Here is a 72,089-nt window from a genome sequence, read left to right on the forward strand (position 1 = left end):
TATAAATATGAACTTGATTGAACAAAACATGCATGTATTGTATAACATAATGTCCTAGGGTTGTCATCTGATGAAGATCATCAAAGGTGAGTGCTGCATTTAGCTGTCTTCTGGGTTTTGGTGACATTATATGCTGGCTTGAAAAATGGGTGTCTGATTATTTCTGGCTTGGTACTCTGCTGACATAATCTAATGTTTTGCTTTCGTTGTAAAGCCTTTTTGAAATCGGACAGTGTGGTTAGATTAACGAGAGTCTTATCTTTAAATGGCTGTAAAATAGTCATATGTTTGAGAAATTGAAGTAATAGGATTTTGAAGATTTTGAAAATCGCGCCACAGGCTGGCAGTGGATGTTACGTAGGTGGGACGAATTCGTCCCGCCGGTCCCATAGAGGTTAAGAAGGTAGAACAGCGCTTTATTGTGGACATACAGTTGAAGTCGGAAGTTTACATACACCTTAGCCAAATACATTTAAACTCAGTTTTTCACAATTCCTGACTTTTAATCCGAGTAAAAATTCCCTGTTTTAGGTCAGTTAGGATTACCACTTTATTTTAAGAATGTGAAATGTCAGAATAATAGTAGAGAGAATGATTTATTTAAGATTTTATTTCTTTCATCACATTCCAAGTGGGTCAGAAGTTTACATACACTCAATTTGTATTTGGTAGCATTGCCTTCAAGTCATTTTGCCACAACTTTGAAAGTATGCTTGGGGTCACTATCCATTTGGAAGACCATTTTGCGACCAAGCTTTAACTTCCTGACTGATGTCTTGAGATGCTGCTTCAATATTTCCACATAATTTTCCTCCCTCATGATGCCATCTATTTTGTGAAGTGCTCCAGTCCCTCCTGCAGCAAAGCACCCCCACAACATGATGCTGCCACCCCCGTGATTCACGGTTGGGATGGTGTTCTTCGGCTTGCAAGCCTCCCCTTTTTCCTCCAATCATAACAATGGTCATTATGGCCAAACAGTTCTATTTTAGTTTCATCAGACCAGAGGACATTTCTCCAAAAAGTATGATATTTTTCCCCATGTGCAGTTGCAAACTGTAGTCTGTCTTTTTTATGGCTGTTTTGGAGCAGTGGCTTCTTCCCTGCTGAGTGGCCTTTCAGGTTATGTCTCTGGATATAGAAGTACTTTTGTACCTGTTTCATCCAGCATCTTCACAAGGACTTTTGCTCTTGTTCTGAGATGAATTTGCACTTTTTGCAGGAAGGAGACATCATGCGTCTCCTTCCTGAGCTGTATGACGGCTGCGTGGTCCCATGGTGTTTATGCTTGCGTACTATAGTTTGTACAGATGAACATGGTACCTTCAGGCATTTGGAAATTGCTCCCAAGGATGAACCAGACTTGTGGAGGTCTACAATTTTGTTTCTGAGGTCTTGGCTGATTTCTTTTGATTTTCCCATGATGTCAAGCAAAGAGGCACTGAGTTTGAAGGTAGGCTTTGAAATACATGCACAGGTACCCCTCCAATTGACTCAAATGATGTCAATTAGCCTATCAGAAGCTTCTAAAGCCATGACATAATATTCTGGAATTTTCCAAGCTGTTTAAAGGGACAGTCAACTTAGTGTATGCAAACTTCTGACCCCCTGGAATTGTGATAAAGTGAATTATAAGTGGAATAATCTGTCTGTAAACAATTGTTGGAAAAATTATTTGTGAGGCGCGGAGAGGGACGGAAGATATACTGTTACATCATGCACAAAGCAGATGTCCTAAACGACTTGCCAAAACTGTAGTTTGTTAACAAGAAGTTTGTGGAGTGGATGAAAAATGAGTTTTAATGACTCCAACCTAAGTGTATGTAAACTTCAACTGTACTTCTTCCCATTTTAGCTACTGTTGTATCAATATGTTTTGACCATGAGAGTTTACAATCCGAGGTAACTCCAAGCAGTTTAGTCACCTCAACTTTCTCAATTTTCACATTATTTTGCCAGCAGCAGACTATGATTGATAATGTCAAAAGCCACTCTGAAGTCTAACAAGACAGCCCCCACAATCTTTTTATCATCAATTTCTCTCAGCCAATCATCAGTCATTTGAGTAGGTGCTGTTCTTGTTGAATGTCCTTCTCTATAAGAATGCTGAAAGTACCTTGTCAATTTCTTGTCAATTTCTTTACAGTAAAATAGCATTGTATCTGGTCAAACACCATTTTTTCCAAAAGTTTTCTAAGGGTTGGTAACAGGCTGATTGGTCGGCTATTTGAGCCAGTAAAGGTGGCTTTACTATTCTTAGGTAGCGGAATGACTTTTGCTTCCCTCCAAGCCTGGGGGCACACACATTCTAGTAGGCTAAAATTGAAAATATTGCAAATAGGACTGGCAATATCACCCGCTATTATCCTCAGTATTTTTCCATCCAGTAGTGACGCCTCTAGTACTGAGATGCAGTGCCTTAGACCACTGCGCCACTCAGGAGAATAGTTACATTTCTTCTAGTTTCTTCATAGTGCCAACTTTACTGTTTTTCCTTTTGGGTGTTGTGCGCACCCTGTGCCTTTTTGACCACCGATTGTTTTGGTGTGAATAAAACTTCGGCATTACTGGACCTCAGTATCCTGCTCTTGACTCTGCCCCATCCTCCTGCCGTTAACCTCTTACATCTAGACGTTCCGCTAGCGGAACACCTGCTCCAATATCCAATGATAGGCGTGGCGCGAAATACAAATTCCTCAAAAATACAAAAACAGCTTTTTACATTAGCATGTGACTTTCAGAACTAGCATACCCATCGCAAACTTCCGGGGAATTTGCTAACAATTTACTAAATTACTCACGATAAACGTTCACAAAAAGCATAACAATTATTTTAAGAATTATAGATACAGAACTCCTCTATGCACTCGATATGTCCGATTTTAAAATAGCGTTTTGGTGAAAGCACATTTTGCAATATTCTAAGTACATAGCCCAGCCATCACGGGCTCGCTATTTAGACACCCAGCAAGTTTAGCACTTCACCAAAATCAGATTTACTATTATAAAAGTTTGATTACCTTTTGTTGTCTTCGTCAGAATGCACACCCAGGACTGCTACTTCAATAACAAATGTTGGTTTGGTCCAAAATAATCCATCGTTATATCCGAATAGCGGCGTTTTGATCGTGCGTCCCAGACACTATCCGAAATGGTAAATCAGGGTCGCGCGCATGGCGCAATTCGTGACAAAACATTTTCTAAATATTCCATTACCGTACTTCGAAGCATGTCAACCGCTGTTTAAAATCAATTTTTATGCAATTTATCTCGTAAAAAAGCGATAATATTCTGACCGGGAATCTCCTTTTCGGCAAACAGAGGAAAAATCACGAAGACGGGGGCGGCCAGGGCACGCGCCTAAGCCCACAGTCCCTTGATCGGCCACTTGAGAAAGGCGATAATGTGTTTCAGCCTGGGGCTGGGATGACGACATTCAGGTTTTTCCCGGGCTCTGAGCGCCCATGGAAGACGTAGGAAGTGTCACGTTAGAGCAGAGATCCTTTGTAAAAGATAGAGATGGCAAAGAAGTTCAAGAAATGGTCAGACAGGCCACTTCCTGTAAAGGAATCTCTCAGGTTTTGACCTGCCATTTGAGTTCTGTTATACTCAGACACCATTCAAACAGTTTTAGAAACTTTGGAGTGTTTTCTATCCAAAGCCAATAATTATATGCATATTCTAGTTACTGGGCAGGAGTAGTAACCAGATTAAATCGGGTACGTTTTTTATCCAGCCGTGAAAATACTGCCCCCTAGCCATAACAGGTTAATGAAACGTGACACCCACAGTTGACAGTTCATGTCAGAGCCTGAAGCAAGACAGGAAGGAATTGTCCGTGAGCTCCTAGACAGGATTGTGTTGAGGCACCGATCTGGGGAAGGGTAACAAAACATTTCTGCAGCATTGGAGGACCCCAAGAACACAGTGGCGTCCATCATTCTTAAATGGAAGAAGTTTGGAACCACAAAGACTCTTCCTAGAGCTGGCCGCCCGGCCAAACTGAGCAATCGGGTAGAAGGGCCTTGGTCATGGAGGTGGCCAAGAACCCGATGGTCACTCTGAGAGAGCTCCAGAGTTCCTCTGTGGAGATGGGAGAACCTTCCAGAATTTAAATATCTCTGCAGCACTCCAACAATCAGGCCTTTATTGTAGAGTGGCCAGACTGAAGCCACGCCACAGTAGAAGGCACATAACAGCCTTGGAGATTGCCAAAAGGCACCTAATGGACTCAGACCATGAGAAACAAGATTCTCTGGTCTGATGAAACCAACATTGAACTCGTTGGCCTGAATGCCAAGCGTCGCATTTGGAGGAAACCTGGCACCATCCCGATGGTGAAGCATGGTGGTGGCAGCATCATGATGTCAGGATGTTTTTCAGTGGAAGGGACTGAGAGACTAGTCAGGATATAGGGAAAGATGAACAGAGCAAAGTACAGAGAGATCCTTGATCTCAATCACGGACTACAAAAGAAAAACCAGCCCCGTCGCGGACCACGATGTCTTGCTCCCAGACAGACTAAACAACTTCTTTGCTCGCTTTGAGGACAATACAGTGCCACTGACACGGCCCGCTACCAAAACCTGCGGGCTCTCCTTCACTGCAGCCAACGTGAGTAAAACATTTAAACGTGTTAACACTCGCAAGGCTGCAGGCCCAGACGGCATCCCAACCGCATCCTCAAAGCATGCGCAGACCAGCTGGCTACGCAGACCAGCTGGCTGGTGTGTTTACGGACATATTCAATCAATCCTAATCCCAGTTTGCTGTTCCCACATGCTTTAAGAGGGCCACCATTGTTCCTGTTCCCAAGAAAGCTAAGGTAACTGAGCTAAGTGACTACCGCCCCGTAGCACTCACTTCCGTCATCATGAAGTGCTTTGAGAGACTAGTCAAGGACCATATCACCTCCACCCTACCTGACATCCTAGTCTCACTCCAATTTGCTTACCGCCCCAATAGGTCCACAGACGATGCAATCACAATCACAATGCACACTGCCCTAACCCATCTGGACAAGATGAATACCTATGTAAGAATGCTGTTCATCGACTACAGCTCATTAATAACATAGTACCCTCCAAACTTGTCATTAAGCTCGAGACCCTAGGTCTCAACCCCGCCCTGTGCAACTGGGTCCTGGACTTCCTGACAGGCCGCACACAGGTGGTGAGGGTAGGTAACAACATCTCCACCCCGCTGATCCTCAACACTGGGGCCCCACAGGGGTGCGTTCTTAGCCCTCTCCTGTACTTCCTGTTCACCCACGACTGCGTGGCCATGCATGCCTCCAACTCAATCATCAAGTTTGCAGACGACACTACAGTGGTAGGCTTGATTACCAACAACAACAAGACGGCCTACAGGGAGGAGGTGAGGGCCCACGGAGTGTGGTGTCAGGAAAATAAACTCACACTCAATGTCAACAAATCAAAGGAGATGATCGTGGACTTCAGGAAACAACAGAGCGAGCAGCCCCTTATCCACATTGAAGGGACAGTAGTGGAGAGGGTGGAAAGTTTTAACCTGTTGGGGCTAGGGGGCAGTATTTGCACGGCCGGATAAAAAACGTACCCGATTTAATATGGTTACTACTCCTGCCCAGTAACTAGAATATGCATGTAATTATTGGCTTTGGATAGAAAACACCCTAAAGTTTCTAAAACTGTTTGAATGGTGTCTGTGAGTATAACAGCACTCATTTGGCAGGCCAAAACCTGAGAAGATTCCTTACAGGAAGTGGCCTGTCTGACCATTTCTTGCACTCCTTGATAATCTCTAACAAAAACAGGGGATCTCTGGCATGACGTGACACTTCCTACGGCTTCCATAGGCTCTCAGAACCCGGGAAAAAGCTGAATGACGTAATTCAAGGCCCAGGCTGAAACACACTAGCGGGTTTGGCAAGTGCTCTATCAGAGGGCCATTAGACTGAGGCTTGTGCATGAGGGGATAGCATGCTTTTACTTTCACTCTCTTTGTAATAAAAAACGATTTCCCGGTCGGAATATTATCGCTTTTTAACGAGAAAAATGGCATAAAAATTGATTTTAAACAGCGGTTGACATGCTTCGAAGTACGGTAATGGAATATTTAGAATTTCTTTGTCACGAAATGCGTCGTGCTCGTAACCCTTATTTACCCTTTCGGATAGTGTCTTGAACTCACGAACAAAACGGCGCTATTTGGATATTACAATGGATTATTTGCGACCAAACCAACATTTGTTATTGAAGTAGAAGTCCTGGGAGTGCATTCTGACGAAGACAGCAAAGGTAATAACATTTTTCTTATAGTAAATCTGACTTTGGTCAGGGCTAAACTTGCTGGGTGTCTAAATAGCTAGCCCTGTGATGCCGGGCTATCTACTTAGAATATTGCAAAATGTGCTTTCACCGAAAAGCTATTTTAAAATCGGACATATCGAGTGCATAGAGAAGTTCTGTATCTATAATTCTTAAAATAATTGTTATGTTTTTTGTGAACGTTTATCGTGAGTAATTTAGTAAATTCACCGGAAGTGTTCGGTGGGAATGCTAGTCACATGCTAGTCACCTGCTAATGTAAAAAGCTGTTTTTTGATATAAATATGAACTTGATTGAACAGACATGCATGTATTGTATAACATAATGTCCTAAGATTGTCATCTGATGAAGATCATCAAAGGTTAGTGCTGCATTAGCTGTGGTTTGGGTTTATGTGACATTATTTGCTAGCTTGAAAAATGGGTGTCTGATTTTTTCTGGCTGGGTACTCTGCTGACATAATCTAATGTTTTTCTTTCGTTGTAAAGCCTTTTTGAAATCGGACAGTGTGGTTAGATTAACGAGAGTCTTGTCTTTAAAATGCTGTAAAATAGTCATATGTTTGAGAAATTGAAGTAATAGCATTTCTAAGGTATTTGAATAACGCGCCACGGGATTCAACTGGCTGCTGAGTAGAGGATAAGAGAGGTTAAGTTCCTCGGCGTACACATCACGGACAAACTGAAATGGTCCACCCACACAGACAGCGTGGTGAAGAAGGCGCAGCAGTGCCTCTTCAATCTCAGCAGGCTGAAGGAATTCGACTTGTCACCAAAAACACTCACAAACTTTTACAGATGCACAATCGAGAGCATCCTGTTGGGCTGTTTCCCCGCCTGGTATGGCAACTGCTCCGCCCATAACTGGAAGGCTCTCCATAGGGTAGTGAGGTCTGCACAACGCATCACCGGGGGCAAACTACCTGCCCTCCAGGAAACCTACACCACCCGACGTCACAGGAAGGCCAGAAAGATCATCAAGGACAACAACCACCCGAGCCACCTGCCTGTTCACCCCGCTATCATCCAGAAGGCGAGGTCAGTACAGGGGCATCAAAGCGGGGACCGAGAGACTGAAAAACAGCTTCTATCTCAAGGCCATCAGACTGTTAAACAGCCATCACTAACATTGAGTGGCTGCTGCCAACATACTGACTCAACTCTAACCACTTTAATAATGGAAAAATGTATGTAATAAATGTATCACTAGCCACGTTAAACAATGCCATTTTACATAATGTTTACATACCCTACATTACTCATCTCATGTGTATATACTGTACTCTATACCATCTACTGCATCTTGCCATCTTGATGTAATAAATGTATCACTAGCCACTTTAAGCAATGCCACTTTATATAATGTTTACATACCCTACATTACTCATCTCATATGTAAATACTGTACTCTATACCATCTACTGCATCTTGCCTATGCCGTTCGGCCATCACTCATTAATACATTTTTATGTACATATTCTTACTCATTCCTTTACACTTGTGTGTATAAGGTAGTTGTTGTGAAATTGTTAGGTTAGATTACTTGTTAAATATTACTGCATGGTCGGAAATAGAAGCACAAGCATTTCGCTACACTCGCATTAACATCTGCTAACCATGTGTATGTGGCAAATACATTTGATTTGATTTGATTTGAAATAGACAGAAGCGTGCTATATGGCAGACCAATCCAAACACATCTCTCGGCATGTCCAGCCCACTCATTATCTCAGCCAATCATGGCTAGCGGGAAGGTTGTGGACTTTTCTGTGGCTAAACCAACTAGGCTCCTAATTGAACAATATTATTAGTATTTACAGATGACATACAGGTCTGTTAATAAGCCACATGAAAGTTCACATGTTTGAGAACGCATTTGGTAGAAAAAAAAGTTTACGTTCAAACGGCTCTCCTGTGTAGTACTGACCCGCGACATACGCCTAGTTTCCTGAAACATGTCACATATATTAACTCCAAATGTAGTCTGAACATTGTAATATGGCATAGCTGGTATGACTCTCTTGACATTAGTTAACTGCCTGGTAGAGTTCGGTTATTTCCAAAATATAAAGTGGAATAAAAAAAAAAATACTTTTGGAAATTCATTTTTGAGTTGTAAGTAATAGGAATTTAAGATGAAATCATTTTTTCAACATGTTTTTCAAGAAGAGACAGTTAAAGGTGTAAAGAACCATGATCGTAAGGTTCTAATTGAAACCTTTCATGGTGCCATAAAGAACCCTTTCATAAGGTTCTATAAAGGTTCTGGGAACTGGTGACAGGTTGCCGCTTATCAAACCAATCAACTATTTTGCATAGATGGAGCTCCAAACAGAGGTTTTGTTTCTGAAAAATGTTCAGCATCAAGCTAGGTATCATATTGTAAATGAGAACTTGTTCTCAACTTGCCTACCTGGTTAAATAAAGGTGAAATAAATAAATAAATAAATAAATAAATATGATAAGAAACTAATGGTGAGTCTTATATGCAAGCCCTGCCACTCAAACACAAACTCTCCTACTGAAGTTCTTTAGACTTCCAATAGTCAAGACAACGAAATGACATTTGGAAGGATGGCCTTGTGAAACTACATCACGGCATATGTCCTTTTGCCAGTGCATATGAAAATTGACAGTTGGGCAGTTGATAAGATGGTATATCTTCATGCAGTATGCGCTAATGGCATACCATAGGAACATTCCATAGACTTGTACAAATGTCCATCTGAACTGAATTATGAAATAATTATTCAAGTTGAGGGAGACAGTTACATCATTGGGACACATAATATTTGCCAGACATCACCTTGCAGTATTCTGACCCAATCATATTGTTTGTATAGTTTGTTATTGTCTCAGATTCCAGAGAGACCTGTTAGCACTAACATGCAAGGCTCTGTAATAATGACACGTCACTCTAACAATTAAAGGTATCAAACAAGATCACACACACACACACACACACACACACACACACACACACACACACACACACACACACACACACACATCTAGTACACCGTGATTTCATATTACATCAGCAAAACTCAACCTGTGCTCTGTGAATGACGTTCAAAACTCTAAGGAATTCTACCAATTTAAGGTGTTGGAGACACACAAATGCTTTACTCCAGGGACCTAATAAGGCCCTAAAACAGCATAAACATTCAAAGTGAACCTGAGTACAGCTCTATTGTTATTTGTGTGAGTACAACTTCCATTAGGCCTCAGCCACAGTACAACCCTCACCCCTAAACTAGTCTTCGCTGCACAGGTCAAGAATCATGACTCTGTCACAGGTGGGATCTGAACCGTGGTTTCCTGAGTGGAAAACCAACATCTTAACCAATAGTCCTAGAGGAAAGTCCCTCTTGGACTGAGGGTGACACTGATTTAGAAGTACCTCTGCTACACATTTTAGAAGTACCTCTGACTCACCTCTGCTACACATTTTCCATTTAAGTCATTTAGCAGATGGGCGGGTGGCATTAATTATTAAAAGTCTCAGCCTTTGGGGGTTGGGGGGGGGGTTGTTTTAAGATAAACAATTTGAAGTCAGTTCCAAAAGATATTTGATTTGGCCTTTACTACTATAGCCCATAGAAACACATTGAATAACACATTCATAAATGGCAAAAATGGCGCACGTGACAAATGTGACCCGATTTCAGGAAACTAGGCGTATGTTGCAAGTCACGACTTCACAGGAGAGCCTTATGAACGTACATTTTTGTAGCTTATGATTTTTTATTTTTTTTTGCTGAAATTCCTTCTCGAACATGTGAACTTTCATGTGCCTTTATATCAAACTTGTACGTCATCTGTAAATACGAATAAAATGGTTAAATTACAAGCCTAGTTGGTTTAGCCACAAAGAAAGTCAGCAACCTTCCCGCAAGCCATGATTGGCTGAGATAATGAGTGGGCTGGACATGTCGAGAGACGAGTTTGGATTGGTCTGCAGTCTATAAAATGAGCTGCTTGTAATGCAGTCTTTTATATATATAACTTTAGCCATGGAGAACTGCAAATATGTTGCTACTACTCTCAATAATATTGCTGCCCTGAATTTATCAGGTGCTATTGACAAAGGTCAGTGGGAAAAAGTTGTGATGGACTACTTTCTAGATGACTATCGTGCCATACAATGCTGACTCTCTCACTCTGAAAATAACACGTTTTGAAATCAGTGAAACACTACCGTACATTCAAGCTATGCAAACTAAACGGAAACAACACAGGAGGTCTTATAAAAGGGGTTGCAGTCTCTCATGAAGCTTCCATGTATACAGGTAAGAATCTAGCTACAGATTCAGATATTAAACATTTCTATTTTTGTCAAAGTTGTTTTCATTGCAAGCTAAAGCTTGCTGTAAGCTAACCAGCTGGAGTTCGATGGCTGGCTTGCTAACTATCAATGAACCTAACATTATTTGGTTGACTTTAGCTTGCTATGACAATTGGTTTGTATTGCTAGTAACATTACTGTCACGACTTCTGCCGAAGTCGGGTCCTCTCCTTGTTCGGGCGGCGCTCGGCGGTCGGCGTCGCCGGTCTTCTAGCCATCGTCGATCCACTTTTCATTTTCCATTTGTTTTGTCTCGTTTTTCCACACACCTGGTTTCAATTCCCTCATTTACTTGTTGTGTATTTAACCCTCTGTTCCCCCCATGTCTTTGTGTGGGATTGTTTGTTGTAAGTGCTTGTGCACATGTTTACTGGTGCGCATCAAGTTTTGTACCCATGTTGATTATTTTCTTGATATTAACCTGTTAGGGCTAGGGGGCAGTATTGACACGGCTGGATAAAAAACGTACCCGATTTAATCTGGTTACTACTCCTGCCCAGTAACTAGAATATGCATATAATATTATTGGCTTTGGATAGAAAACACTCCAAAGTTTCTAAAACTGTTTGAATGGTGTCTGTGAGTATAACAGAACTCAAATGGCAGGTCAAAACCTGAGAAGATTCTGTACAGGATGTACCCTGTCTGACCATTTCTTGGCCTTCTTTGCCATCTCTATCCATTACAAAGGATCTCTGCTGTTACGTGACACTTCCTACGGCTGCCATAGGCTCTCAGAAGGCGGCAAAAAGCTGAATCGTGGCTTTGCAGGCTCTGGCTGAAAAAAAGTAGCGCGTTTGGGTAGTGGGTGGTTACAGTACTGTGAGACTCAGGCTCGTGCCCGCGTCGACCGAATGCTTTGTTTTCTTTCCTCTGTTTACCTAAACGGAGATTCCCGGTCGGAATATTATCGCTTTTTTACGAGAAAAATGGCATAAAAATGGATTTTAAACAGCGGTTGAAATGCTTCGAAGTACGGTAATGGAATATTTCGAATTTTTTTGTCACGAATTGCGCCATGCTCGTAACCCTGATTTACCATTTCGGATAGTGTCTGGAATGCACGAACAAAACGCCGCTATTTGGATATAACGATGGATTATTTTGGACCAAACCAACATTTGTTATTGAAGTAGCAGTCCTGGGAGTGCATTCTGACAAAGACAACAAAGGTAATCAAACTTTTGTAATAGTAAATCTGACTTTGGTCAGGGCTAAACTTGGTGGGTGTCTAAATGGCTAGCCGTGATGGCTTGGCTATCTACTGAGAATATTGCAAAATGTGCTTTCACCGAAAAGCTATTTTAAAATCGGACACCTCGATTGCACAAAGGAGTTCTGTATCTATAATTCTTAAAATAATTGTTATGCTTTTTGTGAATGTTTATCGTGAGTAATTTAGTAAATTTTTTGTAAATTCCCCGGAAGTTTGCGGGGGGTATGCTAGTTCTGAACGTCACATGCTAATGTAAAAAGCTGTTTTTGATATAAATGTGAACTTGATTGAACAAAACATGCATGTATTGTATAACATAATGTCCTAGGTGTGTCATCTGATGAAGATCATCAAAGGTTAGTGCTGCATTTAGCTGTCTTCTGGGTTTTTGTGACATTATATGCTAGCTTGAAAAATGGGTGTCTGATTATTTATGGCTGGGTACTCTGCTGACATAATCTAATGTTTTGCTTTCGTTGTAAAGCCTTTTTGAAATCGGACAGTGTGGTTAGATTAACGAGAGTCTTGTCTTTAAAATGCTGTAAAATAGTCATATGTTTGAGAAATTGAAGTAATAGCATTTCTAAGGTATTTGAAAATCGCGCCACGGGATTCAACTGGCTGTTGCGTAGGTGGGACAAATTTGTCCCGCCTAGCCCAGAGAGGCTAGCTAACATTCACTTATGTGTATGAAGTGTGTGTAATGTTAGTGTAGTTTTCTCAGAATGGCATTTTGCATTGCTAGTTATAGCCTAATGTTAGCTAGCTAACATTGAACCTATTGGTTAACTTTAGTTAGCTATGACAATCGGTTTGTATTGCTAGTTAAAGGTTGCTGTTAGCTAGCCATCTGTTAGATGGCTGGTTAGCTACAGTAGCTAACATTCCCTGTATGAACTGTGTGTAGTGATATCTCAGAACTAATTAATTTTATTATACCTTTATTTAACTTGGAAAGTCAGTTAAGGATAAATTCTTATTTTCAATGACGACCTTGGAACAGTGCCTGTTCAGGGGCAAAACGACAGATTTGTAACTTGTCATCTCGGGATTCGAACTTGCAATCTTTCGGTTACTAGTACAATGCTCTAACCACTAGGCTACCCTGCCTTTTCGCAACTATTGTATAATAATGCTAAAATATTTGTATCTGGAATTTGTCTTGTAAATTATGTCTGAGTGTTGGAGTGTAGTCCTGGCTATCGTCAATAAAATAATTGTGTCGTCTGGTTTAATATAAGGAATTTGAAATTATTTATACTTTTACTCTATGACAATTTAGTACTTTTTCCAACACTGGATGTTATAGCATTTATTTAACATGACCCATCAATTTAAAGAAGTGTGTCTGTGTAAGTGTGTAATATTTATAAAAAAATATATCTGGACACTATGTTTACCTGGAATTGTTCCTTATTGTAGGCTACTACCACTTTTAGTCTTAATCTTTACTATACTACTCACTGTTTAGCACATGACCTCACACGTGAATCCTTGAAGAGATGGGTGGGGCTGGCTTAAGAGGTTGTGAACAATGCTGAATGGGTATAGACAAAGGAGAGCACCCCAGTAGGTACCAAAACTTTCAAAGGCCCTTTTCTCAAAAATGAGTATACAAGTTGATCAACTTTCAAAGCAGAATTACTTTCCCATTCTTCCTCAATTGCGATGTATGATATACCATTTTCTAGAGTCGCTCCTTTTATCCAATGTAAAAAAAAAAATATTTCAAATGTTGCAACTTAAGACCAATTTGAGCTGGTCAGTCACAAATAAACGTTGATTTGATGTCATTTTAGGCGGAAATTGAAGGGTCTGATCCTTAAGAGGTAAATAAATATGTGAATGACCAGCTTACTAGTTATAACTTATTAATACATGTGTGAATAACTAGCTTACTAACAGTTACAGATGTGGGAGTAATGATACATTTATGATGAATAAACAACTTACTAATCCATTACAAATGCTTTATTACATAGTGTTATTTTAAAGTGTTACTACTGACTCTCTATATGTGACTCATTTCAGGAAACTAGGCATATGTCGCACGTCATTACTTCCCAGAAGAGGCATTTGACCGTAAACATTTACTTGAATCAATATGCGTTTTTTGGGGTTGGCAGAAATGCGTTCTGGAACATATGTGCAACTTTCATGTGCAACTTTCATGTAACAAAAGTGTATGCTATCTGTAAATACGAAAGACAAAAATTACGAGCTTAGTTGCTTTAGTCACGGAGAAAGACAGGAACCTTGCCGCTAGCCATGATTGGCTGAGATAATGGATTGGCTGGACATGTCGAGAGATGAGTTTGGATTGGTTTTCCATGTAGCATGCTTCTGACTATAACATGAGCTGCTCAGTATGTGTAGATAATCCTTTCTACCTCTGCTTTTTTGAAAGATATCATGAAGAATTGCAAGTGTTACTACTGCTGCCCAGTTTCTGGAGGACGATCATGCCACGTTGACTCTCTCTGATTCTGAAAATTAATCAGACTATGAGGAAATCCATGATTTATGTAAAAACATTTTCATTGAACCAGACATTGTAGAGTCTTCTGATGACAATGATGGGGAAGAAACGACAATCAACAGTGTTGTTGTCATGGAAGAAATTGACCGAGATGCCCGGTGGAAGCAGAGTATGATAGCTGAGGAGATGGAGAAAAATTCTGGCTTTGATTGCAAATATGTAGAGGGATTCAAAAAGAGAGCAGAGAAGGATGTTGTATAAAACACCTATCTCCGGATTACAACCATGGTTTCCATGACAGTGTATGCTATCTGCACTCGTCCATGTACTATAAATGGGTAAGAGTCAAGCAAGTAAAATTTTCAGATAGTATACATTTCTAATTTTGTCAAAAGGTAGTTTTCATTGCTGGCTTGCTAGATAACATTACATCCATGATTTTTATAGTTATATTACTCGTATCTCAGAAAGCCATTTGCATTGCTAGTTATAGCCTAATATTTTTAGCAACTCGGAAATCTCTGCCTTACAACTTCAGTGCATTGATAGGCCCAGGACTAGATAAAGAAAACTAAAGCAGGAAGTACCAGTGACTCGCTCAATAAGGAAGTGGTCAGATGGCGCAGATGCTACGCTACAGGACTGTTTTGCTAACACAGACTGGAATATGTTCCGGCATTCATCCAAAGGCATTGAGGAGTATGTCACCTCAGTCATCGGCTTCATCAATAAGTGCATCGAAGATGTCGTCCCCACAATGACCGTACGTACATATCCCAACCAGAAGCCATGGATTACAGGCAATATCCGCATCAAGCTAAAGGCTAGAGCTGCCGCTTTTGTAAAGGGCTGCGATCTGAGCTGGACAGGAGACTTCAGACATGGCAGCTAACTTATGGCCTAGCATGGCAGGATACACTAGACCTACTTGAGGGTCAGAACATACTTGGCCTTCTGGGAAGGCAGGGGACTATAAACCTGACCCTACCAGGAAGGAAGGAACCTCTCACCCTACAAGGAAGGAAGGGAACTCTGACCTTACCAGGAAGGAGGGGAACTCTGACCCAACAGGGAAGGAGGGGAACTTTCACCCTACAAGGAAGGAAGGGAACTCTGACCTTACCAGGACGGAGGGGAATGACAAAGATCTGTTAAATAGCTGTTGTCCCATTCAGGACAGGAGGTATCTCTAGTGTCTGTCAGGGGAGTAGACTGGCGACTTGGGGAGTCCCGGCTGTGATGACGCTCCAGTGGCGGAGACGATGGCTCCAGCCGGGGAGGCCTGGAGCTGTGGTGGTCATTATCTCTGGTTAGAAGGACAACGTAAAAAAGGTTGGCTGGTATGCCCTCACCCATCTGAGCGGTCGGCTGTGAATTCCCTCACACGCTATATACTTATAACTGATTGGTCTGGTTCTGTCCTCTATGGTGCTGTCCTGTTAGAACATGATGTTTAGGCCCATCACTGTACTCTTGGTGGTCACCACCACACAATGACACAGATGTTTCCATTTGAGGATGTTTGTATGATTTTGGTCATCCGAATGACTTAGAATCATATTGTTGTGGTTCTGTAAGGCACAAATATACACATGTAAACAGTATTAGTTCAATCAAATATGCCGAATACTGTCAAACACTTACTTCCAAGCCCTTAACCAACAATGCGGTTCAAGAAATAGATTTAAGCAGTTGCAGTTGCCTTACCAGGTGGTGATGATAAGGGTTATGACTATGCAATATACATATATGTACATGAATAATTGGGAAATAGAATTACACTTACAACATGACTATGAAGGGCTATAAACACAGCATCAATATAAACATAAACTTAAAAATTCACCTCTTAGAGAGAGAGAAACGAATTACTTGGATTGACAAAGGGTCAAGATTCATGGCACCCTCTCTCTCCAGCCTTGTGTCAGAATCTGCCAGGCTGAGTTCTTATCAGATCTGCCCTGGCACCACGGGGTCATAAATTACTCTGCACATGCGCAAGCTCCAAGAACCGTCTGGGGTGACTCTGTGATGACTCTAGAAGCTCGCCCATGGCAGCGAAATAAAACACCTTAATAAAGGCCACTATGGAAAACGCTGTGGTAGTTTGTGCATGCAAAATACTATGTTGACCATTACAACAAGAGTGAAGGAAAAGCAGCCAACAAGTTCTCAGCATATGTGGGAATTAAGAGAACTTTGGCAGTATGTCGGTTGGACGTACTGCCAAATTCTCTAAAATGACATGGGGAGGCAGCTTATGGTAGAGAAATTAACATTACATTCTCCAACAACAGCTCTGGGGTACATGTAACAGTTTTGCTTCCGTCCCTCTCCTCGCCCATACCTGGGCTCAATCCAGGGACCCTCTGCACACATCAACAATTGTCACCCACGAAGCACCGTTACCCATCGCTCCACAAAAGCCGGGTCTCAGGGAGAGTGACATCACCGATTTAAATGCTGTTAGCGCCCACCCCGCTAACTATCTAGGCATTCCTCACCGGTTTAATACATACTTGCGGAAAGCATGCCAGCATTCCAATTCTCATGCTCCCTTAAAACTTGAGACATCTGTTGTGTTGTGTTGTGTGACAACACTGCATATTTTAGAGCAGCCAGATGGAAGCCACACCACAGTAAAAGGCACATAATAGCCTTGGAGTTTGTCAGAAGGCACCTAAAGGACACTCAGACCATGAGAAACAAGATTCTCTGGTCTGATGAAACCAAGATTGAACTCTTTGGCCAGAATGCCAACCGTCATTTCTGGAGGAAACCTGGCACCATCCCTACAGTGAAGTATGGTGGTGGCAGCATCATGCTAAGGGGATGTTTTTCAGTGGCAGGGACTGAGAGACAAGTCACGATTAAGGGAAAGATGAACGGAGCAAAGTACAGAGAGACACTTGATGAAAACGTGTTCCAGAGAGCTCAGGATCTCAAACTGGGTCGAAAGTTCACCACCCAAGAGAACAACGACCCTAAGCACACAGCCAAGACAATGCATGATTGGCTTCAGGACCAGTCTCTGAATGTGCTTGAGTGGCCCAGCCAGAGCCTGGACTAGAACCTAATCGAACATCTGTGGAGAGACCTGAAAATAGCTGCAGCAACACTTCCCATCCAACCTGACAGAGCTTGAGAGGATCTGCAGAGAAGAATGGGAGAAACTCCCCAAATACAGGTCTGCCAAGCTTGTAGCGTCATACCCTGCAATCGCTGGCAAAGATTCTTCAACAAGGTACAGAGTAAAGGGTCAAAATACTTAGGGCTCTTCAGAGGGTGGTGCGGTCTGCCCAACACATCTCCGGGGGCACATTTCCTGCCTTCCAGGACACCTACAGTACCCAATGTTACAGGAAGGACAAAAACATCATCAAGGACATCAACCACCCGAGCCACGGTCTGTTCACCCCGCTACCATCCATAAGGCGAGGTCAGTACAGGTGCATCAAAGCTGTGACCGAGAGACTGAAAAACAGCTTCTATCTCAAAGCCATCAGACTGTTAAATAGCCATCACAGGCCGACTACCACCCGGTTACTCAACCCTGCACCTTAGAGGATGCTGCCCTATGTACATATACACGGAATTACTGGTGACTTTAAATTGAACACTAATCACTCTAATAATGTTTACATACTATTTTACCCATTTCATATGTACATACTGTATTCTACTGAATTTTTTGTCAATACCACTCAGACATTGCTTGTCCTAATATTTATATATTTCTTAATTCCCTTATTTTACTTTTAGAATTGTGTGTATTATTGTGAATTGTTAGATACTACTGCACTGTTGGAGATACTGTAGGAACCAAAGCATCTCGCTTCACCCGCAATAACATCTGACAAATATGTGTATGTGACCAATAACATTTGATTTTAATTTGATTTTGTAGTGTATTAATAAAACAGTTCAGATGGACATTTTAATGTCTATGGAATGTTCCTATGAAATGTCACAATTTTGATAGCATTTGCTATACGTTTGTACACCATAAACTTATGGCTTATCAACTTCCCTACTGTCAACTTTCCTACACACTGGCCAGCTGACATGTGACGTGTCGTCATGTGTCCTGAGGTTGTGGATTTTGGTCCAAACTGAGCTTTGACATCCCATGTAAAATAGCCTTTGAGTGACAAAAACATCACCCATGTTGTATTTTCCCCATTAAAATGCTCAATTGGGTAAATGTACCTTTTCTCTCAGCTCTATCAGTAAGGCTGAAGGACAGGCTAGGTGGGCACAGCAACATCCAATCCTGTCATACATTACATCATGCTTTCACAAAAAATGTGTTTAACAAACCGTTTGTTCAATTCTGTGCTCACTTGTGTATGTTTTGTTGGTGGTGGTGTGTGTGTGTGTGTGTGTGTGTGTGTGTGTGTGTGTGTGTGTGTGTGTGTGTGTGTGTGTGTGTGTGTGTGTGTGTGTGTGTGTGCGTGCAGAGAGATCCTGGGGAGGAGAGTTTCTGTCAGTAACTCAGGGATAAATAGAGAGGCAGAGCTCAGAGTTTGTCAGACGGTGGACCTGACAGGGTCACACACAGGACCAAGCAGGAGAAGGACCTCAGCATTTTGACCTTTTATTACAAATGGAGAAACATGAAGATGTTCAATACTGTTTTCAAGACGGAAACTCTTCTTGCAGAAAGGCTTTGCTAAAGATATCTACCTACATAACACTGTACATCTTCTTCTCATTGATTTCAGCAGTTACAGTATTTTTGAACCTACTGGTGATCATCTCCATCTCTCACTTCAAGCAGCTCCACACTCCAACCAACCTGCTCATCCTCTCTCTGGCTGCGTCAGATCTCCTGGTGGGACTGATTGTGATACCAGTAATGACTGTAGCAATAATGGAATCATGCTGGGGTTTTGGGGAATATTTCTGTGTGTTTCAGATCTACAGTACTTTCTTATGTACTTCTTTATCTCTGGGTAATTTGGTCTTGATATCTATTGACCGCTATGTTGCTGTGTCTGATCCCTTAATGTACCACTCTAAAATAACAACAACAAGAATGATGTGTTGTATATCCGTTACCTGGTGTTGTTCTATCATATACGATGCTGCAATTATAAAAAACTTAGTAAATGTACAGGTACCAAGTAGGTGTTTGACAGAATGTTTAATTGTTGAAGGAATAACCTGGGGTAATATTATTGACCTTGTAAGTACAATGGTTGTCCCATGCTCTATTATTATAACACTTTATATGAAAATCTTTGTGGTGGCCAGATCACAGGCCAGAAAGGTGTTTTCTAAAGAGGCTGCCAGTGTGTCTGGTGTTAAAACTGTACAGGCTAATAAGTCTGAGACAAAAGCAGCAAAAACTCTTTCTATTGTTGTTGTCAACTATTTCATTTGTTGGATTCCATTTCTATTCATTAACTTTTTTTTTTCTTTTTTAATTGACCATTTTTTATCATATTTCATCATTTTTCTGCCACTTGTTAATTCCTTAATGAATCCAATAATTTATGCTTTCTTTTACCCATGGTTCAAAGTGACAGCTAAACTTTTAATAACTTTGAATTTAAGACGTTCGTAGATCCTAAAATTTTATTCCCTACGTTGGCAATCATAGGTTTGATAGTTTTTTTTCTACAATTGTTGTAAGTATTTATTTCATGTAACAGAACACTGGCATTACTTACCTCAGTGTTGTCATCATAGATACATGTGGTGTTGATTCAGATTGATTTGGATTGGAATGGAATGACTTGGAGAAGGCCCTTGTTTTATAAAGGATACTGTAGTCATTATGGATTGTGTACTCCAAATACCTAAGGCTGTGGTTGTTCCGTGTTACTTAATGATAAATAGTAAGCCTTCTAATAGTACATTTTGAGGACGTCATGAGTCATTCTATATGTTGTTTAACATCTCCCTCTAGTGGCTCAATTGTGACACAACGTCTTCATCAAGTTTATTAAAGTTGAAATGTACAACACTGCATGATATCAGATAACGTCCAGGTCTAAATAAATTGTGTATTGTGTAAGTAGTTGATGGTAAAATGTAAGAATATGCAATTATGGGTAACACTTTATAATAACATTCAGTAATAAACCATCTGTAAGGCATTTACAGTTTGCTCACCATTTAATATTAAGGCCACATTTATGAAATGTTACTCAGCTAGGTATTCTGACATTTATGAGTAACTACTACAGTATATACATTAATTATTCAACACAACAGTGTAGGAGACCACAGTAGACACTTGAACCTCAACATACTGGTTATGAACACTACCACTACTCTCACTACATCACTGCTGCCAGGTCAGGGGTCACACCAGAGCAGCTCTCTCAGATACTGTTAACTCTGAATGAATATGGAGATTGGGCAACACACTAAATAGTTTATAATGGATTAGTAAATAGTTTATTCATCATTTATTTATAATTACTCCCATATTTATTTTTGTAAGCTAGTTATTCACACATTTATAAACAATTTTTATAGTATGTAATAATAATTCAGAAGATCATTCATCAGATGTTTAATAAATATCCTTATAAACCATTTACTGATCATTAGTGAAGTAGTTTTGCAGTCCCTCATCCAATGTGAGGACTATTCATACTTTCTTAATACTTTATAAATGTTTTGAACAGTGACCAGTGTAATTTATCACAAAAAGATGGACATGCTATTGGTAGACATTCCAGCAGTACCTGATGCTCCTTAAGTTCCCAAAATGACCTAGAACATATCAGTGGTTAAACAATAAGCAACACAACTTGAATATGAAAAAATATATATTGAACATTTATTTGAAAACAGTCACACTGTTGTAATAGTGTGCTGAAGGAAGTAACGTGTTTGTCTGAAAATGATAACATTCTTGTTTCTAGGAAGTGACTGATTGCACTCATTAGTATCAAATCAAATCAAATTGTATTGGTCAAAAACATGTGTTTAGGAGATGTTATTGCGAGTGTTGCTAAGTGCTATGCATCTAGTTCTGACAGTGCAGCAAATCTAACAAGTAATATCTAACAATTGCACAACAAATACCAAATACACACAAATCTAAGTAAAGGACTGGAATTAAGAATATATGAATATACGGATGAGCAATGTCAGAGTGGCTGAGACTAAGAGCAGTTCATAGACTGCTCACAGGGTAAGGGAACCAATATCTAAATACATAATTTAACTTAACATTACGTTTCAAGGGTTATTACCTTTAATATACTACAAAATCAAATCAAAATCAAATTTTATTGGTCACAAACACATGCTTAGCAGATGTTATTGCGGGTGTAGTGAAATGCATTTCTTCCTATCTCCAACAGTGCAGTAGTATCTAACAATTCACAACGATTGTCACGTCCTGACCAGTAAAGGGGTTATTTGTTATTATAGTTTGGTCAGGACGTGGCAGGGGGTATTTGTTTTATATGGTTCGGGGTGTGTGTGTATGTAGAGGGGTGTTTGATTTATGTATTCTGGGGTTTTGGTCATTGTTCTATGTTTGTATATTTCTATGTCTGTTCTAGGGTGTTTAGATCTGTGTTTAGGTAATTGGGATTGGGGCCTTCAATTGGAGGCAGCTGTCTATCGTTGCCTCAGATTGAAGGTCCTATAATTAGGAATGTGTTTGTCATGGGATTTGTGCGAGATTATTCTTTGCATAGATAGCTGTGTGTTGCCTGCAAGACTGTTTGTCGTCCGTTCATAGTTTTCGTGTTTTATTTTGTAAAATAAACATGAGCATTCACGTACCCAATGCGTCTTGGTCCATTCACTACGACGACCGTGACAACAATACACACAAATCTAAAAGTAAAAGAATGGAAATAAGCGATATATAAATATTTGGACAATCAATGTCTTAGTGGTATTGACAAAAAATACAGCAGAATACAGTATATACACATATGAGATGAGTAAAGCAGTATGTAAACATTATTAAAGTGACCAGGGATTCCATGTCTATGTACAGACTGTAGGACAGCATCCTCTAAGGTGCAGGGTTCAGTAACTGGGTGGTAGTTGCCTAGCGATGGGTATTTAACAGTCTGATAGCTTTGAGATAGAAGCTGTTTTTCAGTCTCTCGGTCCCAGCTTTGATGCATCTGTACTGATCTCTCCTTCCGGATGATAGCGGGCTGAACAGGCCGTGGCTCGGGTGGTTGATGTCCTTGATGATTTTTTTGTCCTTCCTGTGACATCGGGTACTGTAGATGTCCTGGAGGGCAGGCAGAGTGCCCCCGGTGATGCGTTGGTCAGAGCGCACTACCTTCTGGACATCCCTAAGTTTTCTGACTCTTTACTCAGTACCTTGTTGAAGCATCTTTGCCAGCGAATACAGGGTATGACGCTACAAGCTTGGCACACCTGTATTTGGGGAACTTCTCCCATTCTTCTCTGCAGATCCTCTCAAGCTCTGTCAGGTTGGATGGGGAACGTCGCTGCACAGCTATTTTCAGGTCTCTCCACAGACGTTCGGTCAGGTTCTAGTCCAGTCTCTGGCTGATCCATTCAAGCACATTCAGAGACTTTTCCCGAAGCCACTCCTGCATTGCCTTGAATATGTGCTTAGGGTCGTTGTTCTGTTGGAAGGTGAACCTTTGACCCCGTCTGAGATCCTGAGAGCACTGGAGCAGGTTTTCATCAAATCATCAAATCAAATCAAATTTTATTTGCCACATACACATGGTTAGCAGATGTTAATGCGAGTGTAGCGAAATGCTTGTGCTTCTATTTCCGACCGTGCAGTAATATCTAACAAGTAATCTAACCTAACAATTTCACAACAACTACCTTATACACACAAGTGTAAAGGAATGAGTAAGAATATGTACATAAAAATGTATGAATGAGTGATGGCCGAACGGCATAGGCAAGATGCAGTAGATGGTATAGAGTACAGTATTTACACATGAGATGAGTATTGTAGGATATGTAAACATTATATAAAGTGGCATTGTTTAAAGTGGCTAGTGATACATTTATTACATCAAGATGGCAAGATGCAGTAGATGGTATAGAGTACAGTATATACACATGAGATGAGTAATGTAGGGTATGTAAACATTATATAAAATGGCATTGTTTAAAGTGGCTAGTGAATCATTTATTACATACATTTTTCCATTATTAAAGTGGTTAGAGTTGAGTCAGTATGTTGGCAGCAGCCACTCAATGTTAGTGATGGCTGTTTAACAGTCTGATGGCCTTGAGATAGAAGCTGTTTTTCAGTCTCTCGGTCCCCTCTTTGATGCCCCTGTACTGACCTCGCTTTCTGGATGATAGCGGGGTGAACAGGCAGGTGGCTCGGTTGGTTTCTGGCCTTCCTGTGACGTCGGGTGGTGTAGGTTTCCTGGAGGGCAGGTAGTTTGCCCCCGGTGATGCGTTGTGCAGACCTCACTACCTTATGGAGAGCCTTCCAGTTATGGGCGGAGCAGTTGCCATACCAGGCGGTGAAACAGCCCAACAGGATGCTCTCGATTGTGCATCTGTAAAAGTTTGTGAGTGTTTTTGGTGACAAGTCGAATTCCTTCAGCCTGCTGAGATTGAAGAGGCGCTGCTGCGCCTTCTTCACCACGCTGTCTGTGTGGGTGGACCATTTCAGTTTGTCCGTGATGTGTACGCCGAGGAACTTAACCTCTCTTAACCTCTACTCAACAGCCAGTTGAATCCCGTGGCGCGTTATTCAAATACCTTAGAAATGCTATTACTTCAATTTCTCAAACATATGACTATTTTACAGCATTTTAAAGACAAGACTCTCGTTAATCTAACCACACTGTCCGATTTCAAAAAGGCTTTACAACGAAAGAAAAACATTAGATTATGTCAGCAGAGTACCCAGCCAGAAATAATCAGACACCCATTTTTCAAGCTAGCATATAATGTCACATAAACCCAAACCACAGCTAAATGCAGCACTAACCTTTGATGATCTTCATCAGATGACAATCTTAGGACATTATGTTATACAATACATGCATGTCTGTTCAATCAAGTTCATATTTATATCAAAAAACAGCTTTTTACATTAGCAGGTGACTAGCATGTGACTAGCATTCCCACCGAACACTTCCGGTGAATTTACTAAATTACTCACAATAAACGTTCACAAAAAACATAACAATTATTTTAAGAATTATAGATACAGAACTTCTCTATGCACTCGATATGTCCGATTTTATAATAGCTTTTCGGTGAAAGCACATTTTGCAATATTCTAAGTAGATAGCCCGGCATCACAGGGCTAGCTATTTAGACACCCAGCAAGTTTAGCCCTGACCAAAGTCAGATTTACTATAAGAAAAATGTTATTACCTTTGCTGTCTTCGTCAGAATGCACTCCCAGGACTTCTACTTCAATAACAAATGTTGGTTTGGTCGCAAATAATCCATTGTAATATCCAAATAGCACCGTTTTGTTCGTGCGTTCAAGACACTATCCGAAAGGGTAAATAAGGGTTACGAGCACGACGCATTTCGTGACAAAGAAATTCTAAATATTCCATTACCGTACTTCGAAGCATGTCAACCGCTGTTTAAAATCAATTTTTATGCCATTTTTCTCGTTAAAAAGCGATAATATTCCGACCGGGAAATCGTTTTTTATTACAAAGAGAGTGAAAGTAAAAGCATGCTATCCCCTCATGCACGAGCCTCAGTCTAATGGCCCTCTGATAGAGCACTTGCCAAACGCGCTAGTGTGTTTCAGTCTGGGCCTTGAATTACGTCATTCAGCTTTTTCCCGGGTTCTGAGAGCCTATGGGAGCCGTAGGAAGTGTCACGTCATGCCAGAGATCCCCTGTTTTTGTTAGAGATTATCAAGGAGGGAAAGAAACTTCCGGTAAGGCCACTTCCGGTAAGGAATCTTCTCAGCTTTTGGCCTGCCAAATGAGTTCTGTTATACTCACAGACACCATTCAAACAGTTTTAGAAACTTTAGGGTGTTTTCTATCCAAAGCCAATAATTATATGCATATTCTAGTTACTGGGCAGGAGTAGTAACCAGATTAAATCGGGTACGTTTTTTATCCGGCAGTGCAAATACTGCCCCCTAGCCCCAACAGGTTAAAACTTTCCACCCTCTCCACTACTGTCCCGTCAATGTGGATAGGAGGCTGCTCCCTCTGCTGTTTCCTGAAGTCCACGATCATCTCCTTTGTTTTGTTGACATTGAGTGTGAGGTTATTTTCCTGACACCACACTCCGTGGGCCCTCACCTCCTCCCTGTAGGCCGTCTCGTCATTGTTGGTTATCAAGCCTACCACTGTAGTGTCGTCTGCAAACTTGATGATTCAGTTGGAGGCGTGCATGGCCAAGCAGTCGTGGGTGAACAGGCAGTACAGGAGAGGGTTGAGAACGCACCCTTGTGGGGCCACAGTGTTGAGGATCAGCGGGGTGGAGATGTTGTTACCTACCCTCACCACCTGGGGGCAGCCCGTCAGGAAGTCCAGGACTTAGTTGTACAGGGCGGGGTCGAGACCCAGGGTTTAGAGCTTAATGACGAGTTTGGAGGGTACTATGGTGTTAAGTGCTGAGCTGTAGTCGATGAACAGCATTATTACATAGGTATTCCTCTTGTCTAGATGGGTTAGGGTAGTGTGCAGTGTGATTGAGATTGAGTCATCTGTGGACCTATTGGGGCGGTAAGCAAATTGGAGTGGGTCTAGGGTGTCAGGTAGGGTGGAGAGTATATGGTCCTTGACTAGTCTCTCAAAGCACTTCATGATGATGGAAGTGAGTGCTACGGGGCGGTAGTCATTTAGCTCAGTTACCTTAGCTTTCTTGGGAACAGGAACAGTGGTGGCCCTCTTGAAGCATGTGGGAACAGCAGACTGGGATAAGGATTGATTGAATATGTCTGTAAACGCACCAGCCAGCTGGTCTGCGCAAGCTCTGAGGATGCGGCTGGGGATGCCATCTGGGCCTGCAGCCTTGCGATGGTTAACACGTTTAAATATTTTACTCACGTTGGCTGCAGTGAAGGAGAGCCCGCAGGTTTTGGTAGCGGCCTTGTCAGTGGCACTGTATTGTCCTCAAAGCGAGCAAAGAAGTTGTTTAGTCTGTCTGGGAGCAAGACATTGTGGTCCGCGATGGGGATGGTTTTTCTTTTGTAGTCCGTGATTGAGATCAAGGATCTCTCTGTACTTTGCTCCGTTCATCTTTTCCTTTATCCTGACTAGTCTCTCAGTCCCTTCCACTGAAAAACATCCCGACGGCATGATGCTGCCACCACCATGCTTCACCGTAGGGATGGTGCCAGGTTTCCTCCAGATGCGACGCTTGGCATTCAGGCCAAAGAGTTTAATTTTGATTTCATCAGACCAGAGAATCTTGTTTCTCATGGTCTGATAGTCCTTTTCGCAAACTCCAAGGCTGTTATGTGCCTTTTACTGTGGCGTGGCTTCAGTCTGGCCACTCTACAATAAAGGCCTCATTGTTGGAGTGCTGCAGAGATATTTGTTTTTCTGAAAGGTTCTCCCTTCTCCACAGAGGAACACTGGAGCTCTCTCAGAGTGACCATCTGGTTCTTGGTCACCTCCCTGACCAAGGCCCTTCTCCCCCGATTGCTCAGTTTGGCTGGGCGGCCAGCTCTAGGAAAATTCTTTGTGGTTCCAAACTTCTTCCATTTAAGAATGATGGACGCCATTGTGTTCTTGGGGTCCTTCAATGCTGCAGAAATGTTTTGTTACCCTTCCCCAGATCGGTGCCTCGACACAATCCTGTCTAGGAGCTCTACAGACAATTCCTTCCTGTCTTGGTTCAGGCTCTGACATGAACTGTCAAATGTGGGACCTTATATAGACAGGTGTGTGACTTTTCAAATCATGTCCAATTAATTGAATCAACCACAGGTGGACTCCAATCAAGTTGTAGAAACATCTCAAGGATGATCAATGGAAACAGGATGCTCCTTAGCTCAATTTCGAGTCATAGCAAAGGGTCTGAATACTTATGTAAATGAGGTATTTCTGTTTTTATTTGCAAATACAATTGCAAGAAATTCTAAAAAACAGTTTATGGGGTATTGTGTGTGGACCGATGACAGAAAAAAATATGTTAATCAATTTTAGAATAGTGCTGTAACGTAACAAAATGTGGAAAAAGTCAAGGGGTATAAATACTTTCTGAATGTACTGTATGTATGAAAATACCCTCAAATAAAAGGTGACATTCTATCATGTCGCCTCATATTTAACATTTGATCTCATATCCAATGTGCTTGAGTAAAGACAAAAAAATGTAATTGTTTTCCTGCGGATTGAAACAGAGGCCAGGGATTATTTTCAGTATGTACAGTGACCAGAGGAAGTCACTATCAATCACAATCTGTGACAGAGGGATAACTTGACTTATTCTATACTGAACAAAAATATAAATGCAAGATTTTGCTGAGTTCCAGTCATATAAGGGATTCAGTCAAATTCCTGCCCTGTTAGAGCTGTCCCGGTCAACTGTAAGCACTGTGAAGTAGAAACATCTAGGTGCCACAACGCCTCAGCCGCTAAGTGGTAGGCCGCACAAGCTCACAGAACTGGAAGGCTGAGTTCTGCAGCGCATAGCGAGTAAAAATCCTCTGTCCTTGGTTTCACATCTCACTACCGAGATCCAAACTGCCTCTGGAAGCAACATCAGCACAATATCTGTTAGTCGGGAGCTTCATGAAATGTGTTTCCATGGCCCAGCAGCCGAACACAAGCCTAAGATCACCATGCTCAATGCCAAGTGACGGCTCGAGTGGTGTAAAGCACACCGCCATTGGACTCTGGAGCAGTGGAAACACGTTCTCTGGAGTGATGAATCACGCTTCACTATCTGGCAGTCTGACAGACGAATCTGGGTTTGGCGGATGCCAGGGGAACTCTACCTGCCCCAATGCATAGTGCCAATTGTAAAGTTTCCAGTAAGTTACTGAACATTTTACAGGAAATGTTTTACGGTGTGGTTCCAGTTGCACCTACTGGGACAGCACCAGTCTGCAGTTTGCCTCGTGGCACCATATACAGGGAAATGCTGAGGGCCTGTGGGACCAGGAGGAATCTTGGTTCCCACTGGATTTTCATTTCCAACTGAAAGAGAAAGCTGCTCCACTGGCTGTAGGACGGACATGTTGAAGAACAGCTGTTTCTCTACACAGCCGTGGCAGCTGTCGCTTCAGATTGACAAAACCAGACATATTAGCTTCACACTCCTGAAGTAGGAACCTAGGTTTCAATTTACAATATTTGGAATGTCAAAGTCAATATAGACCTCGATCTGCATAAACAAACCAAATGTTGTCTGACTTTGTCCCTCTGGCTTTCTATTTTATTGGTCAATTTTGGCCCAAAATCAATGGGAGTGAAGGAACTCAAGATGCAACTGTTTTCAAAATGGTATCTCTTAAATATCAAACATGTTCAAATATGGATTGTGTAGGCCCATGTAGCTCAATAATTACTTTGTCTCAAATTGTAATTCAGAAAACATAAAAAAAACACATATTCCTCTATCATTCACGAATCCTAAAGGGGCAATCTGCAGTTCAAACAACAACAAAGTGGCCACCCCACCACCTTTTTAGGTAAACATTTTAGGGATGGACTGAAGAAATGTAACTATTCTCCTGAGTGGCGCAGTGGTCTAAGGCACTGCATCTCAGTACTAGAGGCGTCACTACTGCATGGAAAAATACTGAGGATAATAGCGGACGATATTTCCACTCCTATTTGCAATATTTTAAATTTAAGCCTACTCGAATGTGTGTGCCCCCAGGCTTGGAGGGAAGCATAAGTCATTCCACTACCTAAGAATAGTAAAGCCCCCTTTACTGGCTCAAATAGCCGACCAATCAGCCTGTTACCAACCCTTAGTAAACTTTTGGAAAAAATTGTGTTTGACCAAATACAATGCTATTTTACAGTAAAGAAATTGACAAGAAACTTTCAGCATGCTTATAGAGAAGGACATTCAACAAGCAAAGCACCTACTCAAATGACTGATGATTGGCTGAGAGAAATTGATGATAAAAAGATAGTGGGGTCTGTCTTGTTAGACTTCAGAGTGGCTTTTGACATTATCGGTCATAGTCTGCTGCTGGCAAAACGTATGTGTTACGGCTTCACACCCCCTGCTATATTGTGGATGAAGCGTTATCTGCCTAACAGAACACAGAGGGTGTTCCTTAGTGGAAGCCTCTCCAACATAATTCAGATAGAATCAGGAATTCCCCAGGGCGCCTTACTTTTTTCAATCTTAACTAATGAATTGCCACTGGCTTTGAGTAAAGCCAAAGTGTCTATGTATGTGGATGACTCAACACTATACATGTCAGCTACTACAGTGACTGAAATGACAGCAACACTTAACAAAGAGTTGCAGTTAGTTTCAGAGTGGGCAGCAAGAAATAAGTTAGTCCTAAATATTTCTAAATTGAAAAGCATTGTATTTGGGATAAATCATTCATTAAACCTTAAACCTCAACTAAATCTTGTAATAAATAATGTGGAAATTGAGCAAGTTGAGGTGATTAAACTGCTTGGAGTTACCCTGGATTGTAAACTGTCATGGTCAAAACATATTGATACAACAGTAGCTAAGATGGGAAGAAGTATGTCCATAATAAAGCGCTGCTCTACCTTCTTAACAGCAGAACCTAGTTTTGTCGCACCTGGATAACCTTTCAGTCGTGTGGTCAGGTGCCACAAAAATTGACTTAGGAAATTTTGCTATTTGTTCAGAACAGGGCAGCACGTCTGGCCCTTGGATGTACACAGAGAGCTAATATTAACAATATGCATGTCAATCTTTCCTGGCTCCAAGTGGAGAAGAGATTGACTTTATCACTACAGTAGTTGTATTTATGAGAGGTATTGACATGTTGAATGCACCGAGCTGTCTGTTTGAACTACTGGCGCACAGCTCTAACACCCATACATACCCCACAAGACATGCCTCAAGAGGGCTCTTCACAGTCCCCAAGTCCAGAACAGACTATGGGAGGCGCACAGTTCTACATAGAGCCATGACTACATGGAACTCTATTCCACATCAAGTAACTGATGCAGCAGGAGAATTAGATTTCAAAAAACAGATTAAAAAAATACCTCATGGAACAGCGGGGACTGTGAATCAACACAAACATAGGGACAGACATTTGCATACACACACACGATAACATACAGAACTATGCACACACATACACATGGATATTGTACAGTATGTATGTGGTAGTGGTGGAGTAGGGGCCTGAGGGCACACTGTGTTGTGAAATCTGTGAATGTATTGTCATGTTTTTTAAATTGTTCAAACTGCCTTAATTTTGCTGGACCCCAGGAAGAGTATCTGGTAATTTCACCGCTACGGATTCCATCTTTAAAGCTGCCAACCTCATAGTCATTGTCTGATTTCAAATCCAAACTTTTGAAGTATAGAGTCAAAAGAAGAAAATATGCTTTACTGTCCCAATAATTACAGAGGGCACTGTATGTAACCCATTTTAACTAAATGTGGCCTGTATACGTCACTCTAGGTAAAATCCCAGAGGAATGCATAATGTCCAGCAGAGAGATATGTAACCCATTTGAACTAAATGTGGCCTGTATACGTCACTCTAGGTAAAATCCCAGAGGAATGCATAATGTCCAGCAGAGAGATATGTAACCCATTTGAACTAAATGTGGCCTGTATACGTCACTCTAGGTAAAATCCCAGAGGAATGCATAATGTCCAGCAGAGAGATATGTAACCCATTTTAACTAAATGCCTTTATGATGAGACCATTTAACCTATACAGAAAGCAAGTAAAGGTCTTGTAAAAACTATTTGTTGCTAAATCCGGAGAAATTACGTACCATGTAAAAACTGTTGGTCACTAAATCCAGCTCGAAGGACCAGTAATAACACTGTAGGTAATTACCACTAATTACTTCATGTTACTTTGACAAGTTTCAGCTATATGTGCTACTGTACGGCTGTTACTATTTTTTCATGTTGGAGTTGCCAATACCGCCCTATTTAGTGATCAACAGTTTTTTACATGCTCTGTCATTTCTATGGAGTTAGCAACCAATTGTTTTTACATGGCCCTTTGAGACGGATTTAGTCACCAACAGTTTTTACATGGTCTGTAATTTATCCGAATTTAGTGACCAATAGTTTTTGCATGATTCTGATCTGCTCTAGTTGAGATGTTGCAGTACCCAGAAGAGGAGTTGTTTCCTCACCCCAGGATGCAGATTAGTTATCTTGCATCCCTAACAAGTATGAGGCTGCTTTCACCACTCACCTCAGCACACACTGCTACAAGAAGCCATCATGCACCTGAGGAAGATGAGTTCCCTACACACCTCTCTCATCTAAGAGACCAGCCCTGCTCCAGGCCTCCTCAGTGGTCAAGGAGTGACCATACTCTCACCAGTTGGGAGCTGATGAGGGAATATGAGTACCTACATCACAAGCAGAAAGAGATCAGGAGGGCGTACTCAGGAGGATGTACTCTAGGCCCTCCCAACCTGAGTCACCGCCGCTGGAGCACCGGTACCGCTGCTACTCTCCTGACCACCACAGCTCTAGGCCTCCCTGGCTAGAGCCATCATCACCACCATGAGAGCGCCATCACTGCCGGTCCTCCCCGAGTTAGCCAGGCTACTCCCCTGAGAGACACTACTCCAGGACCTCCTGGCCTGAGTGTTTAGCACCGCCATGGGACCATTGAACCCCACTACATCCAGAGGTGGCCCAGGTATTTAACAGATCTTCATCCCTGGCTGGAGTCTACGTCGTGTCTGCCAGAACATCGGGTGTGCCACCTCCCCCAGAGGTGATCCAGCCGCTCTCAGAAGTCACCAGTGTTTCTCCCCTGACCTAGTTGTCCAGTTCCTTTCCTTCCCGGGAGGGTTAGAGTTACCGTCCCACCCGGTAGGGTTAGAGTTACAGTTTCGGGCCTACCTGGCAGGTGTAAAGTGACCAGGCTTTGAGTTGCCCTGTTCGCTCCCCACAGAGAAATGAGAAGGGTCGCTCTGCTGCCATGCAGGTAGGCGTGACCTTATTTCTAAATATCTCCCAGAAGCAATTCTCCATCCCAGTATTGATAACCATGAAGGGGGTTACAAAGTATGTAGAGGGCTTGATAGATTCGGGAGCAGCATGTAATTTTATTGATCACCAACTCTCATTCCCCAAACAGCCACTCATCCTCGGACACCCCCAGTTTGTCGTCATAACCCTGCCATCTCGTGGCGACACGGTGAACTACTGTCCTGGTCTTCTACCTGCTTCACCAATTGTCTCAGCCTACCCTGCAGAGCCACCACCATTGAGGAATCTGCCTCTGCAGTGCCATCCGCCATACCATCTGAATACGCCCAGTACAGCAATGTCTTCAGCAAAATCATGGCCTCCACTCTGCCACCACATCGCCCAGGGGACTGTGCTATTGACTTACTCCCTGGAGTGTCCCCACCGAATGGCTGTGTTAACCCGCTATCTATCCCAGAAAATGAGGCAATGGAGAACTACACTGATGAAACACTCAAACAGTTTCATTCGTCCTTCTTCCCGGCTGCGTCCAGCTTCTTCTTCATTGGAAAAAAGGACAGAGGTCTCAGACCATGTATTGATTACCATTCCCTGAATGACTTGATGGTCAAGAACCGTTTCCCTCTTCCTCTGATCACAGCGACTCTTGAACAAGTGGGCCGCATAAGGCATCTATACAAAACTCGACCTGCAAAGTGCATATAACCTTGTCCGTATACGTGAAAGCGATGAATGGAAGATGGCCTTTATCACCGCACAAGGGCACAACGAAAACCTGTTCATGCACTATGGCCTTACGAATGCCCCCGCCATCTTCCAATCGTTTTATGAACTAGGGTTTCCAGGATATGATCCACCAATTTCTCATTGTATACATTGATGACAACCTGATTTACTCACACTCCCTGAAGGAACACATACAGCATGTGCAAAATGCTCTTCAATGGCTCCTTGAACATAACCTTTATGTGAAGACTGAAAAAGCACCTTCCATGTAACCTCAGTAAACTTCGGATTTGTACTGACACCTGGAGGGGTCAGCATGGATGAGAACAAAGTCACCGCCGTCAGTAACTGGCCCAAACCCACCACCGTTAACCTGTTAGGGCTAGGGGGCAGTATTGACACGGCTGGATAAAAAACATACCCGATTTAATCTGGTTACCACTCCTACCCAGTAACTAGAATATGCATATACTTATTACATATGGATAGAAAACACCCTAAATTTTCTAAAACTGTTTGAATGGTGTCTGTGAGTATAACAGAACTCAAATGGCAGGTCAAAACCTGAGAGATTCCTTTACAGGAAGTGGCCTGTCTGACCATTTGTTGAACTTCTTTTCCATCTCTATCATTTACTAAGGATGTCTGCTCTAACGTGACACTTCCCACGTCGTCCATAGGCGCTCAGAGCCCGGGAAAAAACAGAATGTCGTCATTCCAGCCCCAGGCTGAAACACATTATCGCCTTTCTCAAGTGGCCGATCAAGGGACACGGGCTTATGCGCGTGACCCCGACCGCCCCCGCCTTTGGGATTTTTTCCTCTGTTTGCCGAAAAGGAGATTCCCTGTCAGAATATTATCGCTTTTCTACGAGAAAAATGTCGTAAAAATTGATTTTAAACAGCGGTTGACATGCTTCGAAGTACGGTAATGGAATATTTAGAATTTTATTGTCACGAATTGCGCCATGCGCGTGACACTTCTTTACTATTTCGGATAGTGTCTGGAACGCACGAACAAAACGCCGCTATTCGGATATAACGATGGATTATTTTGGACCAAACCAACATTTGTTATTGAAGTAGCAGTCCGGGGAGTGCATTCTGACGAAGACAACAAAAGGTAATCAAACTTTTATAATAGTAAATATGATTATGGTGAGTGCTAAACTTGCCGGGTGTCTAAATAGCGAGCCTGTGATGCCTGGGCTATGTACTTAGAATATTGCAAAATGTGCTTTCACCAAAAAGCTATTTTAAAATCGGACATATCGAGTGCATAGAGGAGGTCTGTATCTATAATTCTTAAAATAATTGTTATGCTTTTTGTGAACGTTTATCGTGAGTAATTTAGTAAAATGTTAGCGAATTCCCCGGAAGTTTGCGGGGGGTATGCTAGTTCTGAACGTCACATGCTAATGTAAAAAGCTGGTTTTTGATATAAATATGAACTTGATTGAACAAAACATGCATGTATTGTATAACATAATGTCCTAGGGTTGTCATCTGATGAAGATCATCAAAGGTGAGTGCTGCATTTAGCTGTCTTCTGGGTTTTGGTGACATTATATGCTGGCTTGAAAAATGGGTGTCTGATTATTTCTGGCTTGGTACTCTGCTGACATAATCTAATGTTTTGCTTTCGTTGTAAAGCCTTTTTGAAATCGAACAGTGTGGTTAGATTAACGAGAGTCTTGTCTTTAAATGGCTGTAAAATAGTCATATGTTTGAGAAATTGAAGTAATAGGATTTTTAAGGTTTTGAAAATCGCAAGCGTCCCACCTAGCCCATAGAGGTTAAGGAACTCCAACATTTCATTGGGTTCTCCCACTACTATTGCCTGTTCATTCGGAACTTCAGTTAAACTGTCGCTCCCCTCATTTCCCTTACCAGCCAAAAGACCCAGACTCTTCAATGGTCTGATACCACCCTGACTGCTTTCAACAACTTGAAACACCTCTTCACCTCTGCTCCTGTCCTTCACCAACCTTAACCGACCCTTCCTTTCACCTTGGAGTTGGATGCCTCTGGAGTAGGAGCCGTACTCTCTCAGCGGGTGGGAACACCTCCCAAATCACATCCCTGTGCCGCCTTCTCCAGGAAGTTATCCTCTGCTGAGAGGAATTACGATGTAGCGAACAGAACTCCTCGCCATCAAGCTGGCCCTCGAGGAGTAGCGCCACTGGTTGGAGGGCGTACAACATCCCTTTCTCGTCCTAACAGATCATCGTAATTTGGAAAATATCAGAGGGGCCTAGAGGTTAAACTCCAGACAAGCCCGCTGGGCTATCTTCTTCACACGCTGCCATTTTCATGTTACTTATATCCCTGGAAAGAGAAACCTAAAAGCTGATGCTGTCTCCCGCCAGTTTGACCTTAACTCAGACCCTACACCCACTATTCCTTCCTCTTGCATTATCGGACCGGTACAGTGGGAGGTTCACTATGCCATACAATAATCCCTAACCTCAGACCCGGCTCCTCCTGAGACACCAGCTGGGAAGAGTTACGTACCTGCAGCTGTTAGACCCCAACTGATGCAATGATGTCACACATCTTTGAGGTCAGGACATCTGGGAATTACACGAATCAACAAACTTCTAGCCTGTAAGTTCTGGTGGTCCTCACTGGCATCTAACATAAAGTATTATGTAAGGTTCTGTATTTATTTTCTTAGTCAACCTTGTGTTCTGTTTCCTTGTGTTCTTGAACGTAGCCGTGTTTGTGTTCTTGAACGTAGTCCTGTCTTCATTTATGTTCATTGATTTCACCTGTGTTAGTTACTCATTTGGTCTCATCAGCTCCTTGTTTAGTTCAGTTCATTCTGGTTGTGCCTTTGTGAGGTATTGTTCGTTTTGACTCTAAGCCTTTTCCCAGCTTGTTTGTAAGAACCAGTTATAGCCTTCAGTCCTAGTTGATTCACCTGCATGTTTGCCTACCTGTGTACGACCATTGCCTTGCCTTGACAACGATTCCTGCCTTCTGCCACAGCGAAATAAATACCTGCCGCGCTGCGCGTGAATCTACACCTTTTTCTCCCTGACTATTATTCATTACATTAATTGAGACAAAGTCTCCCTCAACTTGAAGAAGTATGGTTCCTAATTCAGTTCAGATGGACATTTCTAAACGTCTATGGAATGTTCATATGGAACGGTACTATTCATTTTGACTGCATGTGCTATAGTGCATACCCCATACTGCCCTACAAAGGCAAAACACAGTAAATATGTCATTTATTTTATGATCAAATATGACATCAAGGTATTTTTCTGTGTAGACAGACAGCACTTTCTGATACCGCATGATATTTTCTGATCAACTGGCTTGCTCCTGTGTCAGGAAACGAATACCACATTAATAAGATAATATACTTTGCCATTACAACAGATCAAATTTGTTGTTTCTGCATTTTGCCTTTGTAGGGCAGCATAAACTTATGCCATTTCAAGTTCCCTACTGTCAACTTTCCTCCACACTGACTAGCTGACATGTGGCGTGCCGTCACGTCTCCGGAGGTTGTGGATTATGTTCTAAACTGAGCACTGACATCACTGTAACGGCTGTCTGTGGAAGTAGACCAAGGTGCAGCGGAGTTAGTGTTCATCTTTGAATTTTAATAAACGTAAGAACACTATACACACAAAACAAGAAAACCGACAGCCAAACAGTCCTGTCAGGTGCAAAACAATAAATAGAAACAATCCCCCACCAAAACCCAAAGGAAAAAAAGGCTTCTTATGTGTGACTCCCAATCAGCAACAACGAACTACAGCTGTGCCTGATTGGGAGCCACACACGGCCCAAAACAAAGAAATACAAAAACATAGAAAAATGAACATAGAACGCCCACCCAATGTAACACCCTGGCCTAACCAAAATAAAGAAGAAAAACCCCTCTCTATGGCCAGGGCGTTACAATCACCCACAACAGTCTTACACAGTAATCCTATTTCCCATGTAAAACAGCCATTGAGTGACCAAAAAAACGCCATACTATATTTTCCCCATTAAAGTGCTCAGTTGAGAAAATGTACCTAGTCAGTTATGAACAAATTCTTATTTACAATAACGGCCTACCCTTGGAACCCAACAAATTAAATAGGTGAAAACAATATCATCTCTAACTATCAATAAGGCTGAAGGACAGGCTAGGTGGGCACAGCAACATCCAATCCTGTCATTCATTACATCATCCTTTCACAAGTAATTTGTTTAACCAACCGTTTGTTCATTTCTGTGCTCATGTGTGTGTGTGTGTGTGTGTGTGTGTGTGTGTGTGTGTGTGTGTGTGTGTGTGTGTGTGTGTGTGTGTGTGTGTGTGTGTGTGTGTGTGTGTGTGTGTGTGTGTGTGTGCGTGCAGAGAGACTCCTGGGAGGGGAGTTTCTATCAGTAACTCAGGGATAAATAGAGAGGCAGAGCTCAGAGTTTGTCAGAAGGCGGACATGACAGGGTCACACACAGGACCAAGCAGGAGCAGGACCTCAGCATTTTTTACTTTTATTACAAATGGAGGAAAACAAAGATGTTCAGTACTGTTTTCAAGACGGAAACTCTTCTTGCAGAAAGGCTTTGCTATCGACATCTATCTACATAACACTGTACATCTTCTTCTCATTGATTTCAGCAGTTACAGTATTTTTGAACGTACTGGTGATCATCTCCATCTCTCACTTCAAGCAGCTCCACACTCCAACCAACCTGCTCATCCTCTCTCTGGCTGCGTCAGATCTCCTGGTGGGACTGATTGTGATACCAGTAATGACTGTTGCAATAATGGAAGCATGCTGGGGTTTTGGGGAATATTTCTGTGTGTTTCATGCCTATATTGCTTGTTTATGTACTTCTTTATCTCTGGGTAATTTGGTCTTGATATCTATTGACCGCTATGTTGCTGTGTGTGACCCCTTATTGTACCACTCTAGAATAACAATAAGAAGAATGATGTGTTGTATATCCGTTACCTGGTGTTGCTGTATCATATACCGTGCTGCTAACGTAAAAAACTTTGCAAATGTACATGTACGAAGTAGATGTTTGAAAGAATGTTTTATTGTTGAAGGGTCAATCTGGGGTAATATCGTTGATATTGTAATTACAATGATTGTCCCATGCTCTATTATTATAACACTTTATATGAAAATCTTTGTGGTGGCCAGATCACAGGCCAGAAAGGTATTTTCAAAAGAGGCTGCCAGTGTGTCTGGTGTTAAAACTGTACAGGCTAATAAGTCTGAGAGAAAAGCAGCAAAAACTCTAGCTATTGTTGTTGTCAACTATTTCATTTGTTGGATTCCAACTCTATTTATTTTATTATTTTTGTCTTTTTTAAGTGACAATTTATCAGTTTTCATCCGTTTTCTGCCACTTGTTAATTCCTTAATAAATCCAATAATTTATGCTTTCTTTTATCCATGGTTCAAAGTGACAGCTAAAAACATTTTAACTCTGAAGTTCTTATAATTTTATTCCCTAGTTTCTCAAACATAGGTTTCCTATAGTTATGTTATACAATTGTTGTAATTTCTTCTTTCATGTAACAATACACTACATTACTTATCTCAGTGTTGTCATCATAGATACATTTGGTGTTGATACAGAATGATTTGGATGGATTGGATTTGAATGACTTGGAGAAGGCATAAGTCTGTGGTTGTTCTGTGTTATTAAATGATAAATAGTATTTAACTACTCTAATAGTACATTCTGAGGACGTCATGTGTCGTTCTACATGTTGTTTAATATCTCCCTCTAGTGGCTCAATTGTGACACAACATCTTCATTAAGTGCAGTGAAGTTGACATATACAATACTGCATGGTATCAGATAACGTCCAAGTCTATCTCCATGGTGTATTGTGTAAGTAGTTGAGGGTAAAATGCAAGAATATGCAATTAAGGGTAACACTTTATAATGTTAAGTAACAAACCATTTGTAAGGCATTTACAGTTTGTTGACTATATATTAATCATTACTCCCACATTTGTTAAATGTTAGTCAGCTAGGGATTCTCACATGTATAAATAACTACTATATGCATTAATGATTAAGCACAACAGTGCAGGAGACTGCAACAGACACTTGAACCTCAACATACCGGGTATGAACACTACCACTACTCTCACTACATCACTGCTGCCAGGTCAGGGGTCACACCAGAGCAGCTCTCAGATGCTGTGTAGTCAGAATTAATATAGAGATTGGTAACACTTTATAATAACACTTTGAAATAAAGAACGTATAATGGATAAGTAAATAGTTTATTCATCATTCATATATTATTACGCCCACATTTGTTTAGTAAGCTGGTTATTCACACATTTATTAACACCTTTTATACTATGTTATAATGATACTTAAGATAATTCATAAGATGTTTAATGAATAAACTTATAAACTATTTACTAATCATTAGTACAGTCATTTTGCAGTCCCTAATCTAAAGTGAAGACTTTTCATACTTTATAATACTTTATAAATGTTTTGAACAGTGACCAGTGTAATTTATCACAAAAAGATGGACATGCTATTGGTAGACATTCCAGCAGTACCTGATGCTCCTTAAGTTCCCAAAATGACCTAGAACATATCAGTGGTTAAACAATAAGCAACACAACTTGAATATGAAAAAAGATATATTGAACATTTATTTGAAAACAGTCACACTGGTGTAGTAGTGTGCTGAAGGAAGTAACGTGTTTGTCTGAAAATTATAACATTATTGTTTGTTGACAGTGACTATCAAAACCAAAATGTGGATGGCAATCACTCAATACAGAAGTGCATAGGCTGTTTACAGGGTAAAGGAATCAATATCTAAATACATAATTTAACTTAACATTACGTTTAAAGGGCTAATACCTTTAATTCACTACAAGTGAAGGTGTCCAAATACTTATGACTTATTTAAATGGGGGGACTAGATACATAATTTGTTTTTGTTCCTAAATGGTAAAACATATGTATGAAAATACCCTCAAATGAAAGGTGACGTTCTAAAATGTCGTCTCATGAAACATTAGATTTCATATCCAAAATGCTGGAGTGAAGAGGCCAGTTGAAAAACAGTTTTACTGCAGAGTTTTACACCCACTGGGCCAACACTGGTTAAATCAACGTTGTTGTTTTTTTAACCAACATGGAGTAGACATTGAATTGGTGTCTGTGCCCAGTGGGCAGGGATTGTTTTCAGTATGTGCAGTGGCCATAGGATGGTGGTAAACTTCACAATATGTGACTGAGAGGAATAACTTGACTCATTCTATATGAAAGACAAGTTTGTCTGTTCTATTCAGTAAATGTATATCTGAACTGTATGTGTTTGGTGAAAGTGTGCCTCTGCCAAACTGAGAAGAGACCATCTGTATAAATAATACCAAAGCCTTTTCATTACAGGTGACACCCTGAATGTGGTGCCTTCAGAAAGTATTCATACTGCTTGACTTATTCCACATTTTGTTGTGTTACAACCTGATTTCAAAATGTATAAAATATATTTTTTTTCACCCATCTACACACAACACCACAATACGAGAAAGTGAAAACATGTTTTAAGACATTTTTACAAATGTATTGCAAATTAAATACAGAAATATCTCATTTATATAAGTGTCCCATTTTAAATGACATGCAGCTTATAAGGGCTTCATAAAGCCTTTATAAATGCTACATAAATGTGTCACAAATCATCTATAGAGTATGTCATTATCTATGAAGGGTTCATAACTGTGTGACATAACCATTAACGCCAAATGTTACATAACCCACTAGGTCAAATATGACATAAACCTGTGTATTATGAAGGGTGCCATAAGCAACCTTTAATAACTGTTTTGACTGATGTCAAATTTGAACAAATTATATTAATTACATATGTATGTATTAAATGAATGTATTTTCAGGTGGTATTGATTTTCTTACATTTCAGTTAATCCAGGTTTCCAACATGTTTTTATACATTTTGAAATAATATGACAAAGTGCAGTTTTTATAACTATTCTACGCATTATTTTATATGCCACCTTAATACTGATGGGTCATGAAATGTGGTTAAACCAATGTATATTGCCTAATATAGTGTATTGTCAACAATTCAATCATATTTTTCACCAAAATAAGTAATTTTAATAAAAACTAAATGTACCTATTCTTAGTCCACCGTACTTTTTACTGACACCTGGTTAAGCAAATTTTTTGACAATTCATGTTTTTTAGCAGTTTTACATTTTGACTACTTATTTTCATATTCCTACTATTCAAGGTCTCTACTAACAGGAATGGTGCTATATTAATCCCTCACCAATTGAATTCCTGCCTTTTATCCAACATCTCATTACAGCCCTCTGAATGTGCAAAGTTAGAGTCTCACAACACTGAACTGCAGCAACCAAAAACAAAACAAATGATGTTAATTGATGCTGGAGGGCTGGGGGAGTTGACCAATCAGGTTTAAGGTTTGTTTCATATCCACTTCTAAATCCATTGTCTAAACATGTTCTACCAGCCGGTTGAGAACAGGATTCAGTAAAGGTTAGAGCCTTCAAAAATGGTTCCATATAGCACCAAAAAGGGATCCGCAATGGTTACAAGGAACCCTTATTTGGTACCATATAGAACCATTTGTTTTCAGTTGATCTCATACTACTGTATCTCTTCTACATCTGAAGACACAGCTGGAAATGCAGGTAGAGGCAACTTCAGAATAGCTGCCCCCTCTGTTTTCTGGAAATCAGCTGTCTTAGATGATCATCGAGTGGATAGAGGGCCCTCTTGGCCCAAAGCCTGTTATAGCATGAGCAGTACCATTGAGGGCTTTCACCATTTTTAAATAGTCAGCTGGGTGGGACTTGCTAAGTAAGAATTACATCATTCCATCCAGGTCAGCAAACATTCCATAAATGCTGGTGGAAATGATCCCACCTATCTTAGCTTTATGTCTGTTCAGACACAGTAGGTGGTGCTATGCACATTTTCAGTTAATTTATGAACTGCCAACACATTCATAGAAGTAGAAGAAGAAGTCATTGACTACATGGAACAATCCCAGGATTTTCTGCAAGGTATGGTTACTGTTACAATACAGTAGTAAGATTTGTATTATAGGTGGTCCTTGTGCCCAGGTTTTAGGGGGTGTCGTTGAAGCTGTTGAGGAGGGCTGACTTGATTAAATGGCTAATAGTGAATTATTCCAAAAGAGCTGTCGTTTTTTAATGAAATGTTCTTTTAATGTAAGGGACAGTTTGAAATTTACTGGGGTAGGAGGAGGGTTGTCCCAAACATGTTTTTATTTTGGGAATGTTGTGTGTTTTTTTATTGGACACATGGAAGGGTCCAGCGCTTTTTACCTGATTTACATTTGTTCTTTTGTAGGTTTTACTATATCATTTCTTCCATCCTAGTCAAATGTTCTCATTACTTGCTTGTGTTTTGGTAGTTCCTTTATGCACTACGGTTTTCCGTAAAAAAAAAGCCCTGTGATGTGTTTGTTTCATTCCATTTGGATCAGTTGTGTGTCTACACTCGACAGTTTATAAGGTCTAGAAAGGCTGTATTTGTACATCTCATACTGAGATGCGCTGTCTGTTGCAGATAATCATTCTCCCAAGATGTCCAATAATAATGTGACCACATATGCTCCTGGCATGTTCAGTTGTTCAGGAAAGCATAATGCTCTCTGCCTCCTCTCCAATCTGAGCGGCTATTAGTTGCACCTAGAACATAACGCTTCAACATAGCCTGAAAATGAGTCATTTAACTTTTAAAATATATTATTTTATTACCTTTTATGTAATCAGGGAGCCCAACTGAGACCATAAGTAAAATAAAAAATTAATTTTTTTTTTTTTTTAAATCACAAGATACAATAACAAGTACATTACAGTAGAACATCATTACCATCACAGTCAATTACTAACAAGTTATTAAATCAATCAATCAAAAGAGTTGTACACCTCGGTGAACTCATTTATCATCAACCTTCCAAACATTTTTAGAGAGAACTAAATACAGATTTACTCAACTCCATGGAGACCCGAATGTAGATGTCACGTGTGCTTCCTCTCCGGCCTCTAGGTCACCAGGCTGCTCATTATGGGTCGCACCTGCGCACCATCAGACTCACCTGGACTCCATTACTTCCCTGATTACCTTCCCTATATATGTCACTCCCTTTGGTTCCTTCCCCAGACGGCATTGATTCTGTTCTTGTTTTATGTCTGCGCATTGTTCATGTTTCTTATTTTGTTGTGTTATTTATTAAAACACTCACTCCCTGAACTTGCTTCCTGACTCTCAGCGCACACCGTTACAGAATGACGCCTCCCCTAAGGGAAGCATCATGGAGTGTTTTTTTTTTGGGGTGGGAATGACGTCGGGTTTCGCTAGAGGCTTTCATGCCTCAGACAGATCGCCAAGCTCCCCTGCCTCCGCCGGTTCGTCAGGCTCTCATGCCTCAGCTAGATCGCCAGGCTCCCCTGCTACAGCCGGCTCGTCAGGCTCTCATGCCTCAGCTAGATCGCCAGGCTCCCCTGCTACAGCCGGCTCGTCAGGCTCTCATGCCTCAGCTAGATCGCCAAGCTCCCCTGCTACAGCCGGCTCGTCAGGCTCTCATGCCTCAGCTAGATCGCCAGGCTCCCCTGCCTCCGCCGGTTCGTCAGGCTCTCATGCCTCAGCTAGATCGCCAAGCTCCCCTGCCTCCGCCGGTTCGTCAGGCTCTCATGCCTCAGCTAGATCGCCAAGCTCCCCTGCCTCCGCCGGTTCGTCAGGCTCTCATGCCTCAGCTAGATCGCCAGGCTCCCCTGCCTCCGCCGGTTCGTCAGGCTCTCATGCCTCAGCTAGATCGCCAGGCTCCCCTGCTACAGCCGGCTCGTCAGGCTCTCATGCCTCAGCTAGATCGCCAGGCTCCCCTGCTACAGCCGGCTCGTCGGACTTTCATGCCTCAGCTAGATCGCCAGGCTCCCCTGCTACAGCCGGCTCGTCAGGCTCTCATGCCTCAGCTAGATCGCCAGGCTCCCCTGCTACAGCCGGCTCGTCGGACTTTCATGCCTCAGCTAGATCGCCAGGCTCCCCTGCTACAGCCGGCTCGTCGGACTTTCATGCCTTCACCAGATGCTTTAATTTGAAATGAAAATTACTTACTGGCAAAATTAGAAACGTATAATATATGAAAATGTAGCTAGCTGGACTCTTACCCATATACAGTACTTGGATGAGCGCCTGCCCCTCTACTGTTATGGATGCCATGGTTGCCCTTAGTTTGAAGATGTAATCTGGAGACAGATGTTTAATACAACAGCCTTCTGTGTTCTCTTTTTGAACCCCTCTGCATATCCTCAATCAAACGGCAGAATTTAGCTATCATACTCTGCTTCCACCGGGCATTCCACTGATTTCAAAACTTGGTCAACCTCTTTCGTGACAACAACACTGTTGATTGCCATTTCTTCTCCATCACTATCATCAGAAGACTCTACAATGTCTGGTTCAATTAACATGTTTTTACCTAAATGAGGGATTTCCTCAACGTCTGATTCATTTTCAGAAACAGAGAGTCAACATGGCACGATCATCCTCCAGAAACTGGAGAGTAGTAGCAACACTTTTGCAGTTCTTCATGATATCTTAAAAAAAAAAGGCGGTAGGAATGATTATCTACACATACTAAGCAGCTCATGTTATAGACAGAAGCATGCTAAATGGTAGACCAATCCAAACTCATCTCTCGGTATATCCAGCCCATTCATTAGCTCAGCCAATCATAGCTAGGTGGAAGGTTCATGTCTTTTTCCGTGGATAAACCAACAAAGCTCTTAATTAGGATAGGCGTCCCGCTAGCGGCACACCTCGACAACATTCGGTAAAATTGTAGCGCGCCAAATTCAAATTTCGGTATTATAAATATTTAACATTCATAAAAATACAAGTGTTATACATCAAAATAAAGCTTAACTTCTTGTTAATCCAGTTGCTGTGTTAGATTTCAAAAAGGCTTTACGGCGAAAGCACACCATGCGATTATCTGAGGACAGCGCCCCGCTTACAAAAGCATACAAACATTTTCAAGCCAAGTAGAGGAGTCACAAGAGTCAGAAATAGCAAGAAAAATAATCACTTACCATTGATGATCTTCATCTTGTTGCACTTACAAGAGTCCCCGTTACACAATAAATGTTCATTTTGTTCTATAAAGTTCCTTTTTATGTCCCAAAAACTCTGTTTTGTTGGCGCGTTTTGTTCAGTAATCCACTGGCTCAATGGCGGGCACAACAGGCAGACGAATACATCCTAATAGTACCGGTAAAGTTCGTCGAAACATGTCAAACAATGTTTATAATTAATCCTCAGGTTGTTTATTTTCAAAATAATCGATAATATTTCAACCGGACAATAGTGTCTTCAATAGAAAGCAAAAAGAACGAAGGGCGCGCTATCGGTCACGCGCGCAAAGGAGCTATGTTTCATTCTACAGTCCAATGAAAGAAAGGTCTCATTCTTCCTCGTTTTTCAGAATACAAGCCTGAAACAATGTCTAAAGACTGTTGACATCTAGTGGAAGCCATATGAACTGCAATCTAGGTCCTAACCCAACGGACACTGTATAGGCATTCAATTGAAAATTAGACACATCAAAAAGTCCCACTTCCTGGATAGATTTTCTTCAGGTTTTTGCCTGCCATATCGGTTCTGTTATACTCACAGACATTATTTTAACAGTTTTGGAGAGTGTTTTCTATCCAAATCTACCAATTATATGCATATCCTAGCTTCTGGGCCTGAGTAACAGGAAGTTTACTTTGGGCACGCTTCTCATCCAAACTTCCTGTCCTCCTGTCCTAAAAAAGTTAATTGAACAATTGTGTTCGCATTTACAGGTAGCATACACTTTTGTTGTTAAATCACATGAAAGTTCACATTTTCCAGAAGACAATTCTGGCAAAAAAAAAACGCATTTAGATTTAAAAAAAAAATCTTTACACTCAAATGCCTCTCCTGTTAAGCAGTGTGACATATGCCTAGTTTCCTGAAATTACTCACATACAGTAACACTTTATAATAATACCTTGTAATAAAGCATTTGTAATAAAGCATTTATAATAGATTAGTAAATCATTTATTCATTTATTTATCATTACTCCCACATTTGTAAATGTTATTAAGATAGTTATTTACACATTTATTCATAAGTGATGAATATACTATTTACTAATTCATTATAAATGCTTTATTACAATGTGTTATTATGAAGTGCTGACAATTAGGGTTACAGTATGAAGGTAGTAACATCTCAAAAAGCAAATGAATGTCTACTTTAGGTAAACAACTTGGAAAGGCCTTATCAGAGGCCTGATTCAAGTCGTGAAATTAGTGCTGCGTTTGTGAAACAATCATTTAGCATGTAAGATGTGTCTATATGGATCCTGGATCATATTATATCTGTTGATCCTTGATCATTATTTAGTTGTATTGACACTGGATCATATCATATCTGTGTTGATCCTGGATCTTCATATCTGTGTTGATCCTGGATATTCATATCTGTGTTGATCCTGGATCTTCATATATCTGTGTTGATCCAGGGTCATCATCATATCTGTGTTGATCCTGGATCTTCATATCTGTGTTGATCCTGGATCTTCATATATCTGTGTTGATCCTGGATCTTTATATATCTGTGTTGATCCAGGGTCATCATATATCAGTGTTGATTCTGGACCGACATATGTGACCGACCGCCTTGATTCGGTTTTCCGTAGCAAGATTTGAAATTGAGTTTTTTACATTGGATTAAAGCAGAGACACAGAGCTACAAAATGGTATATCATGCATTGCATTTGAGGAACAATGAGAAAGAAATTCTGCTTTGAAATTTGATATTCTTGTTATCTCACTTTTGAGAAAATGGCCTTTGAATATTTGGGACCTACTGGAGAGCTGTTCTTTGTCTACTCCCATTCAGCATCGTTCACATCCTCTAATCTTTAGCCCCCACCCAAACTCTGACCATTTTACTCACCTTAGCGCTGGTTAGGCTGTTTTCATGTTATCCAGAGCGTTGGTGACTAACGGTGCCGCTGGTAACAATTTAACTATGCTTTAATTGTGGACATTTACTGACACCGGCCATATTCAACGGTTGTTGAGTAAATTCATTAATTATTCTGCGCACTGGCACACAGACGAAAGTGCTCTGAAATCGGAGTAGATGGCCAGACTGAATTTACAAACGCACCTAAAATGGTTACTTGCATAGTGGAGTCTTTTGTTAAAACAGCTAACAATGAACCATAATCCCAAGTCATGACATTACTATCCTGCATGAATCTGCAGGTAGCTAACTAACCAGGTTCAATGTTAGTCAGCTAACATTAGGCTATAACTAGGCAAGCAAATGAATCTGAGGGAGAAACTCCCCAAATACAGGTGTGCTAAGCTTGTATCGTCATACCCTGTAATCACTGGCAAAGGTGCTTCAGCAAGTTACTGAGTAAATAATTAGTGCTCTCCAGAGGCTGGTGCTGTCTTCCCAACGTATCACCGGGGGCACTCTGCCTGCCCTCCAGGACACCTACTGTACCCGATGTCACAGGAAGGGCAAAAAGATCATCAAGACCATCAACCACCCGATCCACTGCCTGTTCACCCCGCTATCATCCAGAAGGCGAGGTCAGTACAGGTGCATAAATGATGGGATCGAGAGACTGAAATACATCTCAAAGCCATCAGACTGTTAAATAGCCATCACTGGCCGACTACCACCCGGTTACTCAACCCTGCACCGTAGAGGATGCTGCCCTATGTACATAGACATGGAATCCCTGATCACTTTAATAATGGAACACTAGTCACTTTAATAATATTTACATGCTATTTTACCCATATCATATGTACATACTGTATTCTACTGTATTTTTTGTCAATACCACTCAGACATTGCTTGTCCTAAAATGTGTATATATTTTTAAATTCCATTCTTTTACTTTTTGATTTGTGTGTATTATTGTGAATTGTTAGATACTACTGCACTGTTGGAGATAGGAACAAAAGCATTTCACTACACCTGCAATAACATCTGCTAAACATGTGTATTTGACCAATAAAATGTGATTTTGAAATGAGTTTGTTGTGCATTAAAGGTTGAATCCCTTTAAAAGTAATGTTCAGTTAATGTATGTATTTATATATTGGTTCCTTTTCCCTGTAAGCAGTCTATGAACTGCTCTTAGTCTATGCCACTCTGACATTGCTCATCCATATATTCATATATTCTTAATTCCATTCCTTTACTTAGATGTGTGTGTATTAGGTATTAGGTATTTGTTGTGAAATGGTTAGATATTACTTGTTAGATATTGCTGCACTGTCGGAACTAGATGCATAAGCATTTCACTACACCCGCAATAAGATCTGCTAAACACATGTTTTTGACCAATACAATTTCATTTGATTTCTAATGAGTGACTGCAATCAGTCACTGCCTAGAAACAAGAATGTTATCATTTTCAGACAAAACACGTTACTTCCTTCAGCACTCTACTACAACAGTGTGACTGTTTTGGAATAAAATGTTCAATATATTTCCTTTAACATTGTCAAGGGTGTGTTCGGGAGGCGAAGTCAGGTGGAGGAGAGCAGAGTGTAGTGAACAGGCTCACTTTAATTCCGTTCCACAAAATACAGCACATCAAAACAATAACGTGCAAAAAACACGGAACATGGCAAACGTAAAGCGCCCGACAATAATCCACATCACAAACAAACAATTACACACAAAGACATGGAGGGGAAACAGAGGACTAAATACATGCAGTAATTATGGAATGAAAACCAGGTGTGTTATGGAACAAGACAAAACCAATGGAATATGAGAAATGGAGCGGCGATGGCTAGAAAGCCGGTGACATCGATTGCCGAACGAACAAGGAGAGGAGCCGACTTCGGTGGAAGTCGTGACAAAACCTATACGCCGTTAACCAACAATGCAGTTTTAAGAAGAAAAAAATGTTATGTGAAAAATAGATAAGCAAAAAATAACAGTAACAAATCATTTGAGCAGCAGGTAAATAACAATAGCAAGGCTTTATACAGGGTGTACCGGTACAGAGTCAATGTGAGGGGGTACCGGTTAGTCGAGGTAACTGAGAAAATATGTACATGTAGGTCGAATTAAAGTGACTACGCATAGATAATAAACAGAGAGTTGCAGCAGCGTAAAAAGAGGCGAGGGGCAATGCAAATAGTCTGGGTAGTAATTTAATTAGCTGTTCAGTAGTCTTATGGTTTGGGGGTAGAAGCTGTTAACCTGTTAGGGCTAGGGGGCAGTATTTACACGGCCGGATAAAAAAACGTACCCGATTTAATCTGGTTACTACTCCTGCCCAGTAACTAGAATATGCATATAATTATTGGCTTTGGATAGAAAACACCCTAAAGTTTCTAAAACTGTTTGAATGGTGTCTGTGAGTATAACATAACTCATATGGCAGGCAAAAACCTGAGAAGATTCTGACCAGGAAGTGGCCTGTCTGTCAAGGTGTTGTTCTTCTTGCCTCTGTTTATTGAAGACTGAGGATCTTTGCTGTAACGTGACACTTCCTACGGCTCCCATAGGCTCTCAGAGCCCGGGAAAAAGCTGAACGATATCGAGGCAGCTCTGGCTGAAACACATTATGGCCTTTGGCAAGTGGCCGATCAGAGGACAATGGGCTTAGGCGCATGCCCGAGTCGACCACGTGCTTTATTTTCTTTCGTCTGTTTACCTAATTGCAGATTCCTGGTCGGAATATTATCGCTTTTTTACGAGAAAAATGGCATAAAAATTGATTTTAAACAGCGGTTGACATGCTTCGAAGTACGGTAATGGAATATTTAGAATTTTTTTGTCACGAAATGCGCCGTGCGCGTGACCCTTATTTACCATTCGGATAGTGTCTTGAACGCACAAACAAAACGCCGCTGTTTGAACATAACTATGGATTATTTGGGCCCAAACCAACATTTGTTATTGAAGTAGAAGTCCTGGGAGTGCATTCTGACGAAGAACACCAAAGGTAATCAAACTTTTCTAATAGTAAATCGGAGTTTGGTGAAGGCTAAACTTGCTGGGTGTCTAAATAGCTAGCCCTGTGATGCCGGGCTATCTACTGAGAATATTGCAAAATGTGCTTTCACCAAAAAGCTATTTTAAAATCGGACATATCGAGTGCATAGAGGAGTTCTGTATCTATAATTCTTAAAATAATTGTTATGCTTTTTGTGAACGTTTATCGTGAGTAATTTAGTAAATTGTTAGTAAATTCGCCGGAAGTTTGCGGGGGTATGCTAGTTCTGAACGTCACATGCTAATGTAAAAAGCTGGTTTTTGATATAAATATGAACTTGATTGAACAAAACATGCATTTATTGTATAACATAATGTCCTAGGGTTGTCATCTGATGAAGATCATCAAAGGTTAGTGCTGCATTTAGCTGTCTTCTGGGTTTATCTGACATTATATGCTAGCTTGAAAAATGGGTGTCTGATTATTTCTGGCTGGGTACTCTGCTGACATAATCTAATGTTTTGCTTTCGTTGTAAAGCCTTTTTGAAATCGGACAGTGTGGTTAGATTATTGAGAGTCTTGTCTTTAAAATGGTCTAAAATAGTCATATGTTTGAGAAATTGAAGTAATAGCATTTCTAAGGTATTTGAATAATGCACCACAGGATTCCACTGGCTGTTACGTAGGTGGGACGATTTCGTCCCGCCGGCCCTAGAGATGTTAACCTCTATGGGACCGGCGGGACGAATTCGTCCCACCTACGTAACAGCCACTGCCAGCCTGTGGCGCGATTTTCAAAATCTTAAAAATCCTATTACTTCAATTTCTCAAACATATGACTATTTTACAGCCATTTAAAGATAAGACTCTCGTTAATCTAACCACACTGTCCGATTTCAAAAAGGCTTTACAACGAAAGCAAAACATTAGATTATGTCAGCAGAGTACCAAGCCAGAAATAATCAGACACCCATTTTTCAAGCCAGCATATAATGTCACCAAAACCCAGAAGACAGCTAAATGCAGCACTCACCTTTGATGATCTTCATCAGATGACAACCCTAGGACATTATGTTATACAATACATGCATGTTTTGTTCAATCAAGTTCATATTTATATCAAAAACCAGCTTTTTACATTAGCATGTGACGTTCAGAACTAGCATACCCCCCGCAAACTTCCGGGGAATTCGCTAACATTTTACTAAATTACTCACGATAAACGTTCACAAAAAGCATAACAATTATTTTAAGAATTATAGATACAGACCTCCTCTATGCACTCGATATGTCCGATTTTAAAATAGCTTTTTGGTGAAAGCACATTTTGCAATATTCTAAGTACATAGCCCAGGCATCACGGGCTCGCTATTTAGACACCCGGCAAGTTTAGCACTCACCATAATCATATTTACTATTATAAAAATGTCATTACCTTTTGTTGTCTTCGTCAGAATGCACACCCAGGACAGCTACTTCAATAACAAATGTTGGTTTGGTCCAAAATAATCCATCGTTATATCCGAATAGCGGCGTTTTGTTCGTGCGTTCCAGACACTATCCGAAATAGTAAAGAAGTGTCACGTGCTTGGCGCAATTCCTGACAATAAAATTCAAAGTATTCCATTGCCGTACATCGAAGCATGTCAACCGCTGTTTAAAATCAATTTTTACGTCATTTTTCTCGTAGAAAAGCGATAATATTCCGACAGGGAATCTCCTTTTCGGCAAACAGAGGAAAAAATCCCAAAGGCGGGGGCGGTCGGGGTCACGCGCATAAGCTAGTGTCTCTTGATGGGCCACTTGAGAAAGGCGATAATGTGTTTCAGCCTGGGGCTGGAATGACGACATTCTGTTTTTTCCCGGGCTCTGAGAGCCTATGGAAGACGTGGGAAGTGTCACGTTAGAGCAGAGATCCTTAGTAAATGATAGAGATGGCAAAGAAGTTCCAGAAATGGTCAGACAGGCCACTTCCTGTAAAGGAATCTCTCAGGTTTTGACCTGCCATTTGAGTTCTGTTATACTCACAGACACCATTCAAACAGTTTTAGAAAATGTAGGGTGTTTTCTATCCATATGTAATAAGTATATGCATATTCTAGTTACTGAGTAGGAGTGGTAACCAGATTAAATCGGGTATGTTTTTTATCCAGCCGTGTCAATGCTGCCCCCTAGCCCTAACAGGTTAACAAAATGTGGAAAAAGTAAAGTGGTATGAATACTTTCCAAATGCACTGTATGTATGTTAGGGCAGTCACAGTGGCCTGTGCCTGCTAATCTGAAGCAGCTACAGCGTTTCCTGGGTTTTGCCAATTTTTACAGATGTTTCATCCGTGACTACTGTCATTTGGCAGCTCCTCTCACCACTCTCACCACCACCTCCACTCCTTTCCACTGGTTCCATGAGGCAGCATTCCAGAAAGTCAAGCACCGCTTCACTTCCTCTCCAATCTTTACCCAGTCAGAACCAGAACTCCAGTTCGTCCTCGAAATGGACGCTACCGACACCGGGGTAGGTGCTTTTCTGTCTCAACGTTCACCCTCTGCTCAGAAGCTCCATCATGTGCCTTCTTTTCCTGCAAGCTCTCACTTGCAGAGAGACATTTTGACATTGGTAACCTGGGAACTTCTGGCCGTGAAGCTGGCTCTTGAGGAGTGGCGTCACTGGTTAGAGGGTTCAGTTTTCCCTTCATTGCATGGACGGATCACAAAAACCTATCCTACATCCAGACCGCCAAACGTCTCAACTCTTGGCAGGCCAGCTGGGAATTGTTTTTCGGAAGATTCAACATCACACTCACTTATTGCCCCGGATCTAAGAATACCAAGCCTGACGCCCTATCCCGTCAGTTCACCACCGACAACACAGGTTCTGAGCCAGAGACCATTATGCTATCCACCTGCATCATTGCCGCTGTCTCCTAGGAGATCGAGTACCGTGTTCTCCGGTCCTAGTAAGGCTCTGTTTGTGCCAGATTCAGTGCGCTCTGAAGTTCTTCAGCGGGCCTATTCTACTCACCTGTCACCCTGGCATGAACTGGACTGTCGCCTTCCTGCGTCAGCAATTTTGGTGGCCCACCATGGAGAAAGACGCTCAGGAATTAATCTCAGCCTGCTTGGTCTGTGCCCCGGAACAAAACCTCCACCAAACCAACGTCCGTTCTGCTTCGCCCTCTTCCCATACTCAGTCGCCCCTGGTCACACACAGCTCTGGATTTCGTCACTGGCCTTCCCCCATATAACAGTAGTTCAGTCACTCACTATTATCAACAGATTTTTCAAAGCGGCTCACTTCATTCCCCTCTCCAAGCTTCCTCCCTCCAGGGAGACTGCGGACCCGCTGGTATCCCATGTGTTTCAGCTGCATGGCATCCCCATTGACATCATCTCTGACAGGGGACCCCAGTTTACATCCCAGGTATGGAGAGCCTTCTGTTCAGCACTTGGTACCAATGTTAGCCTATCGTCTGGATATCACCCCCAGACTAACAGCCAGACCGAGCGAGCCAACCAGGAGTTGGAGACTGCCCTACTTCGGCTAACCCTACCTCCTGGAGTGCTCAGCTACCCTGGGTGGAATATGCCCACAACACGCTCATCAACACCTCATCCGGTATGTCACCCTTTGAGTGTGCTTTGGGTTACGAACCCCCTTTGTTCCCTGCCCAAGAGATTGAGGTAGCAGTGCCCTCAGTCCAGGACCACAGGTGAAGTTGTCATCGCACCTGGAGGAGGGCCCGGGCTGCTCTTCACCGTGCCTTCACCAGGACCCAATCCCAAGCTAACTGTTGCTGTGCTTCAACTCCAGTCTACACTCCAGGCCAAAAGGTATGGTTCTCGTCTAAGGACTTGCCCTTGAAAGTGGCTTCCAAAAAACTAGCCCCCCGATTCATTGGTCCATTTGAGATTGATAGTGTCATTAACCCATCTGCTGTGCATCTGAAACTCCCAGACTCTCTCAAAATCCACCCCACCTTTCATGTGTCTTTGATTAAACCAGTCTGCTCCAGACCTCTGTCCCCCCCTGCAGCTGCTCCTCCACCCCCTCGGCTCATCGATGACCATCCTGCCTATACCGTCCGGCGGCTTTTGGATGTGTGCCGTCAGGGTCCCAGTTGGCAGAATCTGGTGGACTGGGAGGGATACAGGCCTGAGAAGTGCTGCTGGGTGCCCCATCACATTCTGATCCCTCGTACAGGATTTTCATACCTCACACCCTGACTAGCCGGGTCGTATGCCTGCTCCTGCCACACCCCCTAGTGGACATCCGGTGTCTCCTTGACCTGCAGCCATTCCCCCAGTACACTCTCACTCTCAAATCAAAATCAAATCAAATTTATTTTTATATAGCCCTTCGTACATCAGCTGATATTCTCAAAGTGCTGTACAGAAACCCAGCCTAAAACCCCAAACAGCAAGCAAAGCATGTGAAAGAAGCACGGTGGCTAGGAAAAACTCCCTAGAAAGGCCAAAAACCTAGGAAGAAACCTAGAGAGGAACCAGGCTATGAGGGGTGGCCAGTCCTCTTCTGGCTGTGCAGGGTGGATATTATAACAGAACATGGTCAAAATGTTAAAATGTTAAAATGTTCATAAATGACCAGCATGGTCAAATAATAATAATCATAGTAGTTGTCGAGGGTGCAACAAGCACGTCCGGTGAACAGGTCAGGGTTCCATAGCCGCAGGCAGAACAGTTGAAACTGGAGCAGCAGCACGGCCAGGTGGACTGGGGACAGCAAGGAGTCATCATACCAGGTAGTCCTGAGGCATGGTCCTAGGGCTCAGGTCCTCCGAGAGAAAGACAGAAAGAGAGAAAGAGAGAATTAGAGAGAGCATATTTAAATACACACAGGACACCGGATAAGACAAGAGAAATACTCCAGATGTAACAGACTGACCCTAGCCCCCCGACACATAAACTACTGCAGCATAAATACTGGAGGCTGAGACAGGAGGGATCAGAAGACACTGTGGCCCCATCCGATGATACCCCCGGACAGGGCCAAACAGGCAGGATATAACCCCACCCACTTTGCCAAAGCACAGCCCCCACACCACTAGAGGGATGTCTCCAACCACCAACTTACCGTCCTAAGACAAGGCCGAGTATAGCCCACAACGATCTCCGCCACGGCACAACCCAAGGGGGGGGGGGGGGGGGGCGCCAACCCAGACAGGAAGACCACGTCAGTGACTCAACCCACTCAAGTGACGCACCCCTCCCATGGACGGCATGGAAGAACACCAGTAGGCCAGTGACTCAGCCTCTGTAAAAGGGTTAGAGGCAGAGAATCCCAGTGGAAAGAGGGGAACCGGCAAGGCAGAGACAGCAAGGGCGGTTCGTTGCTCCAGCCTTTCCGTTCACCTTCACACTCCTGGGCCAGACTATACTTAATCATAGGACCTACTGAAGAGATAAGTCTTCAGTAAAGACTTAAAGGTTGAGACTGAGTCTGCGTCTCTCACATTGGTAGGCAGACCATTCCATAAAAATGGAGCTCTATAGGAGAAAGCCCTACCTCCAGCCGTTTGCTTAGAAATTCTAGGGACAATTAGGAGGCCTGCGTCTTGTGACCGTAGCGTACGTGTAGGTATGTACGGCAGGACCAAATCGGAAAGATAGGTAGGAGCAAGCCCATGTAATGCTTTGTAGGTTAGCAGTAAAACCTTGAAATCAGCCCTCTCCCCCTCCTTCTCCCTCTGTGTGTGTGTGTGTGTGTGGTTGGAGACAGGTGTGCTGGTGTCAGAGCAGGTCCCCACCAGCTGCAACCCGTTCCATAATCAAGACCTCTACAAATACTCAGTCCTGCCACTTCCACTCTGCCAGATTGTAATCTCTGTTCAGTCAGTCATGCTTCTAGCTATTTGTTGTTATTTAAGATCCTGTATCCTGCTGTGCCCATTTCCCTGCCTGACGCTGTTTATCCTGTCACTGCAGTTTTGCTGCTCTGACTCTGGTTCCTGTCTACTGTTCCACATCTCACCACCCTGCTACCCTGTTATGGATTCAGCACACCACCACTTCCTTGGATTCCCCTCTGGACCTGTTTACCCTGTCCCAACCCAGCTTGCTCCAACCTCAGCCTACACATCTGGTTTCCTACAACTCATCCAAGCTTCCCCAGATCTGCACTCCATCTCTCCCTGTTATAATAAATACCTTGGTTCATTCATCCCTGTTTCCTTGTCTAAGTCTCATCTTGGGTTCCCCTGTGCTGCTCCGCCTAACAATATGATTGAATTGTTTACAACACAGTGCCCCAACACTGTTTTCCAGCATCCCAAAACATAATATAAACTGCACTTCGTCATATATTATCTCAAAATGTAGTCTGAACATGTTGGAAACATGGTGGAAGGACCTGGATTAATTGAAATGTAAGAAAACCAACACCACCTGAAAATGTATTCATTTCATACACACATGTGCAATTAACATAATTTATACACATTTGACATCAGTCCAAATTAATTTTGAACAATACTTAACTACATTCAGAAAAAAAGCCATTAGAAGCAGACCTAAAGTGATTTTGTAATATTGTTGAGATTTGGAAAAATGCTATGCAAATTGCCATTCCATAACGGCATCGTTGGTATGACCCCCTTGACTTCTCAACTGTCTGGTAGAGTTTGGTTCTTTCCAAAATAATCATCAAGCTGAAAAAAATAAACTATTGGAAATTCAACATGTCTTTCAAGAAGAGACAGTTAAAGGTGTAAAGAACCATGACCGTAAGGTTCTAATTGAAACCTTTCATGGTGCCATAAAGAACCCTTTCATAAGGTTCTATAAAGGTTCTGGGAACTGGTGACAGGTTGCCGCTTATCAAACCAATCAACTATTTTGCATAGATGGAGCTCCAAACAGAAGTTGTGTTTCTGAAATATGTTCAGCAACAAGCAAGCTGTCATAAGATACAAAACTAACGGCGAGTGTTAGAAGCCAGCCCTGCCATTGAAAATCAAAATGTGAAACTGAAGTTCTTTATAGTTCCAATATTCAAGACAACAAAAAGAGATTTGGAAGGATGGCGTTGCGAAACTACAGGACACATCATGACATGTGTCATTTGGTCAGTGCATAAGAAAATAACAGTCAAGCAGTTGATAAGACGGTACATGTTTATGGTGTATGTTCTAATGGCATACCATAGGAACATTCCATAGACTTGTAAAAATGTCCACCTGAACTGAATTATGAAATAATGATTCAAGTTGAGGGAGACAGTTACATCATTGGGACACATATTTACCAGTCATCACCCTGCAGTATTCTGACCCAATCATTTTTAAAATTTAAGGTGTCAAACAAGAACATACACACACACACACACACAAACACACACACACACACACACACACACACACACACACACACACACACACACACACACACACACACACACACACACACACACACACACACACACACACACACACACACACACACACACACACACACACACACACACACAAGCAAGCAAAAGTCTGTGGCTGATGTCACTGGGACTATATCGTCTCTACTGTGTAACTCTTTAATGATAGTTTGGCATTTTTAAGTTTCTGACACCAGAGGGTCCTGTTATTACCTGTATGCAAGGCTTTGGAACAATGAGGTCCAAAACTCTAAGGAATTCTACCAATTAAAGGTGTTGGAGACACACAAATGCTTTACTCCAGGGCCCTAATAAGGCCCCAATACAGCATAAACATTCAAAGTGAACCCAAGTAAAGCTCTATTGTCATATGTGTGAGTGTAACAATGTTCCTTCTGTACCTCTCCTCCCCCCTACCTGGGCTCGAACCAGGGACCCTCTGCACACATCAACAAAAGTCAGCCTCGAAGCATCGTTACCTATCTCTCCACAAAAGCCGCGACCATTGCAGAGCAAGTAACAACTACTTCAAGGTCTCAAATAGAGTGACGTCACCGATTCCATTAGGCCTCAGCCTCAGTACAACCCTCACCCCGAAACAGGTCTCATTACGAGTCTGACTCACCTCTGCAACACATTTTACATTTTAGTCATTTAGCACATGGGGGGGTTGTGGCATTGATAAAGATACTCATTAAGAGGTAGGTTTTCAGACTAAACCTCCCCCTAACCTCTGTAGTGTTTTTGACAAATAACAAGACATTTTCACAAGTACAGAACTGATATTACATGTTTTTTAACCTGGCCTCTCTGAGTTGGCACATCCTGATTTCATGGGGCATGATCCAGAATCAACACATATATAATATGATCCAGGGTTGATATAGACATATCTAACATGCCAAAAGATGCTGGTCTGACCCCTGACCCGGCAGCAGTGACGTAGTGAGAGTAGTGGTAGTGAGAGTAGTGGTAGTGAGAGTAGTGGTAGTGAGAGTGGTGGCAGTGAGAGTAGTGGTAGTGAGAGTGGTGGTAGTGTTCATAACCAGTATGTTGAGGTTGAAGTGTCTGCTGCGGTCTCCTGCTCTGTTGTGTTTCCATCGTTCAGCCAGGTGATAGCAGGAAGAGGGATGTCACAGGTTAGAGACACAGGGTTGTTCACCACCACACTCACATGTTCTGGACCTGGTTCTGACCACAGATAATGGGGGAGACTGGAGGGACAAAACACACGCGCGCGCGCGCACACACACACACACACACACACACACACACACATACTGTACACCTACATTTTGTAGCATTTTGGGGTTGTTGTTTACGTACCATATACCTCCAGGCTGTACTCCTTGGCTGCGTTGCTGACGGCAGTGCGAGTTTGGCAGCAAGGTGTCAAATTGATTAGAGCCCGTGTGGCGCTCCATCGCTGACCTTGGGTTGTGGCTAATAGTGGGGAGTTGCTAAGAGGTTAGCAATTATGCCCTTAAAGGGAAATTACACTCAAAAAACATCTTTAGTTTTTTTTTTACTGGTTCACTGTTGATACAGTCCCAAAATGATTTGTATGTCTTAAGTCAACTTTTTAAGATATTGGACTTTCAAGAATCAAAGTGCCACCGGCCACATCATCATACAGTATGACTATGCCTTTTGCATCATACGATACTTCGCATCATCATGTTGTGGCCGTCGATACTTTGATTCTTGTTTTTGAGTGACATTTCCCTTTAAAGATGGAATTCGTATCGGTGAAACTGCCATGTCCGTTTGCGATGTTACAGATGCGATTGTCACAACCTGATCTGTTTCACCTGTCATTGTGCTTGTCTCCACCCCCCTCCAGGTGTCGCCCATCTTCCCATTATCCTGAGCATATTTATATCTGTATTATCAGTTTTTCTGTTGCCAGTTTGTCTTGTCAGGTCTTAGCAGCATTCTTTTCCACCTTCCTGTTTCTCTAGTTCTGTTCCCTAGCTTTTCCTGAACTTTCTTAGACACTAAATTGCCAAAAGTATGTGGACAGCTGCTCATTGAACATCTCATTCCAAAATCATGGGCATTAATATGGAGTTGGTCAGCCCTTTTCCATTATAATAGACCCCACTCTTCTGGGAAGGCTTTCCATTAGATGATGGCTAATTGCTGCTGGGACTTCCATTCAGATTCCATTCAGCCACAAGACCATTAGTGAAGTTGGTCTTTGATGTTGGGTGATTAGGCCTGGCTCGCAGTCGGCGTTCCAATTCATCCCAAAAGGTGTTTGATGGGGTCGAGGTCAGGGCCCTGTGCTGGCCAGTCAGGTTCTCCCCACAGATCTCAACATACCTATTTCTGAATGGACCTCACTTTTTGCATGGGAGCATTTTCATGCTGGAACACGAAAGGGCTCTCCCCAAACTGTTGTCACAAAGTCTAGAATGTCATTGTATGCTGTAGTGTTAAGATTTCCCTTCACTGGAACTAAGGGGTCTAGCTCAAAAAAAGAAAAAAAAGCCCCAGACCATTATTCCTCACCACCAAACTTTACAGTTGGCACTATGAATTGCATTCTCATGGCCTCCGCCAAATCCAGATTTGTCACTCCAGAGAAGGTGTTTTTCACTGTTCCAGAGTTCAACGGTGGCGTGCTTTACACCACTTGAGCCAACACTTGGCATTGCGCATGGTGATTTTAGGCCTGTGTGTGGCTACACGGCCATGAATACCCATTTCATGAAGATCCTGACGAACAGTTATTGTGCTGACGTTGCTTCCAGAGGCAGTTTGGAACTCGGTAGTGAGTGTTGAAATTGAGGACAGAGGATTCTGCCTTCCCGTTGTGTGAGCTTGTGTAGCCTACCACTTCGCGGCTGAGACATTGTTGCTCCTAGACGTTTCCATTAAACAAAAACAGCACTTACAGTTGAACGGGGCAGCTCTAGCAGGGCAGAAATTTGACGAATTGACTTGTTTGAAAGGTGTCATCCTATGACGGTCCCACATTAAAAGTCACTGAGCTCTTCAGTAAGCCCATTCTACTGCCAATGTTTGTCTATGGAGATTGCATGAGCATGAGTTTGGCCATCTGGGTTGTTAGCTCAGAAACAAGATGGCGTCGAGGCCTCAAGGCTTTTTAACTTCTCTAGGGCCAGTGGGACGAAATCGTCCCACCTACTTAACAGCCAGTGGAATCCTGTGGCGCGTTATTCAAATACCTTAGAAATGCTATTACTTCAATTTCTCAAACATATGACTATTTTACACCATTTTAAAGACAAAACTTGTTAATCTAACCACACTGTCCGATTTCAAAAAGGCTTTACAACGAAAGCAAAACATTAGATTATGTCAGCAGAGTACCCAGCCAGAAATAATCAGACCCATTTTTCAAGCTAGCATATAATGTCACAAAAAACAAAACCACAGCTAAATGCAGCACTAACCTTTGATGATCTTCATCAGATGACAACCCTAGGACATTATGTTATACAATGCATGCATGTTTTGTTCAATCAAGTTCATATTTATATCAAAAACCAGCTTTTTACATTAGCATGTGACGTTCAGAACTAGCATACCCCCCGCAAACTTCCGGTGAATTTACTAAATTACTCACAATAAACGTTCACAAAAAACATAACAATTATTTTAAGAATTATAGATACAGAACTCCTCTATGCACTCGCTATGTCCGATTTTAAAATAGCTTTTCGGTGAAAGCACATTTTGCAATATTCTGAGTAGATAGCCCAGCCATCACGGCTAGCTATTTTGACACCCACCAAGTTTAGCCTTCACCAAACTCAGATTTACTATTAGAAAAGTTTGATAACCTTTGGTGTTCTTCGTCAGAATGCACTCCCAGGACTGCTACTTCAATAACAAATGTTGGTTTGGTTCAAAATAATCCATAGTTATATCCAAACAGTGGCGTTTTGTTCGTGCGTTCAAGACACTATCCGAAGTGTAAATAAGGGTCACGGCAACGACGCATTTCGTGACAAAAGATTTCTAAATATTTCATTACCGTACTTCGAAGCATGTCAACCGCTGTTTAAAATCAATTTTTATGCAATTTTTCTCGTAAAAAAGCGATAATATTCCGACCGGGAAAGCGTGTGTACGTACAAAGAGAGAGAAAATAAAAGCATGGGATCCCCTCGTGCACGAGCCTGAGTCTCATAGTACTGTTACTGGCCTATATCCAAACGCGCTAATGTTTTTCAGCCAGAACCTGCAAAGCCACGATTCAGCTTTTTGCCGCCTTCTGAGATCCCATGGGAGCCGTAGGAAGTGTCACGTAACAGCAGAGATCCCCTGTAATGGATAGAGATAATCAAGAAGGGCAAGAAATGGTCAGACAGGGTACTTCCTGTACAGAATCTTCTCAGGTTTTGGCCTGCCAAATTAGTTATGTTATACTCACAGACACCATTCAAACAGTTTTAGAACCTTTGGAGTGTTTTCTATGAAAAGCTAAGAATTATATGCATATTCTAGTTTCTGGGCAGGAGTAATAATCAGATTAAATCGGGTACGTTTTTTATCCGGCCGTGAAAATACTGCCCCCTATCCCAAACAGGTTAAATCATTTTTGTTTCTTCAAAAAGTTACATATCCTTTTACATTTACATTTACATTTAAGTCATTTAGCAGACGCTCTTATCCAGAGCAACTTACAAATTGGTGCATTCACCTTATAATATCCAGTGGAACAACCACTTTACAATAGTGCATCTAAATCTTTTAAGGGGGGGGGGGGGGGTTAAGAAGGATTACTTTATCCTATCTCAGGTATTCCTTAAAGAGGTGGGGTTTCAGGTGTCTCCGGAAGGTGGTGATTGAGTCCGCTGTCCTGGCGTCGTGAGGGAGCTTGTTCCACCATTGGGGTGCCAGAGCAGCGAACAGTTTTGACTGGGCTGAGCGGGAACTGTGCTTCCTCAGAGGTAGGGAGGCGAGCAGGCCAGAGGTGGATGAACGCAGTGCCCTTGTTTGGGTGTAGGGCCTGATCAGAGCCTGAAGGGACGGAGGTGCCGTTCCCCTCACAGCTCCGTAGGAAAGCACCATGGTCTTGTAGCGGATGTGAGCTTCAACTGGAAGCCAGTGGAGAGAGCGGAGGAGCGGGGTGACGTGAGAGAACTTGCGACGTGTTCAGACGAATCCGTTAACCTCTTACATCTAGACGTTCCGCTAGTGGAACACCTGCTCCAATAGCCAATGATGGACGTGGCGCGAATTACAAATTCCTCAAAAATACAAAAACTTCAATTTTTCAAACATATGACTATTTTACACAATTTTAAAGACAAGACTCTCGTTAACCTGTTAGGGCTAGGGGGCAGTATTGACACGACTGGATAAAAAAACATACCCGATTTAATCTGGTTACCACTCCTACCCAGTAACTAGAATATGCATATACTTATTACATATGGATAGAAAACACCCTACATTTTCTAAAACTGTTTGAATGGTGTCTGTGAGTATAGATTTACATCTCTTGAACGCAATCAACTTGCCAGATTTAAAAATAACCTTACTGGGAAATCACACTTTGCAATAATCTGAGCACTGCGCCCAGAAAAATACGCGTTGCGATACAGACTAGACGTCATGTTGGGGAGATCTAAAATCGAAAATACTATGTAAATAATCCATTACCTTTGATTCTCTTCATCAGATGTCACTTCCAGGTATCACAGGTCCATAACGAATGTAGTTTTGTTCAAAAAAGCTCATCATTTATGTCCAAAAATCTCCGTCTCGTTAGCACATGATATAAGCCAGCCGGACTTCTCGTCATGAACGAGGGGAAAAAATATATTTCCGTTCGTTCAAACATGTCAAACGTTGTATAGCATAAATCATTAGGGCCTTTTTTAACCAGAACATGAATAATATTCAAGGTGGACGAATGCATACTCTTTTATAACGTATTGGAACGAGGGTACCCAACATGAACTAGCGCGCCAGGTGTCTAATGGGACATCACCGTTCCATGGCTCTTGTTCGGTCAGATCTCCCTCCAGAAGACTCAAAACACTTTGTAAAGGCTGGTGACATCTAGTGGAAGCAATAGGAAGTGCCAAAATATTCCTAAACCCCTGTGTTTTTCAATGGGATAGGTTTAAAGTCAATACAACACATCAGGTATCCACTTCCTGTCAGAAAATGTCTCAGGGTTTTGCCTGCCAAATGAGTTCTGTTATACTCACAGACACCATTCAAACAGTTTTGGAAACTTTAGAGTGTTTTCTATCCATATATAATAAGTATATGCATATTCTAGTTACTGGGTAGGATTAGTAACCAGATTAAATCGGGTACATTTTTTTTATCCAGACGTGCAAATGCTGCCCCCTAGACCCAACAGGTTAAATGGAAGACATTTTAAACCACAAAGACTCTTCCTAGAGCTGGCCACCCAGCCAAACTGAGCAATTGGGGGAGAAGGGCCTTGGTCAGGGAGGTGACCAAGAACCCGATGGTCACTCAGAGAGCTCTAGAGTTCCTCTGTGGAGATGGGAGAACCTTCCAGAAGGACAACCATCTCTGCAGCACTCCAACAATCAGGTATTTATTGTAGAGTGGCCAGACTGTTCAGACTGTCAATGGTGTGCGTACTGGGAATGGAGTCAGCTGCAGGAGAGCAGAGAGTTGTGAACAGGCGCACACTTTATTGAGGCAAGAGAAACCAACTGACGGATGCCACTGTGTCGAAACCTCCAGCCAATTGGCAAAAGTGAAAAACGCGCAAAGAGTCACAATAATTATGTTCAAACAAATAAACATACCTCTTGATAAAACACGGAACAAACGAACACCAGTCTAGCGCGTCAAAATTGACACGTAACACAAAACAATTTCACACAAAGACATGAAGGGAAACAGATGAATAAATACATGTCGTGTGATTGGGGAATGAAAACCAGGTGTGCAGGGAACAAGACAAAACAAATGGATAAATGAAAAATGGAGCAGCAATGGCTAGAAAGCCGGTGACCTTGACCACCGAACACCGCCTGAACAAGGAGAGTAGCCGACTTTGGCAGAAGTCGTGACACAGAGAGAAGCCACGCCTCAATAAAAAGCACATGACAGCCTTGGAGTTTGCCAAAAGGCACCTAATGTACTCTCAGACCATGAGAAACAAGATTATCTGGTCTGATGAAACCAAGATTGAACTGTTTGGCCTGAATACCAAGCTTCACGTTTGGAGGAAACCTGGCACCGTCCCTGTGGTGAAGCATGGTGGTGGCAGCATCATACTGTGGGGATGTTTTTCAGCGGCAGGGACTGGGAGACAAGTTAGGATCGAGGGAAAGACGAATGGAGCAAAGTACAGAGAGATCCTTGACGAAAACCTGCTCCAGAGCGCTCAGGACCTCAGACTGGGGCGAAGGTTCACCTTCCATCAGGACAATGACCCTAAGCACACTGCCAGGACAATGCAGGAGTGGCATCTTTGAAAGTCTCTGAATGTCCTTAAGTGGACCAGCCAGAGCCCAGACTTAAACCTGATCGAACATCTCTGGAGAGACCTGAATATAGCTTTGTAACGACACTCCCCATCCAACCTGACAAAGCTTGGGAGGATCTGCAGAGAAAATGTGAGAAACCCCCTAAACACAGGTGTGCCAAGCTTGTAGCATCATACCCTGTAATCTCTGGCAAAGGTGCTAGAACAAAGTACTGAGTAAAGGGTCTGAATACTTACGTAAATTTCCATTTTAAATGTTTTATAAATGTGCACAAAACAAATAAAACCTGTTTTTTTCTTTGTCATGATGTTACCCTTCAATAACACAGAACCCAAAGCAAATCAGGGGTTGAAAAATAGGTTTATTCAAAGAGGATAAATCATAGATGTTATGCTGGGAGGTAGATGCTCATTCTCCCCTGTCCTCAGTGATTCTCTGCACAGAACAAAGAGACAGGATGTAGTATTATAACCCATCCCAAGCCTGTGGTTGACCAATTCGAATTCCTTGCAGTAAAACTGGGCCAATGGCCAAATACCAAGTATCCTTTTCAGGCTCAATGCCTAGACAAGTTCCTTCCATGTCTCTAACCCATTGATCATTAATTCCCTGTTATAGAAAAAAACGCTATTTCCATTGATCGTTAATTCCCTCTTGACCCTTATTCCTCTGCATTGTGCATTATCTTAAAATATTCTTACAGTCATTATGGGGTATTGTGTGTAGATTGATTAAGGAGAAAAAAAACAATTTTAGAATAGGTCTTTAACGTAAGAAAATGTGGAAATAATTCAAGGGGTCTGAATAATTTCAGAATACACTGTATCTGTTTTACAGTTTAGAAAATAAGACACCTTATGTATCTAGTCCCCCCATTTGAAGAATTCATAAGTATTTTGTCACAGGCCGGCTCATAGCCTGTGGCAAAAATGAGGGGACATCAATAGGTATAGGCCAATTCAAAAGGTTCTTTATTGTAAACAAAACTATTAACTTTAAACAAAGGAAAAAGGAATGAGGTGTGGAAATGTCATAATGTAGGGTGTATGTAAGGTGCATGGATGCGTGAATATGTGTGTGTGAACATGACTGAGTGGAAACTACATAAAACTACAAAGGAACAAACAAAACAGGATCATACCTGAAGGAGCAGGGAGAGAGAGAGAGAGAGAGAGAGGTTAGTGGAGCAGTTTTAAATACCCTGAGCCCAGGTGGCTCCAATCACGACAGCTCCAATCACTAACGACCCTCCTCTGCCTGCAGGAGGAACCGCCCCTGCACTGCAGAGGAGGAGCCGTGACAATTTGGACAATGTGGAAGGGTCTACAGACTATCACGGATTACAAAGGAAAAACCAGTCATGTCACGGACACCGATGCCTTGCTCCCGGACAAGCTAAACACCTTCTGGGACTAGGGCTGAAAAAAATAATAATAATAATATACACACATATATATATATATATATATATGACAAAACACACATCACGACAAGAGAGAGAACACAACACTACACAAAGAGAGACCTTAGACAACAACATAGCACGGCAGCAACACATGACAACACGGCATGGTAGCAACACAACATGACAACAACATGGTAGAATCACAACATGGCAGCAGCACAACATTGTAGCAGCGCAAAACATGGTACAAACATTATTGGGCACAGACAACAGCACGAAGGGCAATAAGGTAGTAACAACAATACCTCATGCAAAGCACCCGCAACTGTCAGTAAAAGTGTCCATGACTAAGTATTTAATGAAGAGACTGAGATAAAACTGTAGTACTTTCTTATGTACTTCTTTATCTCTGGGTAATTTGGTCTTGATATCTATTGACCGCTATGTTGCTGTGTGTGACCCCTTAATGTACCACTCTAAAATAACAATAACAAGAATGATGTGTTGTTTATCCATTACCTGGTGTTGTTCTATCATATACCGTGCTGTTATTATAAAAAACTTTGTAAATTTACTGGTACCAAGTAGGTGTTTGAATGAATGTTTTATTGTTGAAGGAATAACCTGGGGTAATATCATCGACCTTGTAATTACAATGGTTGTCCCGTGCTCTATTATTATAACACTTTATATGAAAATCTTTGTGGTGGCCAGATCACAGGCCAGAAAGGTGTTTTCAAAAGAGGCTGCCAGTGTGTCTGGTGTTAAAACTGTACAGGCTAATAAGTCTGAGAGAAAAGCAGCAAAAACTCTTTCTATTGTTGTTTTGAACTATTTCATTTGTTGGATTCCAACTCTATTTATTTTCTTTTTTTCTTTTGTAATTGACAATTTATTATCAGTTATCATCGGCTTTCTGCCTCTTGTTAATTCCTTAATTAATCCAATAATTTATTCTTTCTTTTATCCATGGTTCAAAGTGACAGCTAAACGTATTTTAACTCTGAACTTAAGGCGTTCATAGTACGTATGTTTTCATAGTAGTGTTAGCTAGGGATGGGGGAAAAGTGTGACACCAATCAGGCCACCGAGGACTGGAATTGCCCTTCTAGTGTCTAGTGGCTCAATTGGGGCACAATGCCTTCAACAAGTGCAGTAAAATTTAAATGTACAATATGCATGATATCAGATAACATCCAAGTATTACTCTATGGTGTATTGTGTAAGTCGTTGATGGTCAAATGTAAGAATATGCAATTATGGGTAACACTTTATAATAGCATTCAGTAATAAACCATTTGTAAGGAATTTACAGTTTGCTCACCGTTTATTAGTCATTACTTCCACATTTGTTAAATGTTAGTCAGTTAGGTATTATCACATTTAGAAATAACTACTCTATCCACTAATGATTCAACACAACAGCTCAGGAAACCACAGCAGACATTTCAACCTCAACATACTGGGTATGAACACTACTCTCACTACCACTACTCTCACTACCACTACTCTCACTACCACTACTCTCACTACCACTACTCTCACTACCACTACTCTCACTACCACTACTCTCACTACCACTACTCTCACTACTACTACTCTCACTACCACTACTCTCAATACCACTACTCTCACTACCACTACTCTCACTACTACTACTCTCACTACTACTACTCTCACTACCACTACTCTCACTACCACTACTCTCACTACTACTACTCTCACTACCACTACTCTCACTACCACTACTCTCACTACCACTACTCTCACTACCACTACTCTCACTACCACTACTTTCACTACCACTACTCTCACTACTACTACTCTCACTACCACTACTCTCACTACCACTACTCTCACTACCACTACTCTCACTACTACTACTCTCACTACTACTACTCTCACTACCACTACTCTCACTACCACTACTCTCACTACCACTACTCTCACTACATCACTGCTGCCAGGTCAGGGGTCACGCCAGAGCAGCTCTTTCAGATGCTGTTGAGTCTGAATGAATATAGAGATTAGTAAGACTTTATAATAACACTTTGTAATAAAGAATGTATAATGGATAAGTCAATAGTTTGTTAATCATTCATGTATAATTACTCCCACATTTGTTTTAGTAAGTTAGTTATTCACACATTTATTAACACCTTTTATACTATGTTATAATGATACTTAAGATAATTCATAAGATGTTTAATGAATAAACTTAAAAACTATTTACTAATCATTAGTACAGTCATTTTGCAGTCCCTAATCTAAAGTGAAGACTTTTCATACTTTATAATACTTTATAAATGTTTTGAACAGTGACCAGTGTAATTTATCACAAAAAGATAGACATACTATTGGTAGACATTCCAGCAGTACCTGATGCTTTTTCAGGTCTCAAAATGACCTAGAACATATCAATGGTTAAACAATAAGCAACACAACACAGAGGATGTTAAAGGAAATATATTGAACATTTTATTCCAAAACAGTCACACTGTTGTAATACTGTGGTGAAGGAAGTAACGTGTTTTGTCTGAAAATGATAACATTCTTGTTTTTTGGAAGTGATTTTCAAAACCAAAGTGTGGATTGCAGTCAGTCATTAGAGCAGTTCATAGACTGCTTACAGGGTAATGGAACCAATATTGAAATATATAATTTAACTTAACATTACGTTTAAAGGGTTACTAACTTTAACACACTACAAGTGAAGTTTTCCAAAAACGTATGACTCTCTTCAAATGAGGGGGGCAAGTCCAAAATACTGGAGTAAAGAGCCAAGTTTAAAAACAGTTTTCCTGCAAAGCTTTAAATCCACTCGGCACACACTTGTTGAATCGGCTTTGTTTCTTTTTGAAACAAAATGTAGTAGACATTGAATTGATGTCTGTGCCCAGTGGGCAGAGATTGTTTTCAGGATGTGCAGTGGCCAAAGGATGGCAGTATAGTTCCCAATCTGTGACTGACAGGGATAATATGACTCATTCTACATGAAAGAGAGGTATGTCTGTTCTATAAAGTCAATTTCTATCTGAACTTTCTATGTTAGGTGAAAAGTGTGTCTGTATCAAACTGAGAAGAGACCATCTGTCTGAATAATACCAATGCCTTTTCATTAAAGGAGACTCACTGAATATAAGGGTTTTATTATGAGTGATACAAAAAAAATGAAGCACAAGACATGGCAAACCAACCTTTCCTTAAATATACTCCACCAACCACCCACTTTCTTCAAGTTAACCTTAAAAGTCCTGAGGCCCCAGCAAAAAAGTATCTGCAGGATGGCGTGGTTGGTGCCGCTCAGCGGCAACAGGCATTTTCCGTGGCCTGGTAGCCCTGCAGTGGGATGATGTAGACCTGCCAGCCCACGTTCTTGAAGTCGATGTAGAGGGGACAGGCCTACACACATGGCTGGGTGTCACCGGGAAGTAGACAGTGCTCCTCTAGCGTTGGCTAGCTTGCTAGCTCCTTCCAGACACATAATGAGAGAACACCCCCACTGACCACTTTACTCGCCCTAGCATAGCTACTTAGGCTGTTTTCATGGTATCCAAAGCATTGGTGACTACAACTGTGCTGCTGGTAACAATTTAATTATGCTTTTTTGACAATGTTTACTGTCACCGTGTCACATCCTGACCAGTAATAGGGGTTATTTGTTATTGTAGTTTGGTCAGGACGTGGCAGAGGGTATTTGTTTTTTGTGGTTCGGGGTGGTGGTTTATTTAGTAGAGCGTTTGATTTATTATTTCCGGGTTTTGGTTTATGTTCTATGTTTTTTACTTCTATGTTCTTTCTGGGTTGGTGTATTTCTATGTGTAGGTTAATGGGGGGTTGGACTCTCAATTGGAGGCAGGTGCTTTCTCGTTGCCTCTGATTGAGAGTCCTATATATGGGTAATTGTTTGGTTTAGTGTTTGTGGGAGATTGTTTCTTGTTTGGCGTGTGTAAGCCTGACAAGACTGTTTTGGTGATCGTTCGTTCTTCATTTTGTTATTTTGGTTGTTTCTTGGTTTAAAATAAACTACAAGATGAGCATCCACATTCCTGCTGCTTTTTGGTCCTCCGTTCCAGACGACAACCGTTACAGAATCTCCCACCACAAATGGACCAAGCAGCGGAGAAAGGAGTCAAGGGAATTCGGTCTGGACTATAGGAAGCAGCGCGCTCGGGAGGAGATGGCATCCTGGTCACTGGAGGTATAGGAATCTAGGATTGACTGGACATGGGAACAATTACTGGACTACTGTGACAACCTGCCTGGGAGGAAGGTAGAGCACGAGAGGCACCCCCAATAATTTTTTTGGGGGGGGCACACGGGTAGTTTGGCTGGGCCAAGGGTGAGCCCTAAGCCAGCTCCCCATGTTTATATGGAGAAGCGTATGGAGTGGAGGGCGCCGTGTTTTGCGGAAGTGCGCACAATCTCGCCCATACGCACGCACAGTCCGGTGCGAGTTATTCCAGCCCCTCGCAGATGCCGTGCTAGAGTGGGCATCCAGCCTGGTATGAGGATGGCTGCGCAGCATGTCTGGTCGCCGGTACGCCTCCTAGGACCAGGCTACCCTACTCCCGCTCTACGCATGGCAACCATCAGGCCCCTGCACAGCCCAGTTCGCCCTGTACTAGCACTCCGCTCGTACAGGGCTGCTAGTTCCATCCAGCCAGGACGGGTTGTGCAGGAGGTGTGTTCAAGACCGCCTGTGCGCCTTCATGGCCCAGTTTTTCCAGTTCCTGTCTCTATTGCTGACCCGGAAGTGCGAAACCCCAGTCTGGCACGTCCAGTACCAGCACCACGCACCAGGCTTCCAGTGCGTCAACCCAGTCCGACTCGGCCTGTTCCCGCTCCCCGCACTAGCCCTGAGGTGCGTGTTCCCAGGCTGATACCTCCAGTACCAGCACCACGCACCAGGCTTCCAGTGCGCCAGCCCAGCCTCGTGAGTATCCGGCACCAGTGTGCAGTCCAGAGTATCCGGCAACAGTGTCTAGTCCGGAACCGAGGGAGTCTGCCTGCGACCCGGAACCGAGGGGGTCTGCCTGCGACCCGGAACCGAGGGGGTCTGCCTGCGACCCGGAACCGAAGGGGTCTGCCTGTGACCCAGAACTGGGTGAGTCTGCCTATGACCCGGAACCTAAGGAGTCTATCAGCAACCCGGAACTAAGTCAGTTGACGATCCGTAACGAAAAATGATTAACTATGTATTTAATGAGTCTGCCTACAGTATGGAAAGGAAGAGGTCTGCCCACGATCCGGAACAAGGGGAGTCTGCCTACGGCCCGAAACTAATCAAGTCTGTCTGCATTCTGGAAGACAGTAGGCCGGAGCCAGAACCACCTCCTGGATAGGTGGGTTGGGGAGGTGGGGTGTAGCCACCCTCCCTTCCCTCCCTTTAGTTTAGGGGGATTTTTTTTTATTTATTTTATTTATGAGGTGCATCCAGGGTCTGCCCCTTTGGGGGGGGGGGGGGGGGGTACTGTCACGTCCTGACCAGTATAAGGGTTATTTGTTATTGTAGTTTGGTCAGGACGTGGCAGAGGGTATTTGTTTTATGTGGTTCGGGGTGGTGGTTTATTTAGTAGAGCGTTTGATTTATTATTTCCGGGTTTTGGTTTATGTTCTATGTTTTGTACTTCTATGTTCTTTCTGGGTTGGTGTATTTCTATGTGTAGGTTAATGGGGGGTTGGACTCTCAATTGGAGGCAGGTGCTTT

The 72,089-nt window shown here is 42.0% G+C and overlaps 2 protein-coding genes across 2 annotated transcripts; both read left to right on the plus strand.

Annotated features, from left to right (window-relative positions):
- Window positions 1-18,897: 18,897 nt before the first annotated feature.
- LOC145879979 (trace amine-associated receptor 6-like) lies at window positions 18,898-19,634 on the plus strand. Its single transcript, XM_082977257.1, has 2 exons — window positions 18,898-19,470; window positions 19,608-19,634. Exons 1-2 carry the CDS (start codon window positions 18,958-18,960, stop codon window positions 19,632-19,634), a joined length of 540 nt encoding a protein of 179 aa, XP_082833383.1. The 5' UTR covers window positions 18,898-18,957.
- A 17,915-nt stretch (window positions 19,635-37,549) lies between these two features.
- LOC123728637 (trace amine-associated receptor 13c-like) lies at window positions 37,550-38,732 on the plus strand. The gene has a single exon (XM_045700552.2). It carries the CDS (start codon window positions 37,607-37,609, stop codon window positions 38,558-38,560), a length of 954 nt encoding a protein of 317 aa, XP_045556508.1. The 5' UTR covers window positions 37,550-37,606; the 3' UTR covers window positions 38,561-38,732.
- Window positions 38,733-72,089: the final 33,357 nt, after the last annotated feature.

This window comes from Salmo salar, chromosome 07 (assembly GCF_965601325.2).
Source record: "Salmo salar chromosome 07, fSalSal1, whole genome shotgun sequence".
NCBI lineage: Eukaryota > Metazoa > Chordata > Actinopteri > Salmoniformes > Salmonidae > Salmo > Salmo salar.

Excerpts from the sequence above, each read along its gene's own strand:
- LOC123728637 (XM_045700552.2), top strand. The coding sequence starts at position 37,607 with ATGGAGGAAAACAAAGATGTTCAGTACTGTTTTCAAGACGGAAACTCT.
- LOC145879979 (XM_082977257.1), top strand. The coding sequence starts at position 18,958 with ATGGAGAAACATGAAGATGTTCAATACTGTTTTCAAGACGGAAACTCT. Across the intron at positions 19,471-19,607 it reads AAAACTTAGTAAATGTACAG|ATCACAGGCCAGAAAGGTGT; the intron begins GTACCAAGTAGG and ends TGTGGTGGCCAG.